The following is a 72,089-nucleotide window of genomic DNA, read 5'->3' on the forward strand; positions in this document are numbered from 1 at the left end:
AATATCTATTAACATCACTGTCTTCATATCATAATGAGGCATAGAGGATGGTCTGTGGTCATCAGACTAGTACTCAAAAGAATTAGGTTCAGTTTCCATCTCCATTAAAGACTTTCTGTATGTTCTTGGGCAAGTCACTCATTCTCTCTTTTCCCATTTGTAAAATGGGGATAATTTTCCACTACCTCACAGAGGTATTATAAAAATAAATCCATTAGTGTTTGTGAGGCCCTGAGATCCTCTACTGATGGGAGCCATATAAGTACCTAGCAAACTTCTTTGTAGGGAGTGGGCCAGTTATCAGTGCAGCTAGCCCTGAAGAACAGGAAACCTGGACAGGAAATAAAAGTAGTACATTCTAGAATTCAGCCTCCAGTTTGTTAATGTAGAGGCCTAATGTATTTTTGGCAAATTGATATATTACAAAAAATTGCTTTGCTCTCTATCCACAAAAAATACATGCTTTTTGCATACATTTAATTGCAAGTGAAATCACTTTTGGACTCCTTTCCTTCAGACAAAAATAACAGGAATGTATTTTTGCAGTGGTGGCTGAAGTTGAGTAGATCAAGGCACAGATGTGTGTTTGTAAAAGAACTTTAAAACAGCATTAGAAGTGCTGTAAGATGATTTGATATTGCTCCCTTCATTGACTTGTTCCTGCAATTAAACAGACATACACAATGACCAGTAGGAGAGGGGGAGAGAAACACACTTATTAACATAGCTGCTTTTGAAATGTTACCCTAAGTGATTTAAGAGCCTAAATCCCATTGACTGTAAATGGGAATTAGGGCTAGAGCCACAAAAGGGACTTGTGATGATGAGCATCACAACACCTAATGCCTAACTTTTAGGTGCCTAGAAAAATCACAGGAACAACACTGTGACCCACAAAGTCTGAGTGAGGTGCAGAATGTCAATGAATGGGGAAAGATAAGTGCCTTAGAATGTGATCCACAAAACCAGTATGCTTGGCAGGGAATCACACCTAAACTAGCCAATGGGGAGATGCTGGTGAGAGGGGTCCCTTTCTGAGTTCTGTGCCTGGGCTGTAGGGAGGTTCCTGTCTCTGCTTATGATTCATGAACTGGGGGAAAATAAGTGGTTGGTTGCTTAAATTGCATGCAGGGCTCAATCCACCAGGCATGCTCAGAGGCTGCCTCCTGGATTGGGCCCTTAAGGTGAGTTTACACAAAATGGTCAGGAATGCAAGGAGAGGAGGTGAGAGCCCTCACACCTGGGATATGGAATATTCACCCACTCTCGCCTATTGAAGTTGTTCCACTTCAATTAAATAATTATTAATTAAGTCAGAGTGAGAATGACTCTATAGCCCTATAGTTAGGGCACTCACCTGAGAGGTGGCAGATCCCTTCTCCTTACCAGTTAGAGGGGAGACTTGAATTCTCCAACATCCCAGGAGAGTACCCTAAACACTAGGCAAAAGGTGGTCCTCCTTCCTCCCTCTCCCCCCAAGGCTGCCTTATGTGAATTTGCCTGAGGGGCCCAATCCCATAAGTGGCCTCTGATCATGCCTAGCAGATTGAGCTCCACATGCAATTTAGGCAGCCGAGTGCTTATCATCCCCTGGTTTGTGACTTGCTCTGGGGCTTAGATGGGAGATAGCCATCGAAACAACTAGAGGGAGGTAGCAGCACGCGTGTCGAGAGGCAGAAACATAGATGCCTAGGGAACTTTTACTACAAAAATCTAGGTGCCAAGTGACTTGAGGCCACCTACAGGGTTAGGCAGCAGCTGAGTGTGAATTCTGTGGATCACAGTGGTGCCTAAAAAGGGGACTTAAGCATCTTTGTGGATCCCACCCTGGGTTCCTTAGTCACTTAGGTGCTTTTTGAAAGTTTTAATGGTAGTCCGAGAATTTCAAAACTAGGAACCTAAAGTCAGGGTTCTAAGTTCATATTTAGGCACCTACCTGATTTTCAGAATGGCTGAGCTGCCACTGAGGTTACTGACAACATTCTATGCATCTCTTATCCTGGAGGTTCCAACAGTAAGCTATATTAGGAGAGGGTTTGAGGTCAACAGTTGCTGTTGAGTGCTCAGAGCTTCTGAAAATTAGTCCCATGCCTAAATATGGTCTTAAAAGACTAATTAAGTGTTTTGGAAGTCTTGGCCATAACATTCTTAATACATAATGACTCAGACACTGGGCAGTAAACATATGGCTATTGTGGAAATCGAGGATGCGAAGGAGCAAATTCTGGAGATAAAAGAGCAAATAGAGATGTGGCCTGGAGATATCACAAAATCGAGTTGTGAGGGGGGAAATTATGAGAAAAGCAAAAAGTTAGAAAATGGAAAGAAGAGGTTAAGATATTTTGTGTCTAAGATATCTAATAAGGTATTTTTCAAGCAGATAAGGAGTAAGAGGTCAGTGAAAGAGACAGTAAGGCCTCTAAGAAATGTCAAAAGTAATTTCTTGACTGAAGAGGGAGATATCACCTAAATGTTAAATGACTAGCCTTAGCATTCCCAGGAGACGATGAGAGATGGATGCCATGAAAAGGAAAAGACTTTTTATTTTAATTCAAGGAGAAGGAGAAGGAGAAATACTGAAGGATAGTTAAATTCATGAAATGAGAGCATCAAGGAGTATGACTATACCCCAGAGCCGAAGGGGACTGGCAGAAGAGATGGGGAAATGTTAGATATATTTTTAAAACTGTTTTGAAATGGAATGTACTAGCAGAGAGTACACTCTAGCATTTTTAGGTAGGAGGTGATCTAGGTTAAATTTGAAACTAAAGCGCCCTGGTATACAGTATATAGGAGATGCTAATCAGGGACAAAATGCTTAAGATGTTTTTTTCCTCCCTTGATTTAAGGAAAAAACAGTACTCTGCACAAACAGGAAATGCTTAGGCTAACTAATAAAGTCTATTTGAGCAATAGCAAATGTTTTTTATGATACAATTCAATTGAATGTTGCGAAAGCTTTTGATATATAGTACTAGGCTAATTAACATATTGAGTTGGAAAGCATGAACTTCCTGAGTAGATAAGAAAAGAGTGGTTTATAGGTGGGAGTAATTTGGCGTTTAGGTGATCAATTTTACAATTTTCACACTATTTAAGTCAATGGAGCCATTCAAATTTACAGCAGCCAAGGATCTGGACCTAAGATTTTAAAGCCCATTAATAAATTTAATATGGTATATTTCCATTTTGATGCCCAGTGAGTTCTGTAAATGAACTTGCAAATACTGATATAAGAAACACCCCACTCCAAATGGAAATTGTCCTAAGGAAACACAGACAGTTCTTGCATTTGGGGCAGAATATGGACCTTTAATTTATTACATGAGAATGAAAATAGGTGGAATCCACTCTATTTATTTATTTATTTATTTATTTGGACTAGCAGATATACTTACCGGTACTAGCTCTTTGACTGGAAGCTTGAACTCTTAATAAAAGAGAGATTATTTTGCCTCTATCTCCATTTATTAAATGGTAAGAGATGAAGCTTTAGCTGAAAAATCCTTGTTTACCTAGAGAGGAGGCAGAGGGAAGCCATGTACCGTGTGATATTCTGGGGCACATATTCATTTCTTATAATGAAATAGATCATCATTACAACTTTCAAAGGAATGCAAAACGTCAATTGTATCCCATTCTATATGATAGGGACAATTTGAATTTAAGCAAAGCTACTAATGATTTCTCACGTACCATGGGGAACTAATGGGTGCTGTGAAGATAAATGCCTAGTGTATTCATTTCATTTTGCTTTCTACTTCCAGCAGTTTCTGACTGCAGATGTAGCATAGATCTCTATCCATCACTATCTTGCAAATCTGATCTAAAGGCTATGCTCACTAAATTGGTATTAAAACCCATAGGAGGAATTACATAATCCTTTAAAGAACATTTCATTTGCCAGTGACCTTTTCCAGCCTGGGGAGTTGTTTATTTGGCAAACTTTTTGTTGCTGTTAGAATAAGTTTGTATGCTAACATGCCCTTTTTGTCTTACAAGAACCCTGAATTGCTTTCCACAATTTTCTCATATTGAAGTGTGCCACAGGAGCTAGAAGGTTTTAATTTGCCCAATAATACCAGTATACATTGCCAGTCAATACAGAAGAGTGCTCAGTTGTTCATAGAGGACTGAAAGCTACAGCTGACCAGAAAACAAAAATTTCATTTCACCAACAAATTTGTTGTTTTAACATGTGTGGGTTTTTTTGTTTTTGTTTTTTGTTTGGTTTTTTTTGGTCCCAGATAGGGCCAAAACTGAGACCTTAGGAAATTTGTCATGAGGGGTAGGGAGGGGGGGGAGAGAGAGGGGGAAGAGGACAGATCCCCACTCCAGAATGGCCAATAGCTCAGTGCTTAGGTCACTCACTTGGGATATGGGAGACTCAAGTCCAAGCTCAGAATTAGGCAGATCAGAGACTTGAACCTGGGTCTCCCACATCCCAGGTGCGCTAATTTATGTTCACACAGCAGTTAGATAAAATACATAAAATGCCCTTGTTGGAAGGTTGCAACCTAATATTACTTTACTTTGTAGAATTCAGAACCCTAACACACAAGAACTCAAAACCAGAGAGCCACAAAACAGGCTGCTCCCTAAAACAGAGAAGCACAACTCAACACACCTTGCTCTAAGCTGGTTGTCTGCAGACTGACTCACAAGGACTGCAGACTGGGGTTTTCTGACTGATTCACTCATATTGCACGCTTCCCTACAGAGCCACCTAGCCTGCAAGCAGGACTAGGAAACCACTTACAAATTTAAAGTGATAACCTGTAATTTGAACAGTTTTCAATGCACCTCACTAACCGCCTGGCTTTTGAGTGACTGTCTCTTCTGTTGGAGCTGTTCCTCTTTGCACAAATGTTTAAATATTTATTGGGCCAGAAAGCAAGAGAGACTGTCTCTAAATCCCAGTGGATAGGGCACTCACATGGGCTATTGGCTATTCTGGTCTCTTTCTCGACCAGAAATTCCATCCTGGATCTGGAAACATTTCTGACTAAATTTTAGTTGAAACAGATCTGTTTTCATGAAAAGTTTTGATTTCAACAAATTGGCATTTTTCCAGTGAGAAAACGCAAGAAATTCCTGGCCAGCTCCACTGATGATGCAACAGTCAGGCACAGCGTACAGCATCAGTAAAATTATTTCCATCATTGCTGTCAAACAGATCCAAAATGCCTCTGATGGGAAGCAGCTCCTTATCCTCAAAAGGAGGTGTCACATCATCACTGTTACTAATCTCTTCTCTTTTTTCAAGCATGTTCAGGAAGGCCATGAAACATTACAGATTCCGCTACTACCGACATGTTATTGATTCCCTGCTTTACATTTCCTCCATAGCATATGCAGTAGCACCTAGATGAAAGTAAGCTCGCTCAGACAGATAGAGGTGATGTCATAAGAGGAAGAAAACATATTTTTGAGGTGATATCTGACCTCATCTTTCCCCAATAATATCAGGGTATCTCTCACCTTCAGTCATCAAGAGAGTACAAAGCCTCTTCATCACTGTCCTTTGATACTTGGGAAGCTGCAGTGACAAGAAATGCTGTATTCCACCATCAAGATGGACTATAAGGTGGATAGAAAGCTGGCTAGATCGTTGGGCTCAACGGATAGTGCCCAACGGCTTGATGTCTAGTTAGCAGCCGATATCAAACTGAGTGCCCCAGGGGCTGGTTTTGTTCAACATCTGGATGACGTGATGGATTGCACCCTCAGCAAGTTTGTGGATGACACTAAACTGGGGGGAGAGGTAGATACACTGGAGGATAGAGGTAGGGTACAGAGGGACCTAGACAAATTTGAGGATTGGGCCTAAAGAAATCTGATGAGGCGCTCGGGGGAGCAGGCGGCAGTGGAGCGGAGGTGAGATGGGGGGGGAGCGGTTCCTACAGCCCTCCCCGTGCCCCCCACCGCCACAGCTCACCTCCGCTTAGGGCTGGCTCCCGGCTTTGTGCGCCCCAAGCCAAAAAAAAAAAAAAAAAGAGCCGGAGTGCCGCCCCTTGGAAAGTGCCGCCCCAAGCACGTGCTTGGAGTGCTGGTGCCTAGAGCCGGCCCTGCTAAGAGAAGTAGTCAGAATGAACACAAACCTGACTGCTTTCAGAGTTTCCGTTCAAGACCCCACTTTCCACAGAAGCCTTCTATTCATAGCAGAAGATGAAGCACACATTTAAAAATGACGGGGAGGAGAGGAGGGTGGGAAAATTCCACCTATAAGCAGCCGAACCCTGTTTTTTCCATCTCTGGGGACTAAACTGTAGACAGGCTTTAATGATGTGTTTGGCAATTATATATGGTGAGGGAAGCAATACAAATATCTAATATAGATGGGCACACATTATACAACAGTTTTTCAGAGGCTTAATGCCAAGGGTAAGATGTAGTATACGTGATAGTGCCAGTTGTTCTAAAGAAACCAACCTGAGTACACAGTAAGAATCCCTATTTATACCCGTCAGTGGCTATAAAAATAGTCTAGTAACTTTTTGTAATAGCCTTCTCTTTGTCATTCACAGAAGCCTTGTTTTGCCTCAGCTGTATAAAAGGTACAGTAGTATTTTAAATTTACATCAATTGTATATACTAAATATAGGAATAAAAAAGGACCATATTATATGTTGAGAAAAAATTGGGGTACCATTTGGCTATTTGGGGGGAAATAGTTTAGGGGCTGATCCAAAGCCCATTGATATCCACAGCCCACTAGTGTTTCCATTGATATGACCCACAGTGTTTAATATATTTCCTGGATATTAAAATATCTATAATGCACATAAAAAGGCTTAGTGGGAGTTTTTCAAAGGCACAAATGGCAGTTAGGCATCCAATTGCTGTTGAGTTTCAGTGGAAATTGGGGTCTTAACTGACATTTGTGCCTTTGAAAATCTCCCCCTAAGGACTGCAGTCCTAACTCAGGAGCTGTGAGTTTCTACAGCATGAATAAGGAGATCCCAATGTGGCTGTAACAAGTTGGATTGAGAGGGAATATTACCAGGTGGTTAGAGCAGAGTCTGAGAATCAGGAACAGAGGCATGTGAATACTGCAAAACAAACAAACAAACAAACAAAACAAATAAACCCAAAACAACGTTCAAGAACATCAGTTCAAATACAAACTTCAAATTCACTTGGGCAGTATTTGCAAGTCCTTTTATTTTGTTTTCCCAAACATTCAGATTTCCCCACATCTAAATGTAAATACAAATTTTAATTAATATCAGCTTTCATGCCACAGGAGTTCAGATGACGTTTTGGGGGGGGGGCGGGGGGGGGGGGTTTGGGTGTCATCCAGTCAGGAAGCTGGAACAGCACCAGATTCAGAGTAGTAAGTATCCAAAGTGCAATGGTTGGTGCAAAGGGAGTAGTTTGTGAGCAATCTTAAGGCTGAAAATTAGTCACAAAACTTGTCACATAATTTTGAACAAGCAGCAAATTTCTTAGAAAAAAAATTGTGGATGATACACAAGTGGGAAAAGATGCAATTTAAAAAGATTGTTCTCTGAAAATATTTTGCCAACTCTAGTCAGAACCTCCTGACTTTGCCAATTACTTGCCGCAGAACTGAGAGAGTCACTTAGGGTCAGATTAAGCACAAACACGTGTTGCACTGTCCCAGGAGAGATTTTGGGTCAGGGAGACTTCAGAGTGATAATTCCATCCCTGTTTCTGCCTGGCACCTGGATAGTAGTGATTTATTGCCAGTCTAAATCAGCTGTGAATTACTACACACTCCACCTGCACTGGCTCAGCTACTCTGAGTGGTGAGCAGAGAAGGTGGAGCCAAAGCTTTTCCCATTCCCCACCCTTCAGGTTAGATGAGGGAGTAAGCAGCCATGTAGCCATGCTTACTCTTGTGTACCCAGACACAAGATCCAGGAAGCCCAGGAAGGATTTTATAGAGTGTTGTCACTACACTGCATGGATGCACAGCCCGAATCAGTCTAGCTCTTTTACTATACCCATATGGAGGCAAATCTGCCTCAGACATGCTAGGAGGCTTCACTAACTAGTGTTTGTAAAGCTGTGATGGGGTATACAAACCCACACTGGTCAGGAAAGGGTTAAATGAACTGCTGTGGGCTCTGCCCCGCTACATCCGCACTAGTTGTCAGGCTTGGAAGTGAGGGTTAAAAGGGCAGAGCCCAATTCTCCAGTTCTCACACCATGAGGGAAAGCCTAGCTGACTTGCTTGTGAGACTGCTACCTGCCAGAGTCTCTCTGAGGGAAGGTAGACCTAATGTTAGACTACCATTGTGATTTGTTACCAGTGCCTAGCCTGTTGCCAAATGAATCTGCTACAGGTGGTATCCCACCTGAAGAGGGAAACAGCCAAATTAAGTCCTTTTGTCCTGTGCATCCGACTGAGGCCCCATCAGTGGTTGGCCATGAGCTATGGGGTGATCCTGTCACAAAAACACTTTTAGATCCTGGGCGGGGGGGAGACATGAGTGTTAACTTCCTACAAATAAACCTGCATTTCCCCCCAAAATTAGCTGCATTCTAGCTTGGTCTTGTAAGTCTTGCATCTCTTTCTAGATAATTTTATCAACAGTCTCCTTAGCCAAGAATTAGGCGACTAATCATCATCTTTATTGCTGTTGTAACTCTATGGTGTTTGAGCTCAAGGTTGAAATGGAAATATTTTCAAGAAGCTACTCAGATTGAGTCAAAACAAAACACAGCACTTTATCTAAGGAATACGCAATTCAATGGCTGGAAGATGAATCTAGACAAATTCAAACTGGAAATAAGGCACAACTTTTACAATGAAAGAAATTAACCATTGGAACAATTTACCAAGAGTCCTGGTGGATTACCGATCACTTATTTTTTTTAAGCAAGTTTGGATTTTTTTCCTAGAAGATCTGCTCTAGGAATCTTTTGTGGGGAAGTTCTATGGCCTGTGTTTTACAGGAGGTCAGGCTAGATGATCACAATGGTCCCTTCTGGCCTTGGAATCTCTGAATCTTTATAATCATGCTTTCAGTCCTCAAAGAGCTTTGCCAGCATTAAGTAATTAATTTTCACGATACTCCTGCTATGCAAGCCATAAAGAAAAACCTCCTGACCCGAAAGGATACTATAATCCACACTGTAAAGGAGGACACAGATGAACAGAGAGAAGCCAGAAGTCATGTTTTTGCTTTAAAACACTGTCCCAGAATAGTTCCCAATGTACTCTTCTCAATCGGACCTTTCACTTAGATGAAAAGCAATTAAACTAAGTGTCAAATCCACAAGTGGTGTAAATAGGCATAGATCCATTGACTCTTATGGGGTCAGGTTGATTTAGACCAACTGAAGATCTGGCAAGTCTGTGTTTGTTTCACTCAGTGGGGCCACATCTCTCAGTAGTGGCTGTTTATGACAGCTATCCCTCATTTTAGACCCCAGTTCACCTTTCTCACAAAAATGTCATGCTTTCAGCTTTCTAAACTTTTTTTTTTATCTGAGAAATGCTGAACTATGTTGATGAAATTGAAGATACTTGTTACAATACAGAATCACACATCATTTGAACCTTCCTCCACTAATTTATTAGTGTTCCAGTTGGGCTTTTGTTTCAAATTATGTCCCACATTTGATCCTGGGCGAGCTGAAAATTAGGTTGGGATTCATGTGAGAAAACCTTAAGTTTCATTATCAAGGGATTAAAAGCTTTTCTTAGCCAGTATTGCTGCAGTGGTATAATTTCCAAACAGGGTTCTATATTGCACTGGAGGTATGTATTCTGCTTCTTCCAGAGAGGTAAAATGACATTGAAAGTTTGGTGTCAACTGGGTTCACTTCTGAATCCTCTCACCTTCCCCCCTGTGAGAAGGGTTGAGGGGACCAATGGGGAACTCAAACTGCAAAGATGTTGGGTTTTCCCTTCTCCTTACAGGCAAAAGGCCCATCAGCAAAATCCAAGTCTCATGTGACTCTGGGAGCTAGCATCTTTAACCTTTACTCACACTCAACAATGGCTTTAGAGTGTGACAATCTAAACCTTCCTATATTATTTTCTAACATTAGAATTCCTATTCTTATTGTTATTAACTTAAACTGTGCCTCTGCAATGATTCAAGGAAGATGAAAATCCCTTCCAATTTGGCACAATGGGGAAAAAACTCCTTTACGGTCCCAAAACAAGTGATCAGTCAGGCTCACAGCATCCTGTAAACACAACTCAATGTACCTGAACTAGAAGGAATGAGAGCAGAGCAGCAATCATAGCAAGATGCCCCCAGACATCTGGGAAGGCTTTACATTGGGGGGGGGGGGAGAGGCATAAGAACCAATTATATAGAATTATGTACAAAAATAAAACAATTTAAAACTTTAGAGCCTACAAGTCCACTCAGTCCTACTTCTTGTTCAGCCAATCGCTCAGTCAAACAAGTTTGTTTATGTTTGCAGGAGATAATGCTGCCTGCTTCTTGTTTACAAAGTCACCTGAATGTGAGAACAGGCGTTCGCATGTCACTGTTGTAGACGGTGTTGCAAGATATTTACGTGCTAGCTGCGCTAAAGATTCATATGTCCCTTCATGCAGAATTTGTATGAGAGGAATTAAAAAATACTATTTCTTTTGTTTGTAATTTTTACAGTGAAAATATTTGTAATAAAAATAATATAAAGTGAGCACTGCACACTTTGTATTCTGTGTTGTTATTGAGATCAATATATTTGAAAATGTAGAAAAACATCCAAAATATTTAATAATTTTCAATAGATATTCTATTGTTTAAGTGTGTGATGAAAACTATGATTAATCACGTGAGTTAACTGCGATTAAGTGACAGCCCTATAATAAACTAATAGTGACTTCTAAATTCAGTTTGGGCTGTTGGAAGTTCCAGGCTGCCCAGTGAAAATGATTTTTCAGTTAGTAATACTCAGGAGTCCTATGGTGGAGATTATAATAAACTGAGGAAATTGAATGTTTAGAATAAGGAAACTAAGAATGGAAACAATAGAATATTGGCCAATTTATTTTAATGAACCAATCACAGTGCTGAATACTGGAAAGGTAAAAACACATCAACAGCAGTTTGAAAATACATTAGCCATTAAAATTTACTTTTATGATAAAACAATTACAAGCACAAAAATGGAGAAAGCAAATCCATTCTTATACAAATTGCATTCTTTTCTGTATAACTAATTTATATTTAAATGCTGCAACAATTCTGAACTTCAGACATCACAAGAAACTGAATAAGGGAAAACATTTTATAAAAGCAAGTCACTTAGAAAATGAGTCTAAACTTTCCGAGTACAATTTGAATTTCACACTGAACAGATTATATGCAGTGTCACACATTGTCCATATTCACCGGAAAGACCATGAACATTTGTTTCGGGGTTTTTAATATGTCACTTTCTTATGTTAATTTCCTTTCTCTCCCTTTCCTCCTCACTTTGATGTTTTCCATTCTTATGTAAGGTGGATTTTTTCCCCCTCACAATTCCTTTTTAAAATCCTATTTCACCCACCTCTGATTTAATATAAAACAGGTTGGCTAAGTTAGCTCAGAGCTGAAGCGGGGTTATACTTCCATATATCTAACTGGAATATACAGTTAACAAAATCCAAAACCACTTCATATAGACATTTGACATTTTCCTCAATGAATTTAGAACATAAGAGCAGTCATACTGGGTCATACCAAAGGTCCATCTAACCCAGTATCCTGTCTTCTGACAGTGGCCAATGCCAGGTGCCCCAGAGGGAATGAACAGAATAGGTAACCATCAAGTCATCCATCCCCTGTTACCCTTTTCCAGCTTCTAGCAAACAGAGGCTAGAGACACCGTCCCTGCCCATCCTGGCTAATAGCCTTTGATGGACCTATCCTCCATGAACTTATCTAGTTCTTTTTTTGAACCCTGTTATAGTCCTGGTCTTCACAACATCCTCTGGCAAAGAGTTCCACAGACTGACTGTGCACTGTGTGAAAAAATACTTCCTTTTGGTTTTTTTAAACATGCTGCTATTAATTTCATTTGGTGACCCCTAGTTCTTGTGTTATGAGAAGGAGTAAATAACACTTTCTTATTTACTTTCTCCACACTAGTGATGATTTTATAGACCTCAATCATATCCTCCCTTAGTTGTCTCTTTTCCAAGCTGAAAAGTCCCAGTCTTATTAATCTCTCCTCATACGGAAGCCATCCCATACCCCTAATCATTTTTGTTGCCCTTTTCTGAACCTTTTCCAATTCCAATGTATCTTTTTTTGAGATGGAGCAACCACATCTACATGCAATATTCAAGATGTGGACGTACCATGGATTTATATAGAGGCAATATGATATTTTCTGTCTTATTATCTATCCCTTTCTTAATAATTCCCAACATTCTGTTAGCTTTTTTGACTGGCACTGCACATTGAATGGATGTTTTCAGAGAACTATCCACAATGACTCCAAGATCATTCTTGAGTGGTAACAGCTAATTTAGACCCAATCATTTTATATGTATAGTTGGGATTATGTTTTCCAATATACATTACTTTGCATTTATCAACATTGAATTTCATCTGCCATTTTCTTGCCCAGTCACCCAGTTTTGAGAGAGCCTTTTGTAGCTCTTCACAGTCTACCTGGGACTTAACTATCTTGAGTAGTTTTATATCATCTGCAGATTTTGCCACCTCACTGTTTTACCCCTTTTTCCAGATCATTTATGAATATGTTGAATAGGACTGATCCCAGTACAGACCTCTGGAGGACACCACTATTGACCTCTCTCCATTCTGAAAAATGACCATTTATTCCTACCCTTTGTTTCCTATCTTTTAACCAATTACCAATCCATGAGAGTACCTTCCCTCTTATTCCATGACAGTTTACTTTGCTTAAGAGCCTTTGGTGAGGGACCTTGTCAAAGGCTTTCTGAAAATCTAAGTACACTGGATCTCCCTTGTCCACATGCTTGTTGACCCCCTCAAAGAAATTCTAGTAGATTTTTAAGGCATGATTTCCCTTTACAAAAACCATGTTGACTCTTCCCCAACAAATTATGTTCATCTATGTGTCTGACAATTTTGTTCTTTACTATCATTTCAAACAGTTTGCCTGGTACTGAAGTCAGGCTTACCGGTCTGTAATTGCCGGGATCACCTGTGGAGCCCTTTTTAAAAATTGGCGTCACATTAGCTATCCTCCAGTCATTTGGTATAGAAGCTAATTAAAATGATAGTTTATATACCAGAGTTGTTAGTTCTGCAATTTCACATTTGAGTTCCTTCAGAACTCTTGGGTGAAGACCATCTGGTACTGGTGACTTATTACTGTTTAGTTTACCAATTTATCCCAAAACCTCCTCTAATGACACCTCAATCTGGGACAGTTCCTCAGATTTGTCACCTAAAATGAATGGCTCAGGTTTGGGAATCTCCCTCACATCCTCAGCCATGAAGACCGATGCAAAGAATTCATTTAGTTTCTCCGCAATGGCCTTATCATTTTTGAGTGCTCCTTTAGCATCTAGATCGTCCAGTGGCCCCACTGGTTATTTAGCAAGCTTCCTGCTTCTGATGTACTTTAAAAAAAAATATTGTTATTTTTTGAGGCTTTGGCTAGCTGTTGTTCAAATTCTTGTTTGGCCTTCCTAATTACATTTTTACACTTCATTTGCCAATCTTCCACTTTTTAAAGGATGTCTTTTTGTCTCTCACTGCTTCTTTTACTTTGTTGTTTAGACACAGTGGCACTCTTTTGGTTCTCTATGTTTTTGAATTTGGGGTATACTTTTAAGTTGAGCCTCTATTATGGTGTCTTTAAAAAGTTTCCATGCAGCTTGCAGGGATTTCACTTTTTGCGCTGTACCTTTTAATTTCTGTTTAACTAAATTCCTCATTTTTGTGTAGTCCCCCTCTCTGAAATTAAATGCTACAGTGTTGGGCTGCTGTGGTGTTTTCCCCACCACAGGGATGTTAAATTTAATTATATTATGGTCACTCTTACCAAACGGTCCAGCTATTGTCACCTCTTGGACCAGATCCTATGCTCCACTTAGGACTAAATCAAGAATTGCCTCTCCTCTTGTGGGTTCCAGGACTAGCTGCTCTAAGAAGCAGTCATTTAAGGTGTCAAGAAACTTGATCTCTGCATCCCGTCCTTAGGTGACATGTACCCAGTCAATATGGGGATAGTTGAAATCCCCCATTATTTTTTTTTTTTATATCCTCTCTAGTGAGCATTTCACAGTCACTATCATCATCCTGGTCAGGTGGTTGGTAGTATATCCCTACTGCTATATTCTTCTTATTAGAGCATGGAATTACTATCCATAGAGATCTTATGGTACAGTTTGATTAATTTAAGCTTTTTATTTCATTTGAGTCTACACTTTCTTTCACATATAGTGCCACTCCCCGACTCAATTCTGGCTTTAGTACTTGATCTTGGAATCAATTAGCGACCTAGGGATGCTCAGAGCCTCTGAAAACTTAGATGTGTTAAACAGCATAGACAGCAGACTTGGAAAAGACCATCCTGTCTATTCTGTGTCCCAGTGAGTGGTTGGTATTGGCATCACTTGTTCATGCCAGGATCTTGACTCCGCTCTGTCTTTTCTGAAGAACTCACATGTGCTTTCTCCTTGTTTACTAATCACTAACTTCAATCAGCTACATGGCTAAGATTCCCATCCAGTCTTGTTTATAGACATTCAATAACCTGCCCCCATCTATACTCCGAGCCACCACAGATAGTTTTTTTATTAAAGCCTATGATGTAGCAAGGGCAAATCTGTCTTTATATTCAAGCAGTGGGAGAAGGAAACTTGAAATTCAACCAATGAGATGTCAGTGTCAGAGGAGTGGGTGACAGAAGCATCTAAAAATGGCTGCACAAAGTTGATGCATAGTGGTTTTTTGGCAGGTTTAATTATCGTTAGTTACTCATCAAATGACCTGTGATCTGAACCCCCTGGATCAGGCCCCTGGAGTATATTGTTTGTATTTGTAGACCATTCATTCAAATGTAATTTTTCACAACGTAGTTCTATAAAGTCACATTAAATGAACATTTATAAACATAATGGTATTTCTAACTGGCAGAACTGCAAACTCAATGTGGGATCGAAAAGTCAAGTTGGGGTCTTCCTCAGGGCCGCCCAGAGGGGGAGGGCAAGTGGGGCAATTTGCCCCAGGCCCCACAGGGGCCCCCACGAGAGTTTTTCGGGGCCCCTGGAGCGGGGTCCTTCACTCGCTCCGGGGGCCCCGGAAAACTGTCACGAGGCCCGGGCTCCCGGAGCTTCTTTCGCTCCGGGTCTTCGGTGGCAATTCGGCGGCGGGGGGTCCTTCCGCTCCGGGACCCGCTGTCGAAGTGCTCCGAAGACCCGCAGCAGGGGGTCCTTCCGCTCCGGGACCCACCGCTAAAGTGCCGGGTCTTCAGCGGCAATTCGGCAGCTGGGGGCCCCCGCCGCCGAAGACCCCCAGGCTCCCTGAATCCTCTGGGTGGCCCTGGTCTTCCTGGCTCATCTCCTGTGGTGAAAATTCTCTGGTTGGAACTCTGCTGAGGATGTGTGAGCCATAGCAGAATTCAGCTTGCTCTCCCAGCGGCATGCTGGCTCAGCAGGGCTAACAGAAGTAAATAATCAACTAAAATAAGCTTTTGTCATAAGTAGACATCACTGTGAATTCACACAGGGAGCAAAGTCTCACTTGTCTTACCATAACCCCACTTTAAACACCTTTAGCTGCCACAATTTCTGCCTATTAGGCCTCATTTCCTGTTTTACCTAGTGAAAGGCATATATCAAAACACTGACTCTGAACATTTGACAGGTCATGTTTATAGATAAACCCTAGCCAGCTGTTCTAACTAGGGCTCTCAAGCAATTAATCTCACTGTTAAACAATAATAGAATACCATTTATTTAAATGTTTTTGCACGTTTTCTACATTTTCAAATAAATTGATTTCAATTACAACACAGAATACAAAGTGTACAATGCTCACTTTATATTTATTTTTTATTACAAATACAGTAACTCCTCACTTAAAGTCATCCCGGTTAACGTTGTTTCATTGTTACGTTGCTGATCAATTAGAGAACATGCTCGTTTAAAGTTGCGGAATGCTTCCTTATAACATTGTTTGGCAGCTGTCTGCTTTGTTCACTGCTTGCAGAAAGAGCAGCCTTTTGGAGCCTAGCTGGTGGGGGCTTGGAACCAGGGTGGACCGGCAGCTCCCCGCTCCCCTAAGTTCCCTGTGCGGCAACCACCCAGCAGGCTATCAATTGCCGGCAATTCAGCTGTCCCTCCCTCCACTGCCATGTGCTGCTCCTGCCCTCTGCCTTGGGAGTGAGCAGCTTGCTGTGCAAGGGGGAGCCTCCTGCTTGCTGTGCAAGGGCGCGGAAGAGGGGTGCCAATGTCAGGGTGTCCTCCTCGCTCCTTTACCCCATCTCCAGAGCAAGGGGGACACACGACAGGGCACAGTACTGAGGGAACTTGCTGGCAGCAGCTGCTGTCTCAACTTGCTGATCTACTTAAAAAGGCAATGTACTTAGAGTGGGGTCAGCGTACTTAAAGGGGAAATGCGCGTCTCTCTCTCTCACATACACAGTGTATGTCTGTCTCTCTCTACCATTCTGTCTCCCCTCCCTCCATTCCTGCTGCCTTGTAGAGTGTGATGCTACATTAACAACAATGTGTCAACCCTTGAGGGCTCAGCCTAGTGCTAATTCATCATTTAGCAGTAAGGCATTCTTAGGGAAATATCCCACGCTCTGACTTTACCACCTCAACCAAGCTTCACAATCATCATTGCTGTGTACAGTATTAAATTGTTTGTTTAAAACGTATACTGTGTATGTGTGTGTGTATACACACACACACACACACACACACACACACACACTATATATATAGATAGATAGATAGATAGATATAGTTTTTGTCTGGCGAAAAAAACTTCCCTGGAACCTAATCGCCCCCCCCCCCCCTTTACATTAATTCTTATGGGGAAATTGGATTCACTTAACATTGTTTCACTTAAAGTAGCATTTTTCAGGAACATAACTATAATGTTAACTGAGAAGTTACTGTATTTGCACTGTAAAAAACAAAAGAAATAGTATTTTCAATTCACCTAATATAAGTACTGCAGTGCAATCTCTTTATCACTGTTATAAACTGCTTCGCAAGATATTTATGTGCCAGATGCGCTAAAGATTCATGTCCCTTCATGCTTCAACCACCAATCCAGAGGACATGCATCCATGCTGATGACAGGTTCTGCTCGATAACTATCCAAAGCAGCGCAGACTGACACATGTTCATTTTCGGCATCTGACTCAGATGCCACCAGCAGAAGGTTGATATTTTTTTTTAATTTTTTGTTGGTGGTTCGGGTTCTGTCGTTTCCGCATCTGAGTGTTGCTCTTTTAAGACTTCTGAAAGCATGCTCCACACTCATAGACTCATAGACTCATAGACTTTAAGGTCAGAAGGGACCATTATGATCATCTAGTCTGACCTCCTGCATGATGCAGGCCACAAAAGCTGACCCACCCACTCCTGGAATAATTCTCTCCCTTGACTCAGCAGTTGAAGTCCCCAAATCATGATTTAAAGACTTCAAGTCGCAGAGAATCCTCCAGCAAGCGACCCCTGCCCCATGCTGCGGAGGAAGGCGAAAAACCTCCAGGGCCTCTGCCAATCTACCCTGGAGGAAAATTCCTTCCTGACCCCAAATATGGCAATCAGCAGAAACCCGAGCATGCGGGCAAGATTCTCCAGCCAGACCCACATTGACCATTGATACTAATTACCAGCGATGGCACGTTATTGACCTATTGACTAAAATCACGTTATCCCATCAAACCATCCCCTCCATAAACTTATCAAGCTTAATCTTAAAGCCAGAGAGGTCTTTCGCCCCCACTGTTTCCCTCGGAAGGCTGTTCCAGAACTTCACCCCTCTGACGGTTAGAAACCATCGTCTAATTTCAAGCCTAAACTTCCCGACGGCCAGTTTATATCCATTTGTTCTCGTGTCCACATTAGTACTGAGCTGAAATAATTCCTCTCCCTCCCTGGTATTTATCCCTCTGATATATTTAAAGAGAGCAATCATATCCCCCCTCAGCCTCCTTTTGGTTAGGGTAAACAAACCGAGCTCCTCGAGTCTCCTTTCATACGACAGGTTTTCCATTCCTCGGATCATCCTAGTGGCCCTTCTCTGTACCCGTTCCAGTTTGAGTTCATCCTTTTTAAACATGGGAGACCAGAACTGCACACAGTACTCCAAATGAGGTCTCACCAACGCCTTGTATAGCGGAAGCAGCACCTCCTTATCCCTACTAGAAATACCTCGCCTAATGCATCCCAAGACCGCATTAGCTTTTTTCACGGCCACGTCACATTGCCGACTCATAGTCATCCTGCGATCAACCAGGACTCCGAGGTCCTTCTCCTTCTCCGTTACTTCCAACCGATGCGTCCCCAGCATGTAACTAAAATTCTTGTTAGTCATCCCTAAATGCATCACCTGACACTTCTCACTATTACATTTCATCCTATTACTATTACTCCAGTTTACAAGGTCATCCAAGTCTCCCTGCAGGATATCCCGATCCTTCTCCGAATTGGCAGTACCTCCCAACTTTGTGTCATCCGCAAACTTTATGAGACTACTTCTACATTCGGTTCCGAGGTCAGTAATAAATAGATTAAATAAAATCGGACCCAAAACCGAACCTTGAGGAACTCCACTGGTAACCTCTCAGATTTTGGAAGGCACTTCAGATTCTTAAACCTTGGGTTAGTGCTGTAGCTATTTTTAGAAATCTCACATTATTACCTTCTTTGCATTTTGTCAAATCTGCAGTGACAGTGTTCATAAATCAAACAACATGTGCTGGGTCATCATCCAAGACTACTATAACATGAAATATATGGCAGAATGTGGGTAAAACAGAGCAAGGGACATACAATTCCCCCAAGGAGTTCGGTCACAAATTTAATTAACGCTCTATTTTTTTAACAACCATCATCAGCATGGAACCATGTCCTCTGGAATGGTGGCTGAAACATGAAGGTGCATATGAATCTTTAGCACATCTGGCACGTAAATATCTTGCAATGCCGGCTACAAAAGTGCCATGTGAACAGGGCCGGCTCTGGCTTTTTTGCCACCCCAGGCAAAAAAGCCTCCGGCCGCCCCCCTCCCCCAGCGTGGCAGGGGAGGGCGCGGGGGGGAGGGTGGCCGGAGCCCCGGGGGGAGGGTGGCGAGCCCCGGCCGGGGCTCCGCTCTCCCCGGCGGCCGGGGGGGAAAGCGGCCGGAGCCCTGGAAGGAGGGCGGCGAGCCCCGGCCGGGGCTCCGCTCTCCCCGGTGGCTGGGGGGAGGGCGCTGGGGGGGAGGGCGGCCGGAGCCCTGGGAGGAGGGCGGAGTGCCCGGCCGGGGCTCCGCTCTCCCCGGCGGCGAGCCCCAGCCGGGGCTCCGCTCTCCCCGGCGGCCAGAGCCGGAGCACCGTGCCGCCCCCCTCCAGGTGCCGCCCCAAGCACAAGCTTGGTGGGCTGGTGCCTGGAGCTGGCCCTGCATGTGAACGCCTGTTCTTACTTTCAGGTGACATTGTAAATAAGAAGCAGGCAGCATTATCTCCCATAAATGTAAACGAACTTGTTTGTCTTAGTGATTGGCTGAACAAGAAGTAGGACTAAGTGGACTTGTAGGCTCTAAAGTTTTACATTGTTTTGTTTTTGAGTGCAGTTATGTAACAAAAAAAATCTACATTTGTAAGTTACACTTTCACGATAGAGATTGCATTACAGTACTTGTATGAGGTGAATTAAGAAATACTATTTCTTTTGTTTATCATTTTTAAAGTACAAATATTTGTAACAAAAATAATATAAAGTGAGCACTGTACAGTTTGTATACTGTGTTGTAATAGAAATCAATATATTTGTAAATGTAGAAAAACATCCAAAAATATTTAATATATTTCAATTGGTATTCTATTGTTAAACAGTGCAATTAATCACAGTTAATTTTTTTGAGTTAATCGCATGAGTTAACTGTGATTAATCGACAGCCCTAGTTCTAACCTTCCTAACCCAGGTCCCATTTACACCACCTCATTCTGAAAGAGAAGAATCTTCCCATCCTGCAGAGAAAAGAGAGATCAGCTGCCTGCATGTTAAAATATCCCTTTGCCCTAGTCTCCATGAAGTGCTTTCAGAGTGTCCTGCGATTGGTGTGTGTCAGGATGTGGGAGGGGGGTAGGAGGAGGGTGGAGTAGTGGGGCAAGGAATGATATCAAGAACAGTGCAATATTGCATCATCCCCCCCTTATTTCTCCCGCTAGGTGGTAGAGTACAGGTTCTCTGCTCTGTCACGATCCTGTAATTACCCCTCCACAATGGGGATCCTACTTAAAGGCTGGTATCTGGGCACTCATTGGCTGAGAGATTCCTGTCAGTGCAGCACTATTGTAGCAATATTGCAAGTAGGGATGGTGATGGGGGGCTCAAAACTGGTGGAGAGGCACAGAGAATCTTTGCACGTGTTCCTGGCCTCTTGCTTGTGCCCTAGGATCTGTGCAGATCCCACAGTATCCACAGGCTTTATGGGCTATCCCTGTGGATAGTTCCATAGGTTGGGCAAACCATACAGTGTCTGAGGAGAAATCTGCAGAATCTTATAGAGATTGTCTCTTTTGTAGCCCTCTCCTGGTGGCTTCCACATAGAAGCGAATGACTGGGCCTCCAAAGGGTTGGAAAATATACATGGTGCATGTTTATATAAAGATTCCCTTTCTTTCCCTCTTAATCCATGGATAAGGAAGAACACAGATGTGGAAGTTCAGGTTCCACACTGGAATTATTGTTCAGTTCTGTAGGGAACTGATACATAAAGCCATTTCAGCTACCAGTATACATTCACTTAAATGCTGGATCATGGTGGCCATCCCCAAAAGCTTAGCACCACAAAGTGATGCCATCACTCAACATCCTCATTCTTTCTGGAATGAAGGGCATAGCCATCCAACCTACTTGGAAGATCGATCCTTCCTGGCAGCTCTTTCAGATGCCTACATGCCCACATGAATTGTGTGCTGCCTGTCATAGAGAAGGGGACATCGCACAGCTCATTCAGAACCAATTAAAATTTTAGACTATAATTCCATTTACTATAGGGTGATAATTAAAACTGGTTAGAAAGTTAGATTTCAGGTCTGTGGTTCATAAATCTTTGGTAGTTAGAGGCCTCAGCTTAAATATCTAATGCAACTCTACTAGATCACAAAGTAATAAAAACTCTTGATAAACCAAACTTATAAAATTTAGTTCAAAACCAGTTTGAATCATTCTTGTATCCTGACACTTTCACAAGCTCATATTCAGATTTAAAAACTTGGCTGCTAAAATAGCTGGGTACAGTGCAACTTGTTTGCTGTACTCATCTAAAACCTGGGGCTGTTCTGGAAATGTATATCTGATAAGGGAAAAATCCTTAAAATATAATCAAAGGACTTCCTGATAACAGCACTGCCCCCCAATTACTTCTGCTATCAGGCAGACTTTGAAAAACAGGTCAGCCAATAATTTGAGCAATGTTATCTACATCACAAGCAGCTGGCATTCAGTTTGTGACAGATGTCTTTAAAGCCGCAGCACAAACATGAGCTGTTATTATAGCTAGCGGTTGGAGCAACCATAGCCTGGGATTTACTGTGCAGGGTTCCTCAAAAGCAAAGTTTTACACTACATAACAGAAAATATTATGGGCTAAGCAATGCTAAAATGCATGAAGTAAAATGTATTTACTTCATAATTTTGAACCTACTCACCATTATGTTTTTGGTCATTGTGAGCGCCTTATATCTAGCCTCTGTGAGCTTCATTGTTCCTTTTCTGCAGTACATTAATATTCTCACAGCATGACTAAGCTACCAGGGCCAAATTCTTACTGGCTGAGTGAAGCAAGGCCTTCCACTGAATTTGATGACATTTTTGTATTGTCTGTAATACTGTAACTTTTAATTTTTGGGGGGTGGGGGGAAAATGGACTTTTTATGAAGGCAAAGTTATAATAGAATGCTAACATACTACATTGTTATAACATACTTATTCAAGATCAGGTTAGTATTCCATGAACCTGGCTAAAGATTTTGATTTCTGGCTGGGGAGCCCTTCTCCTCTGAGTTCGCTAAAAAGGGTGACCACATTTCTAAATAGCTATCCTCTTTTTGGCACTTCTCTTCTGTATGTACGTGGTGTGAAAGGTTTTCCAGGACAGTCTATATTTTACTATACCACCGTTCCATAGCAGGAGAACTCATTTCCCCCCCCAATAATGTGCAATACGATCACTTTTTAGCATCACATCCAATCAATTCCAAAATTTCAGGGAAAGTTCTGGGCAACAAAGATCAGAACTCTATTGATTTTGGTGAAAATAAATTTTAAAAAACAACGTACGGAGGCATTTAGTTGACCCAGCATAACAATACCCCCAACTCACCTCTCTGCCTCATTCCAATATAGCTTAACGATATTGACACCCTAAATGTCTTCTCTCCCGGAGAGAAAGAAAACAAATAAGAACAGTGGGGGGAAATGGGGGTGTACCTAGAGTCCCTGGCATGGGGGAGGGAAACTGGGGGATTCTGGCATGGGGAGGAAGGAGAATGGGGACATACAGAGCCCCTGGCATGGAAGAGAAAATGGGGGAATGGAGACGCACATAGAACTCCTGGCAAGCAGGGGAAGTTGGGGGCAAACACACCCCACACCATGGTGAAGGGGGGGTACACAGAATCCCTGGCAGGGGAGAATGTGTTACTCAGGTATGTGAGAGGAAAGAATGGGGGGCACATAAAGCCACTACCATGGTGGAAAAGGGGATCATGGAGGGGAATGAGGGGGTACACAGAACCTCTTGTGGGGGAGAATGATGGACCCAGATATGAGGGGGGAAATTGGGGGCACAGAGCCCCTGGCCTAGGAGATGGGAAATGAGGGAGACAGAACCCCTGGCATGAGGGAAGGATTTGAGAAGTTGCAGGAGCCCATGAAATAGAGAGGGATGGAAGGGTGGCACACAGGGAACGTGGGAGGAAAGAAGGGAGGCCAGGAGCCACTGGTGCATGCAGTGAGCTCTGCCTGCGGAAGCAGCCCTCTAGTTTACACTAAGGCCCCTTGACACTACTGTAGCATTGTAAAAGTGTCCTTGGGAGGAAAAGTATATTTTACGGTGCATGAGAATCAGGCCCCCAGAGTCCTTGCCAGTCATGCACTGGGCTGGATTCTCTAGGGTTTAGTCCCTTCTTTGGTTGTCCCTAAATTCTGGTAGGAGATCACCATGTAAAAAAAAAAAACCTGTTGGAAGGGGCTTGCCAGTAGGAATGTATCTCAAAAGTTGGTAACCCAAAATTTGAGTCACCCAAAAGCACTAGTGACATTTGGATATCTTGACTTTTAGCTCTAGAAGAGGCATTACCATATTTAGGGCTTGTTTATCAGACATTGATCTTGACCATGACACAGAAGCACAAGTGCACACAGTTTCTGAAACCTTACCAGTTTCCTACTTATACAATACAGCGGCTGATAGAAGAACGGTGTGAGGCTGCAAATCTCTCAGTTGATAGAATGATACCTGCACAGAGGCTAGGGTGACCAGATGTCCCTATTTTATAGGGACAGTCCCAATATTTGGGGCATTTTCTTCTATAGGTGCCTATTACTCCCCACCCCCTGTCCCGATTTTTCACACTTGCTGTCTGGTCACCCTAATAGAGGCAAAGAGAAATATATCATCCTGGGGTTATCATTACTGAGCTGTTCGTGAGGAGATAATTATATATAGTCCATATATTATATATATTCTTAATGTGAAAAATGAAATTCCATAGAGCATGAGGAAATAAATGCTATGTCACGTTCTTAAAGGCTATCTGGACGTGGAATCAGATAAAAGGAGATCCTGGCCTGAAATCACCACAGAGATTACTGATACTTATTTTCAAGCACTCAGAAATATGCTCAAGAAAACAAAGGAAGATGATAACCAGATCCTTATGGTATTGTATACAGAAATATACCCTGAGACACTAATCTGGATTCATCCACTCAGTTACTAAGGGGTAGACATCTGTAAACAAGACTGCCAACTGCAGCTAGTTTGCTTCAGTCATGTCATAGTTAAGTGGTACTGTCACTCTAGGAATTAATGAAGCATGGTTTGAGTTATTAGATAAAGTTTCAAGAAGGGAATATAATGAGTTATACAGAAGTGTTCTATTATGAAAGAGCTCAAGAGCTTCCTATACTGGTATCAATCTGATATGCTGTGTATCTCAAATGTTGTAAAATAAAAAAGGACCCAGTTGTCTCCTGTCTACAACAATCTCAATTACAGGGAGTACAAACTCATTATAGAAAAGAAAACTTCTGTTTACATGCTAAAGAAAGGAAATGTGGAAGATAAACAATTCCAGGACAATTTCATGAGGTTTTATCAATGGAATATGGCAATTCTTGTTGGGTCATTTTATTATCCAAACGTTGATGGAAAATAGCACCTAAAAGTCTAAACAAGATTATTGATCCAAACAGCCATTGAATGGGACAAAAGCTCTAGTAACTGGGTTTTTTAAATGTATTTTAGCTTAAAATCATTTCTAGATTTTCAAATATTGTGAGCTAAAATTATTTTAGATTCATCACATTTATTAGTGGCACAAGTCTTAGTTTTATCATATATCAGGCTAAAAGACAGCAAATAGTTCAGAATTAGGTAGATGGAATTATTGTGTTCTCAGTGGAAAGAAAATGTCAAGATCTGGCTGAGATCAGAGTAACTGAATTTCTATTGTATTCCTGTTTTTCATCCTTTGCTAAGTGAATTTAGTTCTCAGAAAAGGTGACAGATTTGAAGGACCTCTGTTCCCAGAGCAGCTATTGATCCTCAGAACAGATGTGACAATGTAAGCTTCCCAACACTGCTAATGCACCCCCATGCTACCATATTTGAAGCAAATTGGACAAGTGGGGGTTCCTGAATGAGCACATACTGAAAATAGAGGTGTTTCATCAAAGGCCAATCAAATGGTCGTTCAGTCTTAGTCCTTAGCTTCTCTGCAAAAATAAAATAATAATAAAATAAACCCAGCACCTCTACAAATAGCACTGATTGACAGGTATCCACATTGCTGAGACAGACAACAATCAGGAACTTGAATGAGACAATTATTTCATTTCTCACAAGTCACCAAACATTCATCACCAACTGTAAGGGACCAGGGCGTAGGTTCTCTGGACTAGCCATCACATCTGGGCTGGAGTCAACAAATCAAGGACAGCCACAAGCAGTAGTCAGAGAGTATGGATCAGAGTAATTGCTAGAGCCAGGATCAATAGGCAAAAAGTCAGGGTCATAGTAAGGCTGGGGTTGGAGACTGGAGGCAGAGACAGTTACTAGGATGGAATCAAGAGGCAAGAGTCAGAGTCAGGCTGGGGTCAGAGACTGGAGATCAGAAAACAAGGTAGATCTGGAGTCGCAGCAATCCAGGAGTCTGTGGGGGGTTCCCAGACAACTTCGTGGGCCACCCTCTAGGGTTACATAGTGAGCATGGGATAATCAGAAGGCTGAGGGTGCTGTAAGTCTAGACCATTTGGGCAGTACTTCCTGTGGCACCTAATCTCCACAGTGCTCCCTGGAGGTGGTGCTGCATGGCCTCCTGAGTACGATGTGGACTGTCAACTACCCTAAGCTCTGCAGACCTGAGTTCTAGTCTCTCAGATCCTTACATCAACATATCTGTTGTTCACCACATATTACTGACCTAGGCTGGAGTTGAACCAGTTACCTAGATGTGAAAAAATCAGTATACCATTAGCTGTCCCCTCACCCATCCATTTCCCCTTTAGTCCTACTTTTAACTATAGGAAGTGATGTGACTACAAAATATTCTGCAAACCCATGAAATATGTAAAAATCCAGTAAATTCCCAGAGAAAAAACTTAACCTTAAAGTTAAGATTGAAAGATCATGTAACAATAACTCAGAGGTAAAAAAAAATTCCTCATGAGAACATTATAATGAATAAACATATCTCGATTTACAAAGAACTAATCTGTTTAATTTCAATTGTAGTGGAAAAATATGTTTCCATTAATAAAGCTCGCTAGTGTTTCATCTAGAATTTGAGATCCCTTTACCTGGAAGTGATCAAATGAAAGACTCTGTCTCCACCAGTAATATGATACCTTATGGATGGTATCCTACTTTAGGACTATAGGAGCCAATACAACACTCAAACATTGCAGTGTAGAATCTTAAGAACTTCGAAAATAATAGTTTCAGTTACTATCTTGGGTCCTGTGCACTGCTTTAATCTCTCTTCCTTTCTCTTCCCTTATCTTTCGCTATACAGTAGCAAGGTAATTTGGCCTTTGATGAAACACCTCTATTTTCAGTATGTGCTCATTCAGGAACCACTTGTCCAATTTGCTTCAAATATGGTAAAGCAATTCAACCTCAGACCCAGATGTTACCTATTGATTCTCAAGCCAATATGCTTTTGTGTGTTTTAGAGATGAGAGCCAAAACTGGGCTTATACTGAATGTTCAGCTGCATATATTGCACCTTCAAAAATAAGGAAGAATAACTTGAATTAATTCAAGTTTTGACTTTTTTCTTTTTTCTTTTTCTTTTTGGAGCTTATATAGGCTGGGTCTTCTTCAGCAGACTCCTCTCACACTCTGCTCTCAGTTCACTGCAAGCAAACATGCACTCAACCACGTTCCACATCCTGTTTTGAAAGGGGGCAGCTCCAATTTCTACCCTACATCTTTCTCACCAATAGATCCAATAACAAAAAACAAGCAATACAGATACAATAATAAAATAAATACTAGAGCAATGTTCAAATTCACTGCTAATTAAAACATTCTAGAGTACAAGATCCCTCCAACTACATGTGATCTAGTGTCATCACACATTTTTGAATAGCTCTCACCACACCAGAAGAGACCACAACATAGTTTGAAGTTGAACATACTATGTAGGATTAAAGTAATATAGAAGAAACAGGATTCCTGATTCCAACACAAGATAAAGATGCCTCTTCACTTTTCCCCCCCTAGCTTGACAGTAGTTACTAGTATGATACCATTAAACGAAAAGAAAACCCCACTGAACTGAATTGTTTGATGAATTAACATTAGGGACTGATGACCTCTACCTGTCTGAATGTCTTCAAAAGCATGAATCCCTGAGCTTATCAGAAATGCGAGCTACATTCATGCTACTTCAGTGATGCTAATTGCTCTCATTAGTGAGGTGCCTGCTCTCCTGAGACCTTTGTAAAGAGCACGATTATGGGATTGGTTTTCTGGGCGACATCCATGCCATCTGCTTTTCTTTTACAACCCCTAACTGCAGAGAATTGCCAGTGCTGCACTAAAAGAAATGCCTGATGTGAAAAGTGCTCTGAATCAGATGTTATCCAATATTTTATGAGGGATGAAAACCAGGTAATTTGGCAGCAATTGCAAAATTTGTCTCCTTTCTGTGCTGTTGGAAAAGTTAAAAAAAAATCATCTTCAGTAATGCAGTTACAGAAACAAGCATCCAAAGGGCAGTTTCACTGGGAACATAGTGATACGAGTATGTTACAATTAGAGTTTTGTGAAGCTTATATGTTTCAGTTTGCCAGGGTTGGTGTTTTGGTTCATGTGGGGTCACATTCCTTGAGGGATAGACTGTGACATTATATTTTGCCCTCAGTAAGGTAGGACATATAGCTGCATCACCCTGGGAAGAGACCACAGAATTAATTGTGATTCTACCACAATTCTTTCCTTGATCCTTCATTGCTTAGGGGAGTAAGTTATTTCATCCTTTATCATAGAACAGCTTATTTCCCTTGTGTGCCTGGCCAGCTACTCTGACCCATGAATGGCGGGAGGGGAGAGAGCAGCAGAGTCAGAGCTCCTCCTACTTCCTCTTTTCCACCTGTCACAGTTCAGGGCAACTGCACCTATATATCCCCTTGGTGGTCTAACAAGGGCACCCACACTCAGGCTTCCAGCTGCCTTGCCATTGGCTTCCTGGGGTAGAGGCCTGGAAATAACAATAACCTGAACAGGTTATTTCCAGGCTAAACATTTCCCTAACTTCCCTAAGTTATTCCCAACAAAAGACAGTCTGCCTAAATAGGCTTGCTTGCTTTCTCTGCAGAGACTCAGGGCTTGTCTTCACTACCGGGGAGATCAACGCTGCTGCAATCAATGCAGTGGGTGGCGATTTAGCGGGTCTAGTGAAGACCCACTCAATCGATGGCAGAGCACTCTCCAGTCAACCCTGGTATTCCAGCTCTCCGAAAAGATTAAGGGAAGTCGACTGGAGAGTGTTTCCCATCGATGCAGCACAGTGAAGACACCAGGGTAAGTCGACCTAAGCTACGTTGACTCCAGCTACATTATTCACATAGCTGGAGTAGCGTAATTTAGGTTGACTTACCCCAGTAGTGAAGACAAGCCCTAAGAACAGTGTAATTGCCCACAGTTATAAATTATCACACAGTTCTTTCCAAGCAAGCATATTTTTAAGGTAAAAGCACCACAGAAAAACCTATTAAAGCAATAAAATACCATACACACATGCAAATAAGCTTACCAGAGATCACCCCCACCACCTCCACCCAATTTCTACAAGGGCTCTGGTTGGTGTCAGTCTTTTCAACTTTTCCCTAAGCACTGCGGCCTTCTGTGGACTGGAAGGCCTATCTGCTTGCTGGATCAGAACAAAAGCTCCTGAGTCCGTTCACCCCACGGTTATTTATCCTAGAGTCAGTTCTTTATCTACGGGTCTCTAGAGAATCCAGTTTGAACCTTTGAAGAGTCTGTAAATAGGTAATCAGCCAAACAATGGGAACCTTCCCCTGGGCAAAGTTTAAAATGACTGTAACCATTAGCACACCGCTTTCCTTGGAGAAGCTACATACAATCTCACAACAACACATAAACAATTTCATTTTTAATACAATGGACTCCAAAGATATTAAACTTAGTTCAAATTTGAGCCACAAAATTCTGATTGGAATTCAAACTTTCTCTCATTTTAATGCTGCTCAGGTGCAGGGCTTTGGGTTAAACCCATCTCCCTTTTATGGTGAGATAGAGTGAAAGTCCACAAACATTTCAGTGTTATGTGCAAATTGGTTCACTTATAGCAAACTTTTTCTTGAAAGGGCAGAGCCTGTCCATTTTCTTATGGCCAAGGAAGGCGCTGAAGGCAGTAGAATGTTTGGGAGCTGGGTCAGGATAAACTGAGCATGGAAAGATGATCACTGAATTCAAGGAGCTTTGATTCAGGTCCATTATTCCTAAGATTTATAATACAGTATTTTTTTTTGTTTATATAAAAATCCTGGAATGCATTGCACGTATGTGGAGAGATTCACAAATGTATGGACTGATAATATGTGGCAATAGGAGGAATGGAAATAATTGCAATTCTTTGGTAAACACATGATAATACCAAAAAACAAAAACAAAAAAGACAGATACCTCCCTGGCATGTTTCAAAATGTAGTATGAATCTTTTCTCCAAGAAGTTTACATCTTTGAACATGTTCAGTGTAAGCTTCAGACTTTTATTAAAGGTTAATTAATTTAAACAGAACTAATTATTGTTAAAAGGTTACCCTAGCAACACCACGAGGGTTACCATAATAGCATTGTTTATACAAATTAGAATAAGTCCAGCCTATGGTTTACAGAATTGGGGATTTTAAAACCCAAGAAGAAAATGTGAATTTCCTTCTCTGGGTCAGGGGAACACCCACTACAAAATTACAACTGGGACAAATCCAGGGATCCTTATTCTTTTCTTTTTTTCAGTCCTTAACATTTTTTTACCTTAGTCCCAATGGAATTTTGCCTGAGTAAGAATAAAGAAAAACACAGCCCGAAAGTGGTCATGCCACATTCCCCTGGGACACCTCTGGAAGGAATTCTGCCTCAAGGAGGTGAAATTTTTCTTGGGCTAGCCTGTTGCTGGACTGCTTAATGAGGAGAAGTTTATTCCCCCACAACATGAATCCCACTCTGGTCTAAAGGAGGGGCAGGGCCACAGCCCTTTCACCTCCTCCTCCTTTCCCCCATTAGTGATGCTGTGTGATGTGGACTCCTTCCATTCCACAACTCAGTATCAGTGTTGTGAAGAGCGGCCTTGCCAACAGAGCACTGTATGGCTGGAGGATGTGCAGAGGGCAGGAGCTGACCTCTTGCTCCTCTAGAGCTCTGGTTGGCTAGAGAGCTGGACAGAAATCCCACCCCTACATGCTACTGCCAGCTCTCCTCTCTTTAGTGGATAGCATGCCACTGGAGATAAGTTCGCATGGGCTCCAGGATGGGGTATATATATATTGCTTCTGCAAGAATACAGCAGACCCAAATGCAGCCTGAGTTCAGGGGTAGGAGGTGGGCCCAGATTGCAGCCTGGCTGTGTGTGGCTATAGTGTATTCTTGCATTGCACTTCCCGCTGGAATCACCCACTCCACAAGGGAAAAAGGAGCCATCATCTGTGACTAAGGGCTGAAACTGGATAGCTTGTGCTGTTTGTAGTTTTTGGAATGGAGTCCTTTTGTGAAGCAGCTTGGGTTTATTTTATTATATTCTCCTTAACTGTTCTGTCTAATGACCCTGTGATTCTGCCAATGCAATTAAGAATAGATGTGTGTGTTGGAGGGATGCCGGGGGCAATCCCTGCCTTCCCAAATATAGTAGGAGGGTTCTCCACCCCAAGGCAAAGAGAGGTGGTTTGGAACAACCTCTCTTTAAAGGAGAGTGTCCTCCACAGTGACTGCAGGGACATGAGGAGCAGGACAAAAGTGAACCCTTTATTCCCTTTTGCACAGGAACAGCAAGTGTATCTGGTCATTAATTCATCATTGAGAAAGCGTTTAGACCAAGTTCTGGTGGTCTGTTCAAATCAGTATACCTGTAACGGGGCGAGACTCACCCCTGCGGTGCCTCCTGTCGGTCTTCCTGGGAATTAGCTCTTTTGACCCGGAGCGCCTCTGCAGGCTGGTGCCTCGCTGCCACTGGCCCACGTGTCCTTCCCAGACCCAGAGCCCCTTGTGCTCGGGTGCTGCCCCCTGGCAGTACACCCACTCTCTGGGTCTCCCCACCCAGGGGAACCCCCACCCACTATCCCCACCTCGCCTCAGTGGCTACTGCCAGTCACCATCTAGCCCCCTTTCACTGGGGCTGACTGCAATCTGTATAAGCCAATCATCACAGGCAAGGGGGGTTTGGACCGGCTGCCTCTGCCTACCCTGGGCTGCACCCTTGCACCCTAATACCTTTCTGGCCTTTGACAAGGCTGCAGCCTGGGGCTTTTCCGGGTGGGAGCTCCCCAGCTCCCTTGCCCTATTCCCCAGCCCTGCTCCCCTCAGGTCCTCTGTTCAGCTTCCCAGCAGCCAGGCCCTTCTCCCTCAAGAGACTGTCTGCTCCTGGCCCACTGCCCTCTTATAAGGGCCAGCTGGGCCCTGATTGGGGTGTGGCCACAGCTGAGGCTGCTTCTCCATTCAGCCTTCCCCAGCCACAGCCCTCCCCCGGGGCTGCTTTTAACCCCTCCGGGCAGGAGCAGGGTGACCGCCCTGCTACAATACCATTAATCAATCTTTACAAAACCTCTCTGTAGTAGGTGAGGACCATTAACTGCCATTAACAAGTTGGGAAACGTGCAGAGTGACTTGCCCAAGGTCCCAGAAAAAGTCATTGTTGGAGCCAGAGGTTCTCGACTCCATCAGTGAATTCCTGTACTATAGTGTTTTCTTTCAGTCACAAAGACAATCAGCATGTATACTTGCACAGATACCACTAGACCATGCCTCTATGTTGTGAAATTCTGCAAAAGTTCTTGAGGAATCTTGTGACAGCTCTAAGATTGCCATGATTTTATCATAAATCCAACAAAAATTAGTATTTTCTTTAAAGACCCTTCTCCTGGAGTCCAGTGAATATGCAAGGATATGAGGTTTCATTTTTTAAAAAGCAGGAGCTTGATGCTGTCATGGCTATGGAGAAAAGCTTGAAAATATGACCCAGGTGCACCTTACCTGCTTAAAGGTGAATGAAGAGAACCCCAAATACATTAATTTACAAAACTAAATCTCATGATTTGTAAGATTTTGGGGGACCTAATTCATGATTTTTTAGGATTGGCAACCATGCTATTTACACTCTGGCACCACAATGTTAACATTGCACCTTTAACTTCACTAACAGTTTTCATTTTCTCATTAAGCTATCACAACCCCACAACTGCTTTTTATTAGCCCATCTCTAGCAGAAGATTGAAACCAACCATCGAATGCCAATCTTTATGGCTCTCATCAGTCAAGTTTACTTCAAATGATGTCTTTCAGGACCCAAAGCCACTGACCCATATGGGTCAGATCTGCTGTATACCATCTTCTGCATTATTAGTGTTACTAAGCTTCTGGGCAGCTACCATGGAATGTGATAAAACTTTCAAAACCTATGAATAGGACTGCAAAGGTGGTTCACAATTTGTCTATGGTGTGGTTGCTTCATTTCCTGTGGCTACACTGGCTTCTGCCCTCAATGAAATGTTTGTGCTTTATAAATAACTTACACAATTGTTTAATCTCTTCAGGGAACCTGAGCTGCCGCTGTGACACAAATGAACTTGTCAGTTTCTGCAGCTCTATGTAGTTGGGCAATATTCACTCCTCCAAGTGCCTATTGGCACCTCCTTTGGTTGCTGCTTGCCTTGGTCAAAGGCAACGGTCTACAACAAGCGGTTCCGATGAGGGGAGGTGTTGTTAACTGGACACTCAGGTGACGAGAATGTGGGGTAAAGAGAAGGTGACTAAAAGAGAACACTGATGTGCAGGAGTAACATATATGAAGATATAGCCATCTAAATTATAACCTGAGCAAGGAATAACTAAACATAATTAATTCACTGATTTAGAGGTTTGGCCTTGATATTTACATTGGTTTTCAAGCTGGGTAAACAGGCCAGAATGATCCAATTATGTTTGTATATTTCCTGGAAAGGAAAGCAGCATGCCATAAGCATTCTTATTTTCTAAGAAAACCCTAAATTGATTCATATAATCTCTTCTTGGAAGACTTGCAGAAGTTATATACATGAATAAGATTTTTGTATAAGAGATTAATGAATTTTGCAGTTTAAGGAATTAATACATAATTATGGTGGAAGTTAATAGTACCCAAACACCTGCCACTAATATGCATTCCAAATTAAACATGATGTGTTGACTAACCAAAATATCTGTAAACACAAATGTCTGACACTTTGTGGGAATCCTAACACTGGTGACTAGTAGTCTCATGACTTAATTCAGTTGTCAAACTATTTGGTTTACAGTTATACAAGACAGATGGGAGCAGCTCAAGCTTTTTATTGTCAAATATACATGCAACAATTATATATATGCAAACATGTACATATATATAAATAAATATAAATAAATACGTATGTGTGTGTGTGTACGTGTATATAGATAGATAGATAGATTTAAAAAGGTATTTATATACATTTGTATTTTTAATTTTAATTTGTATATTTTTAAGAACTGATGGCATTAGGAACCACAGAACTCCCTGCAGGAAAAATATGCTATAGCTTTAAACTTGTTTTTCCCTCTGACAGCTACATTGATAGCATCAGCTCACCCCCTCTTTGGTTCAGTAGAAAAAAATGATTTCACCTTTGTACCTAATCATCTTGTCAGAAGAGGTGAGAGTCTGTGCTGACTCTCAGAGGGCACAGAACTCACAGCCCAGCGGGCAAGATGTTCTCAGTGATGTTAAGCCACTTTTGTGCTTTACCAATTTTGGACTGTTCTGAGGGCTGTCGAGGCTCCCTATGGGCCTACGTTATGGCAGCCTCCATGACCTGTTGGAGGTGTGGGAGGACTATGCAAAAGCTCCACAGTGCTGTGAGCTCAGGCCCTGCTCCTGACATGCCCTTCCTGCCTCAGCATGCCCCATATGCCTTATGGATGTCATCTATAGTGCTTGTGCTTGAAGACTCCTCACCAGGCCATATGCAAAGCTTGTAGGGCTCTTTCACACTGCTCCAGCCCTTTTATGCCGCATAAAGTGGCCAGAATGGGCGGTGAGGAACTCCCACAATCAATCAAATGGGTAGATGACATAGATGGTAACTAGCAAATATATATTACAAACTATTATTCTGTATGTGACTCATGCTGCTTTTCAAGGCCAGGTTCTGCTCTCAGTCAGTGGGTTACTCCCATTCACCATGATGTATCTGCAATCAAAATCTGGCCAGAGTGTTTATTAAGTAAGTTAGAAATGTTGATTTATCTGATCCATTGCAGAGCAGGCTCATTCATTCACATAATTCATTCACGAAAGAGTCTTATGGAAAACGTATCAATTAATTAGCTTCTCATATGACAAATGAAAAGGAATAATGCGTGCTTGAATTAATTATGAGGTTTTGTGAGGAATTATCCTTTAAGTACATAAGGAATTAATGTTCTTTAAGTAGAGAGTCTGTTAGTAACTATAAATGTAGGATCATGATGAATTTAATAAAACACGAAGCATTGCTCAATTAAAATGCTCTTACATAAATTAGTGGCATTTTAAAAAGTTTAAAGCTCGGTTTCTGTAAAATCTTTTTACATTAGGTCTTAATTATTTTCTTTCTGTCTTCCCAATAATGTAACAATAAAGCACTTGTATAGAACTTTATATTCATAAAGCACATGACAAATAATAATTTAAACCTCAAAACACTTCTGCTAAGTAGGTTAGTAATTATTGCTGAACAAAAATACTTCATTAAAAGAGTTAAGGAAGGAATTGTGTTTCAGCGGATTCCAGCTGAAACCCTTCCAAATTTTACAATTCTGGATAAATATTTGACCCCTTCAAGAAATGTAAACATCTGGAAATCAGCACTTTCTGTGATGATTCCAAAAGAAGTGCTCCCTCTACACCTTGTCTCTGGGCAATCTCATTCACTGACACAACTTCAACTCTCTAATAAATTTAAAATATAATCTAATCCTGATTGGGGCCCTTAGACACTACCTCAATACAAATAACAATACTACTACTACTTAATAACAGTTATCTATATCAATATAATCCTTCATTACTCACTGTCACACCACATTACTTTGTCTATACCATCTTAATTTTAATACCCAATGTGATGTTATCTGATTAAAATATGATCATATAAATCATTATTTCTACCACTGTTATATAATTGCAACAAATCTTGTACAAAGTATATCAAGTAAGGTGTCTATGGAAAGGTTATGATTTGCTGAATATGTTTATGCTATTTGTATGCATGTATCATTTTTGTATTTGAAGTTATGAATATTGGCTCTACACCTGTATTTCAAATATGTTTGCTCCTGGGGTAACACTCATGAGGTATTTAGCCTGCACAGCTCGAAGGGACTATTCAAGATAAGTAGCTCATTAAGAAACACGTAACTCACAATGGACCATGGGAGACATCTATCTACACTTAATGGACTTTCCTGTGAACGTTCTGTCTGGAGTATAGGTAATGGCTTCTGTTATGACTAAGCAAAATCATGCATGGACATGTGACATGTCCATGTGACTCCAAACACCATTTTGCATTTTCCACAGTGAGAACAATGGGTTTCTTTTCACTTGAGAGAAGCTATAAAAGGTGCTTGAAACATCTTCATTTTGCCCCTTTCCTGCTCAGACCTCTGGACTATGGACTTATACTAATGGGAGCATTCTAACCAAGGACTGAGGACCTTCCAATGATTTGGAAGCAACCAGAGACTTAACAAGCCAGCAGTTTATTCCTTCACTGCTACAAGTCTGAACCAAGAACTTTGCATTTATTATATGTGTTTGATTCCTTTAACCAATTTTAACTCTCACCTTTCTTTCTTTTTATAAATAAACGTTTAGATTTTAGATACTAAGGGCTTGGCAAAAGCATGGTTATTGGGTAAGATCTGAGTTGTATATTGACCTGGGTGTGTAGCTGGTCCTTTGGGATCAGAAGAACCTTTTACTTGATGAAACTGGTCTTAAAGAACCACTCATCTTTAAGTCTAGTGTCTGGGTGTTGAATCCAGGACTGGAATGCCTAAGGAAACTGCTTTTCTGATGTCTTGTTAGCCAGTGTGGTAAACTAGAAGTTTACTTTTGTTGCTGGTTTGGTATATCTTATGGAAGAAGAGTCACCCAGTTTTGGGGTGTGCCTGCCCTATTTCTCAGCAGTTTGTCCTGAATGTGACATTCTCAGTTGTGACCCACGGAGGCACAGTGACACCCAAAAGGTATATTACATACATAACAAAGATCAAAATAAAAAAATTACTAGTAGATCTCATTTCCTATTCAAGTGATCCATTTCCAATGTATGGTAACACTAACATATACCGCAACATTATTCATTTAAAAAAAAAATGGGCCAGATTCAATGGTACACTGTTTTAAGCTGGGTTAATAATTGTTTTGCATGTGCACGTGTGGGGACAGTTGAAAATTGGGTTTATAATGGGACACTTGACCACTCAATTATTGTAATTATTTCCCTTGTGCTGCAGATTAGGCAACCAAGGCACAGAGGGTATGTGTATGCAGCAAAAAAAAAAGCCACAACAGCAAGTTTCAGAGTCCAGGTCAACTGACTTGGGCTCACAGGACTCATACTGTGGGGCTAAAAATAGCAGTATAGGCGTTTGGGCATAGGCTGGCGCCCAGGCTCTTAAACCCAACCTAGAGAAGGCTACAGAGGGAACCAGTGTCAGAACCAGGATTTGAATTCAGCACTACTTGATTTTGGGGGCTAGGATTCAATCCAATCAACTAGAAAGAAGCAAATTACTTTAAGATTGCACAGTGTATTTTTCTGTAAGGCAGTTATCTCCATCTTATTTCCCACTGTGCTTATACAAGTATACCTAATAAGGCACAGTGAGATGTTCATCTACTGTAACTAGGCATGCTATGAGATGCTCCAAATATATGGAACCATTTTTCTCTGCTAAGCTTATATACAGAGATATACAAGCTGTAGTGAACAGCTTCTGATTTGGCCAGTTGGCAGGAACTTTAATAAGGCATTAAGAAAAAAAACCCACCTAAAACTACTTTTCTAAGTAAGGTCCCTAAATCCTTATACACTAGAGTGGTAGGGCTGGGATTCTCAGAGGCACCTAAGTGACTTCAGAGTGCAAGTCCCAGTGAAAGTCAGGAGGAGGACAAGAGTGTCACCCAATCCCTCAAGTAGTTATCAACGGGTAATAACGGGGGCAAAGCTTTTATTTATTTGTATATTTAGTTATTTTTAAGTTTCTGTTCTGTTTCATGGGGATTTTCAGAACTTGAATTTCATCCTCAAGCATAGGATTTGAAACATTCTCAAGCCTCAAAGCTAAAATCCAGCTGCAGCTACCCAGTTTTATATGGTTTGAGGTAGAAAACCTTGCAAAATGACACACATGCTTTTGGGTGCTGTACAACAAAGAGCAGTTTTGCCATGGCACAACCATAAATCAGAACATGTTTGGGCAGTACTTGATAGCTTGCCTGAGAGGTCTGCAATCTTAAGTGAACATTTGAACAAGGCCTATTTTATAACGAAACCTGAAGTAAGACAAGATCTTCTGGTTACTGATTTTGTTACCAAAGTTTCACACAATTCTAATACATATATATTTAGGCTGGAATTCACCTCAGTGCAAAGAGACCAGCTGACGGCCCTTGTAGCAGGGTGACTGTCTCCTTAAGGGTAGTAAAGACTAGTTGTCAGTCAACACCTATTCTGTGGCATGTCCCTTTAACTGCTGGACATTCTAGAGTGGATGACGACCTAGGGAAGGCAGAGCTAGGTGTTGGGAGAGAGAAAGATGCTCCCAGTGGAATAGTTAAGGCTTAGTGGAAACCCAGGCTATTGTTTCTTTAAGGACCTGAGACCAGGAGCCTCATAGGGATTAGGTAGGACAGGGCTCCCCTCTCTCCAAGCTAATAGGGACAAGCTCTGGGAAGAGGACTCTGTATATTCTCTCTTCTCTCAGAACAAGGGAGACACCAGCACGAGGGGGTCTGCTCGCTGAACCCTCCTAGCCTGAGTGTGAAAGGACTGATTGGGGAAAAGGGCCAGCTGGAGGGAAGGCTGGCTGAGGCTCTACAGGTGGCCTAAATTACAACTCTGAGGAGGAGAACTGGGGGCTGGAGCAAAAGTCACCTCCCAGGGAGAAGAAGATTCTAGCTAAGGAGGGCTGGGAATGCTAAAATTCAGACTTTGAGGATTTTGTTTTGATTGGAGAAGTTTATGGTAATAGTAAACCCATTATTTGAAGAGAAAAGCATGTGTGGAGTTAAGGAGTCCAAGAAGGGAAATTGAGGCAGGGCACCACTGCGCCGTGGTTGGTCAAAAGGGATGCTACAGGGCAGGCGTGCCCTTTGACAATCACGCATGCCACATAACCTCTACATAGTATTTGAGGGCAGAGTTTGTGCTGCCATGGGCCCTCTGGGCTGGGGTGAATTTCATCCTGCTATTTTTAAGGCCAAAGAAAAATGACAAGGATACAAGCAGGATCAATTTTAGTTAGCATTGCATTTAATTGTTCACCCAGATATTTGAACTCAGTCAAACGTCTTGAACTGTTGGAAAGCTTGTTATTTACTCACTGCTGTTTACCAGTCTTACTCTGTGCAGGATGGTGACAGCTGAAATTGGGTAGGCGTAACTGACAGAAAGATATACTCAGTCAGTGCACGCACAGAGGTAGGTAAAGAAGTGGGTGTAGCTGACTCCAGACAAGATAAGCAAAGCCTTCCCAGAGACCTTAGCTAAACCCAGGATGAAAAGCATGTCAGGAGGCTGCCAGTATGAGCCTTTGTAAGTGTTGTGACAGACCCAGACCAGTGGGGTACAGGAGTCTGGTAGAGGGCAAATATACTGGTCACTGGATGAGTAGTTTTCTGTTCCCTGAGTGACCAGAGCAGGGGCTGCACTAGAGTAATCAGGAACCTGCTAGAACCAGTTAAGGCAGGCAGGCTAATTAGAACACCTGGAGCCAATTAAGAAGAAGCTGCTAGAATCAATTAAGGCAGGCTAATCAGGGCACCTGGGTTTTAAAAGGAGCTCACTTCAGTTTGTGGTGGGAGTGTGAGGAGCTGGGAGCAAGAGGCGCAAGGAGCTGAGAGTGAGAGGGTGAGTGTGTGCTGCTGGAGGACTGAGGAGCACAAGCGTTATCAGACACCAGGAGGAAGGTCCTGTGGTGAGAATAAGGAAGGTGTTTGGAGGAGGCCATGGGGAAGTAGCCCAGGGAGTTGTAGCTGTCATGCAGCTGTTACAGGAGGCACTATAGACAGCTGCAGTCCACAGGGCCCTGGGCTGGAACCCGGAGTAGAGGGCGGGCCCGGCTTCCCCCCAAAAATCCCAATTGACCTGGACTGTGGGTTCTTCCAGAGGGGAAGGTCTCTGGTCTGTTCCCCAACCCACATGGTGAATCTCTGAGGCAAGAAAATCCGCCAATAAGTGCAGGACCCACCAAGATAGAGGAGGAACTTTGTCACACTGGTGTGAGGGGTGGGATCTTTGGGTGCACAGCGCGGCGGAAGAAGGAGGGTGATTTGGAAAAACAAACAAACAACAACAACAACAACAAAACAAACAAAAAAAAGGGAGAGGGTTTATTTTTTTTCACCACAATGGATGACGTAGTGTGGGCACTGATACAAGCTACGGCGGCCCAGCAGGAGGCTACCCGTGTCCAGGCAGCCGCCCAACAGGAGGCAGTGCGGCTGCAGCAAGAGACTAATCGCCTGCTGATGGACCAGGCTGCTCAAGACCGAGCTATGTTGCGGGAACTGGTAAACCAGGTAAAGTCCCTTACAGAGCTGAATCGCGGCCATGATGGGACGCGGCTCATACGGGCCAGCCATTGGCTGCAGAAAATGACACGGGAGGATGATGTAGAGGCATACCTTCTGGCCTTTGAGAGGACAGCCCTACGGGAGGCCTGGCCTCAAGATCAGTGGTCTGGCATCCTTGCCCCATTCCTGTGTGGGGAGGCCCAGAAGGCCTACCATGATCTGCCTGAAGAGGCTGCGGCAGACTAGCCCCAGCTGAAAGCAGAGATCCTGGCCAGATCTGGGGTAACGACAGCAGTGCGGGCCCAGCAGTATCACGGTTGGAGGTACCAGGAAGACAAAACCCCGCGGTCCCAATTGTATGACCTCATCCATCTCGCACGAAAGTGGTAGCAAACAGAGTCCCGGAGTCCGGAAGAGATACTAGCGGTTCTGGTCATCAACCGATACATGAGGGGACTACCACCAGACCTTCGTGCCTGGGTAAGCCAGAACGAACCCTCCACCTATGACGAGGTTGTCGCCCTCGTAGAGAGGCGAAGGACAGCAAGGGAGCCGACCAGTTAAGGAAGAGGCACCCCGGGTTAAACTAGCAGCACCAAGCCCTAAAGTTCGGGTGACTGGGCCACCAGGAGGGCCCAGGTGGAAAAAGAGAGAGGCTGAAGGCCCATCAGAGGCCACAAAGAGTCGGAGCACTGAGGGAGAAGAGGATCGTGGTGCTAGACTGCCCAAACCAAGAGACCGGGGAACGCCTAGGGCTCCATACAGATGTTATGCCTGCGGGGAGTGGGGACACATAGCTGCACAGTGTCCCAATGCTGAGGAACCTATGAAGTGTAACCTGGGAAACTGGGCAGATCCATGCTCCCTAATCCACCTTGTGGGGGTCTCACTAACCCCACATACGTATACCAGACCAGTGAAACTAAATGGGATAGGGACCACGGCACTGGTTGATTCGGGGAGTGCTATCACGCTTATCTCAGGGAAGCTCGTGAAGCGTAGTCAGCTGCTGCAGGCTAAACGTACGGGGATAACATGTATCCATGGGACAGTTAGTTACTACCCCACCATCCCAGTAAAAATCGAGATCCAAGGGAACACTACTGAGGTAGCAGCAGGTGTAGTCCCTAAACTCCCATACCCGGTGCTCATAGGGAGGGACTTCCCAGGGTTTGGAAACTTACTCCCAGTAGGGGGATTGGAGAAAGATGGGGACCCTAAAATTGGTGAGGCATCCACAGCAGACTGTCAACCCCCAATCTTCTCTGAAATATCCCCAGATTTGTTCTCCACTCCCAGACAGGGTAGAAAGACAAAAAGGGAAAGAAGGGCAGCTAAGGCCTGGGGAACCCGAATACTGACCCAAAGCCAGAGGGTCGCTCTTGTAGGTAGGCGGACCCGCACAGCTGAAAAGGAGGCCACGCAGGAGGGAGAAGCACCTGAGTCTGACCCCCACCCTAATGCTTCTGAACCAGTAGAGGCAACAGAAACTGGGCCCCTAGATCTTGGGCAGATTAGCCCCGGGAGAGGAAATTTTGGACGGGACCAGGCAGAAGACCCAAGGTATGACAACATTAGGAAGGAGGTGACTGAAATAGATGGGGTCCCCGTGGAAGGGAAAACCCAGGGACCAGGACCCTACTTCATAATGAAGAAGGATCTCTTATACCGGGTTGCACCAGTACAGGGGCAGAAGGTACAGCAGATCCTAGTACCTCAAAAACACCAGAACGCTGTATTAAGTCTTGCTTATAGTCATCTTTTTGGGGGGCATTTGGGGGTAGAGAAGACCCTGGCATGAGTCCTACGACGGTTTTTCTGGCCCGGAGTACATGAAGAAGTGCGGAGGTACTGTGCCTCCTGCCCTGAGTGTCAGCTGCACAGTCCCCATCCCCACTTGAGGGCACCTTTAGTACCCCTTCCCATCATAGAGGTCCCCTTCGAGCAAATAGCCATGGACCTAGTGGGACCCCTGGAGAAGATGGCTCGGGGCCACCAATATATACTTGTTGTTTTGGACTATTCTACTCGCTACCCAGAAGCCGTCCCCCTGCGGAACACGGCCTCTAAAACTATAGCCAAAGAGCTGGTGGGGATCTTTGCCCGAATGGGGCTACCGAAGGAGATATTAACCGACCAAGGAACCCCATTTATGTCGAAGCTAATGAAGGACCTCTGTACGCTGCTCCATATACATACCCTGAGAACTTCGGTCTACCATCCGCAGACTGATGGGTTGGTAGAAAGGTTTAACCGAACCCTCAAGGCTATGATAAGGAAGGTGATAAGTCGGGATGGGAAGGATTGGGACACCCTACTACCCTACCTTATGTTCGCTATCCGGGAGGTACCTCAGGCCTCAACTGGGTTTTCCCCCTTCGAGTTATTATACGGGCGTCACCACCGTGGCATACTAGATATCACCAAAGAGCTCTGGGAAGAGGAACCCAATGAGGGGAGAAATATAATAGAGCATGTAATGCAGATGCGAGACCGGATAGCCCGGATTACCCCTATTGTATGGGAACATTTGGAGAAGGCACAGGAGGCCCAGCGAACCCATTACAATCGCCAGGCAAAAGTGCGACAGTTCCAACCAGGGGATCGGGTTATGGTGTTGGTACCCACGGCAGAAAGCAAGCTTCTGGCCCAATGGCAGGGGCCCTATGAGGTGGTTGAACCCGTGGGGGAAGTAACCTACAAGGTGCGGCAGCCAGGACGCAGAAAACAAGAACAGATTTATCACGTTAACCTTCTGAAACCCTGGCATGCACAAGAGGCATGCACAACGGTCCAAAAAGACCTAACCCAGGAAAACAAGCCTTCCAAACAGGTGAGAGTGTCTCCTGATTTAACACCAGACCAGAAGAATGAGGTGTCTGAGATGATCTTCCGGAACCAAGATGTGTTCTCGACAAAACCGGGTCGAACAACCGAGACATATCACCACATCGTCACGAACCCTGGGGCCAGAGTAACAATGAGGCCCTATCGGGTGCCATCGGCAAAAAGGGAGGAAATAAAAGCAGAAGTAAAAAAAATGCTGGAGTTGGGGATCATCGAAGAATCCCACAGTCAGTGGTCCAGCCCGATCGTGCTGGTGCCCAAACCTCATGGCACCACAAGATTTTTGCAATGACTTCCGGCGACTAAACGAAGTATCCCAGTTCGACACGTACCCCATACCTCGCATAGATGAGCTAGTGGACCGTCGGGGTAATGCCCGGTACTTGACTACCCTAGACTTGACAAAGGGGTACTGGCAGATTCCCCTTGCAGAAGACGCAAAGGAAAAGACTGCGTTCTCTACACCAGAGGGTCTTTTTCAATATACTGTCCTCCTTTTTGGACTACATGGGGCCCCAGCTACTTTCCAGCGCCTCATGGACAAGCTATTACGCCCGCATAACCGTTATGCTGCTGCCTACTTGGACGATGTGGTCATTCATACCCCAGACTGGGAAACCCACCTGGAGAAGGTGGAGGCAGTCCTCCACCTTCAGGCGAGCTGGCCTTACAGCAAACCCTGCCAAGTGCGCTGTAGGGTTTACGGAGGCCAAAAATCTTGGCTACATTGTGGGAAAAGGTCTGGTAAAACCCCAAGTGAACAAGTTAGAGGCCATCCAAAATTGGCCCCGACCAAGTCGCAAGAAACATGTCCGGGCGTTCCTAGGTGTGGTGGGGTATTACCGATGATTTATCCCCCACTTTGCCACAAGGGCAAGCCCCCTGACAGACCTAGTGAAAGCCCGTGGACCTGATCTGGTGAGATGGTCTGACGCAGCAGAGGAAGCATTCACAGACCTACGGCCTGCCCTCTGCAGTAACCCTGTACTGATAGCCCCTGATTTCACCAAGGAGTTTATCCTGCAGACGGATGCATCGGAAGTAGGGTTGGGGGCCGTTCTATCACAGATGGTCGGGGAGGAGGAACACCCAATTCTATACCTCAGTCGGAAACTCCTTCCAAGGGAACAAAAATATGCAGTGGTGGAGAGAGAATGCCTCGCTGTAAAATGGGCCATGGAAACATTGCGTTACTACCTGCTCGGGTGCAGATTTGTCCTCGTGACCGACCATGCCCCTCTTCAATGGATGCAGTGGAACAAGGAGAAGAACACAAGGGTGACCAGATGGTTCTTATCCCTCCAACCTTTCCAGTTCCGTGTGCAACACAGAGCAGGGAGCCGTCATGGCAACGCCGATGGCTTGTCACATGTGCACTGTCTGGCGTCCCAAGCTGCCCAACCCCTTGGCGTTGAGCAGGGGGGAGGGATATGTGACAGACCCAGACCAGTGGGGTCCAGGAGTCTGGTAGAGGGCAAATATACTGGTCACTGGATGAGTAGTTTTCTGTTCCCTGAGTGACCAGAGCAGGGGCTGCACTAGAGTAATCAGGAACCTGCTAGAACCAGTTAAGGCAGGCAGGCTAATTAGAACACCTGGAGCCAATTAAGAAGAAGCTGCTAGAATCAATTAAGGCAGGCTAATCAGGGCACCTGGGTTTTAAAAGGAGCTCACTTCAGTTTGTGGTGGGAGTGTGAGGAGCTGGGAGCAAGAGGCACAAGGAGCTGAGAGTGAGAGGGTGTGCTGCTGGAGGACTGAGGAGCACAAGCATTATCAGACACCAGGAGGAAGGTCCTGTGGTGAGAATAAGGAAGGTGTTTGGAGGAGGCCATGGGGAAGTAGCCCAGGGAGTTGTAGCTGCCATGCAGTTGTTACAGGAGGCACTACAGACAGCTGCAGTCCACAGGGCCCTGGGCTGGAACCCAGAGTAGAGGGCGGGCCCGGGTTCCCCCCAAACCTCCCAATTGACCTGGACTGTGGATTCTTCCAGAGGGGAAGGTCTCTGGTCTGTTCCCCAACCCACATGGTGAATCTCTGAGGCAAGAAAATCCGCCAATAAGCACAAGACCCACCAAGATAGAGGCGGAACTTTGTCACAGTGTACATTCACATACATAAACATCCACAGATACACAAATTACGTATCTCTTTTTCATATACTCCACTCATACTGGGTTCCAATTGTATCCCACTGAAGTAAATGACAGTTTTGTCACTGACTTTGTTGGGATCAGGATCTGGACCTAGGTCTGTGGAATTCCCTTTATGTCAGTGGAAGCATTGCATACGATAGAAGGGCCTGATCCAAAGCCCACTGAATGCAATGAAAATATTCCTGTTAGCTTCATCGGGGTATGGATCATACCCAATAGGTAAAATATTCAATAGAGATCACAGTGCAGATCAGAGAGGAGAATTTTACACTTATTTCAGATTTTTTTTTTTTTTTTGTAATTTTCTCCTGAAATTCAGATTCTTCAAGGAGAGGGAAAGAGCGAAAGAAGAGGTGATTTTTTTAAGCCTAGTAAAAAGTTCCACATTCCCAGAACTTTGAGATGTGTTAACAGTTTCTTTGAGTTTAAGCTTTGCCTAGGTTTGAGATTTTTTTCAAGTCCCTGCAGTGGTAATTTTAGGATATACAGTTCAATTAAAAAAAAAAAAGTCTAGAAGCTCAGCAGTCAAATCTCATTAGTCCGGGCCAAGCAACAGTGCTATTTGGTGTGGCAAACCTGTGCCCTGCTTCTCCATTAATCAACAGAAAGCTTTCTCAGAAATATAAAATAAAATTAGAAATGTCCCTGTTTGATCTGCTCTTTAATAAAGAATGTCCCATTTCTGTGTAAAAGTGCTGTATGTTATAGAAGTGACATTGTGTTTCACCTTGTGTGGAATTAATCACATGACTAATCCAACAGAGCACACAGTGAAACATCCTCCACTCATTTGAATTATTTGGGCCAAATGAGATGGAAGGGAGGAACAAAAGTAAAGAATTTCTTCCCACAACTAAACAAACCCAGATGCAGTCTAGGAAGCCCCTAAAGTGGCTTAATTATTGTCCCGGGCACATGTATTGCGACTTGGTTTCATATGAGTTAGAGAGAAATAAAGCAAATACAGACTTGCTGCTTTTAATTAAATTGCTTTTCAAAGAAGTATGTTCAGATAGAACTAGGAATTTTTTTTAACTTCCTACACCATATCCTTCAAAAACTCAAGTTACAGAACCTTAACTGCATTCCAGAAACTGGAGTCTTAGGTCTGCAAGCTATGGTGTCTGTTTTTCCATTTCAGAAAGAAATAACAGACTAAAACAGGCTTGAAGACAATCATGATCAGTGTATGTATTATGACTTTATATAACCTTAGATATTGTTATGCTGGTGCAAATGGCTGCCAGCAGATGAGTCTTGGTTCCAAAGACAATCATAGACCTCACTAAAGCCAATGAGTGTGGCAAGCACTCTTATTCAGGCTCAATAGAAGGTGCAATCAAGCCCTTTTAGAATGTAGAAGTGGTTGAGGGCTGTGGGGGACTGCCCAAGGCAATAGGCTTGGCAGGTCTGAGTTTAGCTAAGTGGACTGAAGGTTTCCATGGTTGCATATGATGGAGGCCAGGAGATTGGCTGCAGGGTGTATGTGTGTGTGTGTGTGTGTTGTAGGGAGAGAAAGCCAGGCAAAGGAGTTGTGAAGTGTGACCATGAGAGGAAGCAGAGCAAGACGGTTTCCTGGGCACAGACGTTGCAGAAAGGAAGATCTGGGGACTTCTGAGTTAGGAAACTGCTTATTGTTTGTTTCTACTGCGTTCAGGGAAACAATTTTTTTTTTATAAATAAACAAGTTTACACCAATATACCTGACTCCTATCAGCGATTCTTCATCCTAATAACTAGCCCTGCAATGCCTCAAATAATGGTGAACCTCTGGGGCCAAAGGAGCAAAAAAATTAATAATCTTGGGATCTGAACTGCTGCTAGAAAGTATGTTCTTCAAGCATGTAAAGGTTACTATCCCATGATTTGCACTGGCTCTTTTTCTTAGGTCCAGGACAGCGAATTGTGAAATTGGCATTGCCTTCTTGACCCAGTTTCACCTGTGACTAGCTCTAGATTGTTGTTGTTATTCATAACCGTAATGAACAATCATTACTTATTTCTTGCTAAAGCTGGTCAAACAATATTCATAATGATGTATTTGATTAATGTTTCATGCCCATTGACAAATAACATTTAAAATTTTTCACCATTAATCAGCTGTGTAGATGGCTGAATATTATTAGTCAAACATATTATCCACAATCATTCTCTGTCAATCAGCCAATCGATTGTATGCATTGGTATATATTTCTATTTATTTGAGCATTTCTAGACCCTATTCAAGCAAAACTTCCATTTTCTCTGTAGGGACTGGAGGGTAGGTCCACTATATTGATATGAACTAAAATCTGTTTGGTGGTACATAGACGTGTATATATTTATGAAAATATAATTGTTTTGAAAAGCTGTCATTTTAGCTTCCTATGTATTGGCTAAGGGCTCAAGTGAGCCTCATTATCCGAAGGGGAGCTCTAGGAGGGTTTGCTCCTGAAGTGCACCAAATAGACAAATTGAAATAAAGCAAATATTTCCCCCTAAATTCTTTCAGTTGTAGTCATACGCTATTCTGATTACCTGATATAATTATTAGTAGTATTTGACTGTATTACCATAGTGCCTAGAGGCCACAACTAAGATTGAGCCCCCCTGTAAATAAGCTTAGTAAGAATTGGTAAGCAGTTGGGTGCACGGACTAACTAAATAGACAAAGGCTGGGAGAGGGATCAGAGGTACAGAGACTGGTCTAAAGTCACATAGCAGGTTAGTGGCAGAACCAGGAATAAAATCTATGTCTTCTGACTCTTAGTCCAGCCCCCTGTCCCTTAAATCATGTTGCCTGTAGTACAGAAAGAATTGGAAAATATTTTCACAAAAATGTTTTTTTTTTTAAGTTGACTCTGTCCCTTTAAGAAATCCTAACTAAACATCAGATCATAAGATTTGCCATGCAACTGCTTAATCAGAAGTGGTATCCCACCTTCAGTATTGGGCAATACTTGAAAGGCAAAAACAAGAAAAAAATGTACTAGGCCAATTATGCCATGAAATAGATGGGGAAAAATTCTGCTGTCTAGACGTTAAAATGCAGCTGCGACAGGTCTGTTAGGCAGGAAGTTCAGAATTCAGCTACTCAGTATTTTAGTGCTCTTATTGCCTAAGAGACAAGAAATTTCAGTTAATATAACCACTTTACACTTCTGCCATTTAGACAATCTGTCTAATAGGATGGAGCAAAGGAACAATTAAATTTAAAGTAGGTGAGCAAATTAGGGTTTATTAGAATATGCACACAAGAATGAAAATTACACTGAAATCTACGATGGAGCAAAAATACCATAAATGGGCAGATTCTCCGATGGTGTAAGTCATCAGTAGAGCTATGGCAATTTGTGCTAGATGAGGATCTGCTCCAGAATAGTTAAGAGAAGCGAACATTTACTGATGATCTGTCCCCTTTAATTCAAGTTATTTTGGTAATGGTGCGAGATGGCTGATAGCGCTGAAGACTGAGAACCTCTTTATATTCCTTTAAAAAATTCATACAAAAATATTCATACCAAACAAGATTTAAAGGTTGAAAGTGTGTTTTGGTGCATTCCAGCTAACACATTTAGCCCAAAATATTACCTTCCCTATACGAAAAATCTACAGCGTTAAGGGAAAAAAGCATTAAAAAGTCTGGAAATGAACAGTTATGGAATGTAGCCAGTTCCACAATGCTGTAAGTAGAGTGATGAAGGATTATATATCAGTTGTGAAATGTCTGGAAATCTTTTAACTGTTACTTTCCAGAATTTTTAGTGTCTGGATTTTTTAAAGGTGTGGAATTTTTGTGAAGACAGTGTGATATCGTCCTATGGAGGTTAGTTAGATTCCTTTGAAACATAATTTCAAGATGAACTCTTATTTTTTAAACTGAATGGGTTTGTTTGGTATTTTTTTTAAATTAGGACATTCCCAAAGATTTAAATTGGGCTGGCAAAAAATAGTCCATGGGATGGACAATCCTGGGTTGACTGGGAGCCGATAGAGTCCCTAGTGAAATGTAAAACAGCCCTTAGGGTGCAATGAATTATGCCATCTTAAACAGTTCCAAGAATTCTGACCTGCCCCAGCACACCACCTATGTGAAATGGGAGCAACAGGTGTTGTAGAGCAAGAGTTTATAGGAGTATAAAATTCCCACACTGACTCACCAATAACCAAAAAGGACCACTGTTGGGATATGTAAGGGTTAAATAAAGACATGGAAAACCGCTGGGGTGCTGACATGGTATCAGGGAGTAGGCAATGGCACCCGCTATTCCTTCACTTAATAGATAAAGTGTTACCCCTTTCCCCTCCCTTCTCCTTGTTAATAATTTATAAGTGTTGCAGCTGCATAAGAAATGTGGGGATCTAAAGGATACCTTTTGGGTAAAGAAGTGTTATCTTCCCTCCCTTCCTTTCCCAGCTACGTAAACAAGCCCTGGCTCAGGGCCCCTTCCTCCCTTCCCTGAGAACTGTTCACGGCCCCTTCCTCCCTCCCCTGAGTACTGCTCATGGGGGAGATTTATGGCAACAGATTGTTGCAAAGAAATGTATCTTCAAGGTAAAAATGTCTGAATAACATGTGTAATGTTATGAGTAATAGATAGGGGTGGGTTTACTAACAGTGAGTGTTTCTATTTCTTAATAAGGGATTTTGGTGTGTTGTAAGGGATGTCAGCATGTACATACTAACCTAAACAAAAAGGGTGTGCTGTGACTAATTCAGTGCTTCCTGGACAGTTGGGTCCAGGGGAACAAGTATCGCAATAAAGAAGCCTGTACTCATATCCGCCTCTTGGTCAACCTGCTCTTTTCTTCTAACAACCACCTCAAAGATACATCATGTCATCTTTGATTTCTTTTCTGAGACTGCCACCAATAAGTTTCCATTATAGTTTCTGTGATGTGAACATGTGTCCACTAGTAATTGCAGTGAAACCCCCAATTCATTTCTCATACTGTTTGATATGGTTATAATTAGAGATGAACCAACACGGCAACCTTTTACTGGAACTCCTCCCCATTCCTGGAACTTTAGTGGGTTGAATAAAATAGAACACAACTCAGAATCACTCCTGGGTTTGTTTTCACAGAACCAAAACTGGACTGACAAGGATTTGCAAAACCAAGTCCAAATCCTGTCCTCTTCAGCCCATTTCCACTAAAAACAATGGGTCACTAGTGATCTGGGTTCCTTCCTAGAACCTCTGCCTCTGGAGGATGGGGTGGGGAGAAGCACTGCATCCCATTATCTGTCCCTAGTACCATCTAACCATCGCACAATGGTTTATTAGAACAATGCAGAATAAGGAGACGTTTCTGAAGGGCTACATACTTACGAACCAGTCACAGCTTCCATTTCAAACAGCTGGCGGGCTACCACAGGAAGATAAATGTAGAAAACAGCATGATTTGCAGTGATTCACACAAATGTCTCTAGTTTGTTGGTCACAACCAGCAGCCACCTGCATGGTAACAGTATTTTCATTTGGAAAAAATATACCTAGAAGATCATTACTCTGTGAAGGTGCTTTGATGGCCAGGTGGGTGGAATCAATAACTCTCAGGTCATGAGTGGAGATCTAATACTCTGGAACTGCTCTTGAGGTCCTGGAACTTTTGTTTTATTAGAAATCTACCACCACAAGCTGACCATTTCCCATTGTATATTGGATGGGTTATGTTTGTTGTATGCCCTGATATGATAGATTTTTAAGTAGCATGGCAATAATCTATAGATCATGTTCAAAGAAACACCTGATCACATTTTTATTTGACTGAACTGCTCTCTCTCCAGCAACTAGGTTTTTTTTAAAAAATGTGAAGATTTTTTTAATCTAATATAATTTATTTGCTTTTAAAAAAAATAAATGTATAAGACTGATGTGAAAAAGATCAATAGGTGATAATAAGTCTGTCTCAAGTTTTGAAGTCATGACCTTTGAATGATATGCAGTCATCATATCCATAGCCATGCATATTTACATGTATTAAATTAGCCACAGATGAGATTCTCTGTTGTTCCTTCTATGTCATTAAGAGCAATGATAGTTAAGGCAAGCACCAATCAAAAAAGAGGGGTTAAGACCATGATCAATTAGTAACTGCCTTCCAGTACTAAAAGGGAGTGGGCTCCCACTCCACCATCTTCGCCAGAAGAAACATCTTGTCTTCACTGCTTTGTATCCTCTCAAACTGATGTCCACTGCACTGTTTACTGAAGGAATTATGACATCTTAAAATAAGGATGTTAAACCATATATGGATTGAAATAGAGTATGTAGGAAAGCAGCCCTATGGCAAATAGTGTTTATCTACAAGAAGACAGCAGTTGGGTCATGGAAGTATGCATCTGTGAGCTTGGAATAACCAATGGGTTTAATCTCTATACCGAACCTTTAGCTGGTGTAGTATGTTAAGATAAGATGTTCCTTGTAACAAAAGAAAGCATCACTTAGCATGTCTTGATCTAAAGTGCTATGAATGATATTACAAGTGCTATGGATGTAACATGTTCTAGTGATGCAACCTAGTGAAGGCTGCTGAGCCAAAATGTTGGTTGTAGTGGGAATGAGTAGCAGGCAATACAGATCTGGAATAGTCTGTTATTACAACTCAAATATAAACTGCTTAAAACAAGCTTTGGACAATTCTAAATTATACTGAGTGGCTAAAATGCCTCCTCCTTTGGCTTCCTCGAGATCTGACCTAACTGACTGGGCTTGATTTTTCTTACTTTAAAGGAATGTACTCGTCATAAGCTAGGGTGGGTGAGTGTTTTCCTCTGCACTTTCATAGGTCATTTAACTTTTACAGACTCCATTAGGCGCTCTTTCCTTTGCTGTTTCTCACTTCTTTTTGCCTTTAATTGGACAGTTGTTGGGTATTTTTTGTTTGTTTTGATTAGGGGTGGGGAGTTGATACCCTTATCCTTGTGCGTCACAACACAAGACCATTTCCATGACTATTATTTTTGTGTGGGATCTGCAGGTACAGGGCCAAAACCCGCTCTCTCACGCACTGGTGTAAAACCAGAATAACTCTATTGAAGTCAATGGAGTTACACCAGGGCAAAATTGGTGTGAAAGCAGAACCAGCCCCATGGTTTTCACATCAAGACCTTATTCCTGAAGATACGGTCATGCACCAAATTACTTTTCTTTACTGTTATGACCTCTGGGCTTGACCTCTAGAGACAAAATAATCTCCATGCCTTTTCACATGGGCCCTGATGCATGGCATGGCTTACCTTAACTCATTGGCAAGGTCTGAACCCATACAACATAAAGACACTCTTCTGTCATGATGTTTACAGTGAATCAAGTTAACTTGTAGATAAACCACATGAGGTATGGCACGTAGTTTTGTTTCCTTTAACCTCCATCTTCTTGTTCATCTGCCTTTAGATTATGAGTTCCTTAGAGCAGCAACCATATTTCTTGAATGTTTGGAAAGTGCCTACCACAGAAGAGGCACTACTAGACAAATTTTATTTATTTGTCAACCCCTTTAATACAATGAAGCACTCTGCGTAGTGGGTTTTTTTTTTTCCAGACTAAAAACCATTTTGAAATGTAGCTGGTAGAGTTTTTTTTAAAATTAATTATTCTTATTCATAGAGTCACAGTAGTGACTCCATATTTAAGCAATAACTTTCTATTTTAAGAATATTTTGATCTCATCTCATCTTCTTGAAAGACATCCCTGCCTGCTTGATGTATGGCATGTGTGGTCTCTAGCCTGGTGTAACATCCCAATCAGACTTTATGGTCATGAGTTATATTGCAAAGCTACACTGCTAAATCCCGAGGCAGTCATACCAGGTGGAGCTCATTAACTCCAAGGCAGCAAGATAAAAGGGTAAGTATCATTCTGAGACTAAAGACAGAGACAGGAAAACATTTTGGAGGAGGCGGGGGAGCCCTGGGAGTAATAGCTCAGGAGGGCTCTAGGAGCTAAGATTTATGTTGAGCTGGTTTTAGGTCTAGTCCTACCTCAAATTTAGGAAGCTGAATGGAGGACAATTCCAGGAAGGGGAAAAATTGGATAAGATCCTAAATTTATGTATGTGTGTGCTGCAGAATGTAGACCTTTCCTCTCTATACTTTGTACCATAAGTGGGATTTCCAGAAACCACCTGCCATCTTCTCCAGAAAGGGAGACTACAAAAGATATCCTGAAACAGGCATGAAAGAAACAAATTTAGGCTGCAACCCAACAGCCAGACAAAGAGCCGTGCAGATGGTAGGGGGTGGAGAAGAGACATGGGAAGGATCTGTCACTTGGCACTACAATCCCATTATCCATGTCACCTAGTCTGGCTCTGGACCCTACAGCTATTTGTGGTTTCCAGATTGTGCCCTTTCACCTCTCATTCTTGGGGAGATAATGGGATATTCTGGGAGATTAAATGGGCTATTTCCTCTAGAATGGTAGGGTCAGGCCTGTGCTGCTTCCATGAGACATCTCACAGAATCTTTGTGTGGGAAAAAATAGTTGTCTCATTATGGCCAGAACACTAACCAGAATGCATTTTGTAAATTACCAAAAACCAGCATTTTCTTTTTTCACAGCCAGAACCCAGGGACTTAAAAGAACTCCCAGGGCATTTCACACATCTCTTTAGATAGGTCACTGTAACCCCATTTCTGTACATGCATATACACTGCATTTTCAGATTGGGAGCACAATGATCTCCATAACTAGCAGCGTCATGGTATTCGAGGACTTTTAAAATTGATTAAAAAAATAAAAACCTTTTAATATTGACTTCCGTGCTGGAAGGTTAACATTTCAAAATGTGTAGTTCTGTTTGAATCGAGTTTGGTTGGCAGACATCAGTACAATTGCAAATATCTTTTTTTTTAACAACAGCACACCTTTTACATGAGGACACAGAAGGATTCATAACAGTCTCAGTGAGATCTGTGGACATTTTGAAGAAATAATTGCAGTTTGATTTATATAACTGTGATTCATAAACCCCTCAATGACAACGGCAAGGGGGTTACAAGAATCTCCTGATCCTGGTATGTACATTCTGATTCACCAAAGAATGTCATGTGAGGTCTAAAATAAAAGCTGGGGTCACACTGGTTATTAATATCTTTGTGAAGTGTATGTACAGATGCTATGTAAGGAGTTAGGGTATACTCAAAATATTCCTAACATCTGTGTCAAGACAGAGTTGACAACCAAGTTTCTGACAGATAAAAGATGTTTGTTCACCTCTCTCTCAGTCTAAACCTAAATTAAGCATTGTAAGTTAGTACAATGAAAGCCCCATTTATATACGAAGTCAATGGGGAGATGTGAAATCTATAAGGAGGCAGCACACAAGAGAATAAACCATGGGACATTATCCTTACTCTGGGTGCAAACAATAAACTTTGGGGAATATAAGGGTTAGGCAAGGAAGACACCCCTTTATCCTGCACCCAGGAAGTAATAAGGCAGCCAGATTACATTCATGAAAACGGGATCACAACCTTCCCTGGGTGAAATGCTGCAAAGGACATCTCGGGAGAGGAACTTCTTTAGGCAGAAGGATAGCCTGTTAAATTATGTTTAGCTGCTAGAAATCGGGTTATGCTTTTGTTATATATAAACTTTTGTTTCAATTATCTTTTCTCACTACCTTTTGGATCTTGAACCTTTGCCACTAAGTTTGTTTTCACTATAACTGTATCTCAGTGCTGTGGGTTCTGATCTTGAGCTGAATCATTCAAATTGGTGTGTATATTGTTCTCTTGGGAATTGCAGACCTGGTATTTCTGTGAGTGTTCGGTGGAGAAGGGCCAGACACAACAGAGGAACACTTCAAAGGGGCTCGCAGGCTGGAGTGCACCTATTGTTAACCTGGAAGGCAAAGTAAGTTGTGGCATAGCCGAGAATAAATCATTTGGGTGGCTAACAGGCAGTTGGTGTCAGGGAGCCGACTCCCAGTTAAGCACAAACAAGTCTTCATCATGCTGGAGGATGCCAAGGTTACTCACAGCCCTAGGTACCCTGAGAGCTGTCACAATAACATACCTAGTGTTTGACAGAGAGTTCAAAAGAAGTGTTTCTTTAAACTCATTCCTTTGGGGAAAATGACAGTTAAGGTAAAATCACTGACAGTGTTTGATATTAGAATATCTTATGAATCTCTCTTTGGGGACGGAGGCGCTATCTGCACTGTCTTTCAAAGCATTTGTCAGAGTGGCAGTCTAGAAAATGCCAGTATTATGAGGGTTAACAATACCTCATTCAATTTAATCCTTGTTTTGTAAGAATCTAAATAGGAAGATTTATCTTTAACGTGATTTATTCTTTGTGTTTATGGAATGTTTGGGCTTTTTCCTTTGGCTCGGAAAAAAAATGGAGCTCATGAAATCAAGAATGCTAAAGCTAGGCTTAAAAGAGACAGATGCTGTATAAGCTTTCCCTCTCCCACAACCACTTGCCAGTGCCTTTCCAGGATTAAATGAAGATTAATCCTCATTTGTTCTTTCTTCATTTGCTAAGAGTCGAGCATGAATGAAATAATAAAAAATTACTTAGATCCTACAGTGGATTTCTACTCTGAGTTTTCATCTAGAGAAGGATTTCTGGTCACATTTTATATGAAGGGCAGATTTAGAAATAGTTTATAAATGACTAATAAATGAATAATAGCTGTTATAAGGCTGTTGCAGATAGGAGTAGTATGTCACATATGGTTAGGCTTGGCAGAATTAGATTTTTTTTATAATTGACAGATATTAATGTGTGTTAAAGCTTTTTTCAATTTAAATTTCAACAGTTGTACAAAATTATGGGGTTTCAGCATCGCCCCCATTTTCATCCATTTAAATTTGGAAATTATGGAGGGTGGTCAGCAAATAGGGAGGTCAAACAATTTAATGACAGTAGCTGTTGAGAGTCAAAAAAGTTAAAGCTTTACAACCATTGAAACACAAATTGTCAACATCACATGTCAAAATATACAAAGTATGTATCTTTAAATCAAACTAAGAAGTTCTCAAGCAGCATTTTCCGTACTTTGCCTATCTGTACATTTTTAACAAAAATATTTCTATTGGTTTGTGGGTGTATGGCGAAATTGATATTTACCAACATTTACCGGTAATCTAATCCTCCGCAGCCTATATATGGTTATAAACCATGGTTATAAGAAAACTGTTGAGCATTTGGACACTATAACAATTGAATAACTGTTTACTAAACATCTATTAATCATTTATTAACCCTTTATAAAGTATTTATAAATCTGACCTTCATATAGTGTGATTGGATTCACATTATCACTTTGTAGTACAACAGCAGATCTGTCACCAGTCGTGCAGTAACTGAAGATCTCCTCTTTCAAATTTGCAGCTACTAAAATGCAGGGACTGTTATACTTTCCCTTGTTACTGAACTGCAACAACTCCTGGGTCTGAAAGTCATAGTGGATAGATACTCCAGATGCCAAAGTACTGACCCCATCAGCTTCTCCTTGCTCCCACATGTATGGCATCACGTCTAGACAGGGGGAAAGGAGGTCCCAGGTAGACAAGGGTTCCGTCATACAGCAGGCTGCCACTCTATTGCCAAATGTCTCCAGGCCCTGCTTTTCCCTGCAGTTAATTTCTGCAAGGAGAGGAACACTGTGTCTGGTGGTTCCTTCCAATGGCGAGAATAATCATTCATGTGACATGTACACTAAGAGGAAATGTGTTTCTTTATCAGTGATAGGGACCAAATTTAATGGGGAAAAATAAAAAGGACACTCTCCATTTAAAAATCACAGATTGAAAATCTAGAAGGAAGGGTACTGCCTCCCTGCCCCAACCCTACCTCCTGCTTACAGGACTGACTGCTTCCAAGGGGATTCACCCAGGAAAGGTCAGCCAGTGACAGATGTGCCTGCTCTCCCCCAGTGGTTTCATAGGGGGAAGTAGTTTTAAAATCCATCCAGGACTCCACAGGAAAAAACAGTACATATCCTCACTAATTTGGCCTCACAGACTGTTGGTCCAGATATGCTTGGATTTTTGGAAGTGTCAGCTGGTTCCTAAACTGCAGTGGTATAGGTGGATAAGGTCACTGGGCTTTGGTTGACTTTCTACCAGAATGACAATGTTGTGATAAATGTGTGAATTATAGACTCATAATTGGAATGCTTTGTAGGAGAGAATCAGAGCATATAGAGGACATCTCTGCATTTAGGCTACATCCCAGGAATTTTCAGAGATAATTGTACATTGATGAGGGAAAAAAGCACATTTCCCTCATCAATGGCCCTGGAACTCTGTGATATGTTTGTACCTCTTCTAAATAAATCATTTTCCAACCCCAGCCTCAATGCTATTCCTTCTAGTCTGAAAAAGGAAGCAGAACATTGGGGTGAAACTTCTTTTGGGCATGGTTCTGTTCTCAATTACAGCACACAGGTGTTTGTCACTGATGTCAATGGAGATACTATGCATATGCTTTAGCAAACACGGTCGGTATGAATATAAAAACACACACATACTATGTATTTCAAAAATCCGGATTACCTCAAGGCTTATAAAACCAGTTCTGTTGAAAACACTGATATTCTTTGGCTTCTCCTTCCTCCTGAGAGCTATGATTTATGCTTCAAAATCATACATGAATTGTTCCTCTTTGTTTTCCTTTGAACATTTAAGTCTAGAAAAACTCTCTTCTGGGCTCAGATCAATAGGGCATCCTATGCTGCATTGGGGCAGTATAGTTTGCCCCAATTTTTTTATATATGTAATTTAAAGAAAATATTTTCCTTAAGTAGAGCCATTACTAATTAAACTAGACTGGACTTATAGGGAGAGTTCAATTCCTATTCCTAGGGGGAAATGTGTTCGTTGAATCCCAGGAAGTCTGGGTTGGTGTTAGTTTGTGGGTTTTGCTCTTTGGTGCCCAAGGTGCTGGTAGGAGCAGAATTATCTCACTAGGCTCTGTGCACAGTTAATCCTATTAAATATTTACTATCAAGACTTAGCTGTACCTCCTTTCTCACAGACCAGGACTGTGCTGGTCTCAGAACATACCTTGTTATGTTATAGGGCTGTAGTTGCCTCAGAGCATTTGTGAACTATGGCAGAAGCTTTCAGTAATCCCGTCATGTCATGCAAAGTGTCCTCCAACCTTCTTATCCCTCCTTCTATGTTAGTGGAAGGAAGGGGAGGCTTGTTATTATCTTCTAACAGCTGACTAAAGGAATGCAAACAAATTATGATAGAACTGTTCTTGATAACACTATCATATGGACAATTGTTAGGGATAGCTCAGTGGTTTGAGTGTTGGCTTGCTAAACCCAGGGTTATGAGTTCAATCCTTGAGGGGGCCACTTAGGGATCTGGGGCAAAATCAGTACTTCGTCCTGCTAGTGAAGGCAGGGGGCTAGACTGATGACCTTTCAGTTCTATGAGGTAGGTATCTCTCCATATTAAAAAAATTCTCCCCTCTTTGTGCCTGAATCTCCAGTCTGTAACACCATGTTTTAAATTAATGTAACTCTATTGACTTCAGTGCAGTTACATTGGCATAACACTGGAGAATCAGACCCTTGATGAATTGCAGCATCTTATGGCCAGCCTGTGGGATTTTGCTGTACTGTTATGTCCTTCCGCTTCAACACCTTGGAGAGTCACATTTTATCAATGTTGGGCAGCCTTAGTGTTCAGTGTTTTAAGAAGAGAATGACTTAAATTTCAAAGTTCAGATCCAAGAGCTAAATTATGGAGTTATGGAATCAAATTTTTGATTTTGTCCCATATATTATCCCTCTGTATTTTTTCCTAAGGTGCCTATCACCCTGGTATTTAAGCACTGAGGTATCTCTAGTGCGATGCATGTAGCATTTTTAAGTAATACTAAACAGCTGCTCTTCTCATCTGTTGCTTACATGTGATATTTCTTTTTTCTTTATCATTTAGCAATATTGCATGCCCTTTTCAGAGAGTAATCTGAAGAAATGCTGACTCTCAAAGGGGAACTATTGCATGGGAGCTATTGCATAATTGAAAAAAGGATATCAGGGATGAGTCCTTGTTTTTGTAGGAATTTGTATTTTCAGATGAATTGCTCCAAGAAATGCACCTAATATCCATTGTTAAGGCTAAATTTTTGACATGGATATATTTAGTAAAAGTCATAGACAGGTCATGGGCAATAAATAAAAAATCACAGACGCCCATGACCTGTCCCTGACTTTCACTAAAAATATCCCTGACAAAATGGAGAGGCAGGTTCGGCACCTACTGCTGCTGGCGCTCTGGGGTCCCCTGCCGCTGCAGTGAGTGGGAGCTCTGGGGTCCCCCCCATACGGTGGCTGAGCAGTTGTGGGAGGGCAGCAGGGAGGTCCGATGGTTCCCTGTCACCTGCGGCAAGTGAGAGCTCCAGGGTCCCCCCACTGGCAGGGGCTGGGTTGCTGTGGGGTCCCCTCGCCTTGCGCGGTGGCTGGGAGCTCAGGGGGGGTCCCCCCGCTGCCTGCCAGGCAGCTGCAGGGTCCCCCACCTATGCAGGGGCTGGGAGCTGTGGTGGGGCCGGCTGGGAGCTCCAGCCCCGGCGCAGAAAATATCACGGAGGTCAATGGAAGTAATGGATTCCGTCACTTCCATGACATAATTGTAGCCTTATCCATTGTTAATCAGCTTGTTTAAATATTGATAAGTGATGTTTGTTTGTATAGCAGGTGAAACCCTTCATTCCTGTATTTGTATTCCCTTGAGGCTACATATCTCCATGTGACTTGCCAAAAAGACCAGGAGGTTGTTTTATGTTTCAATTTAAATGGTGTATGGAATCAGACAATCGTTGAATCCTGGAGCAAAAACAAATATCAGAGCAATAGTGGGGAAAATGCCTCTAAAGTTACTTTATGTCTGTGTGGCGCCATAAAAACGGAAGTGTAATGTGTCTGCAGTATAAGTAATTCAACAGTGAATTTAATATGAAGTGTTATCCTAACCCTTGAAATATTCATACAAGTTATTTAATATTTAGGTAATGCTGTCTCTCTGAAGTTATGAGTGCCATTTCCAAAGCTCATTACCAAGATTAACACCTTCCTATACACAAAAGAGTGGTGGAGAACGCATATTTTGGGGAGAATTTAGCAAAAAAAGATTGTACAAAGAGGCCACAGTAAAGTTTTTGTATCTGTGAAATGTCTATTAAAAATAAAATACAGCTGCTGAACTCTTAAATCACCAGTATCAGAAAAGGGAGAAAGCCCAGCTAGCGTCTGCTTAAGCATGACATGCTTTGGAGAGAGATGGCAACAAGAGAGCTGTGTGTACAGAGAGAGATGAATGGCAATGCCTTGTCCTTGAATAATGTGCTGGAGGGAACTTTATTGAAATGCTAGCACCAAACAGAAGGGAGGGTTGGGATGGCTTCCCAGCCTCAGATGAAGTTCACCCTCCTCTCAGTTTACTGTTGAGTCAATGCTGCCAGAGGTGATTTTAATCCTCTGGTCCATAGAAATCCTTCTAAATATCATAGTTTTACCTTTGTTTTTTGCAACCCACCAGCTGTTTAAACAAAACTTTTGGTCCCTCATTTGCTATAGCCTCCCACTAGATCTCTTTCAGCCTCTTTCCCAATCCCACAATTTCAAAATACAGAAGCTGTGCTTTGCTATCAATGTACATAAGAACATAAAAACAGCCATACTGGGTCAGACCAAATGTCCATCTAGCCCAGTATCCTGTCTTCCGACAGTGACCAATGCCAGGTGCCCCAGAGGGAATGAACAGAACAGGTAATCATCAAGTGATCCATCCCATGTCACCCGTTCCCAGCTTCTGGCAAACATCTCAGCTCAGGCCCAGCAGCCAGCCAGGAGCACAACTTCACAGCCTCTGTCCCTGCCAGCACTGAACTGTCCATAGTGCTGTAGTTCCCTTTGGCCAGCCAGTAGCACCATCTGTTCTTCCCTCGTTCCAGCAAAGAACTGACTGTCTCTAGCGCTCGCTCTGCAGCTCCTTTTATATGGCCCTCCTGGGCCCTGAATGGCTGCTTCCTGCAGCCACTCTAGGCTGCTTGAAGGATTCCTTTACTGCTCCTTTCCTGGGACAGATGTGGCAGGACACTGAGGCCTCCAGCAAGGCCTCTGGGCCTAGTCCACCCCATCACAGCCCCTCAAACATATTGGCAGCACATCACTGCTGCCTTTACAGTAGGGTGGAAGGTCACAGGGAAGGAACTCACGGTGAGGCGTAGATAAATGGATATAGCTGAATGTTTCCATGATCGTTTAAAATATTTAAAATTCAGTTTCAAAAGCAGGCCACTCCAACTAGGTCAGAAATAAAGAGTTTCAGTAAATGATATAGAGATCATTTCATTTCACCTAGCAAAGCAGTATTATTATGTTACATTATCAGGTTTGACTGAACTGGAATAATTCAAAGAATCAATGGAAAATAAAGTGTTTTGTCTCATGCAGTATCATAGCTACCCTTTTACACTGCTTGGATGCTCTTTCAGAAGAATACACAACATTAAAAATACCCCATGGAAAGACAGTAGTTATGACTGATTTAATTTCTCCTTCTTCCGCTACTCTTTCCCTTCTTTCCGGAACCAAGCAGAGGACATGCTTTCTAGCACACAACTTTGTAATGAGGCCTAAATTTCCTTGAATGAGTAGTAATTTGGGGGGGCTTCAGTTTTTTAGGTGCCCAACTCGAGACACCTTATGTAGGTCTGATTTTTAGAAAGTCTGGATCATGTGCCCTCTAAACACTGGTTCCCTTAAAGTTGGCAACAGATAGGCACCCAAAATCACTAGGTGCTTGTGAAAATTTTAGACCTTTATGTCTACTTTATGTAGTATAACATAGCACTGTGCATATTGCCAGGGCTTTAGTGTTATGATATCACAATATAGTAGAAACAATGGGCCAGGGCCTCAACCAGTATAAATCACTGACATCCATGGAGCTACATCTAAAAGGAGAATGGAATGGCAATGCACTTTCATTCAGTTATGTGCTTAGAGACTGTTCTTGTGGTCCTATTTACATGAGCTGAAGATCTCGGCCAATGTGTCCCCTTCGTTCTTGTGTGTGCTACATCAAGGGAAGAAGGTTTGTGATGTTGAAATCTAGCTGCTTTAGACTCTAAAAATGTGAAGATATGTGCGAGATGAGGGAGTCGTTCTTATCCATGATGATGTTGTGTAAAGATTTTGTTAAAACCCAAGCACAGACTGGAATTGGGGGAATTGATTTATTTGGCCTTCCTTGGTTAAATGACACACTAAGATGGCAAACAAATTTTCAACACTCTCCTGGTTAGGTTGTTAATTGCCATGGTAATGACCAAAGGCCTGATCCAAAGCGCACTGAAGTCCATGGACTTTTGAACCAGACACCAAGAATGGTCTCAAAAGGTGGGAAGCTATTTTGACAGCCAGACCCATTGGTACTGGGAGGAGTTTGGAGGCAGCTACCTTTCCATCTGTCTCCCCAGTCAGCTGGCTGGGCCAGCAGCTGCTCAACAGTGTGACACTGTGCTTTTCAAAACCAGTGCCCTGAAAGCTCAACCACCAGGCATATTGGTAACAGCTCCATCCCAATTAGCAGTCAGACCCTCTTCTCCCCACACCTTAGTCCCAGTCATCCCCTCCCTGTTCTCCAGACCTGTCTCTAGCTCTCTAGAAGCTCTTCCTAAACCACCTCCCACTTGCTAATAGTTTCCCCACCCACCAAGCACCACCTTCAAGAACTCTTTGTCTGCTACATTGCAGCCACAGAGCAGGTCCTGAGAGCTCCCCACTACTCTACATTCCTATTCTGTCTCTTCCAAGCAGCTGCTCCTTTCCTCCCGCAGTGTCCATCTCTGTTTCCCAGAATCCCCCTTCCAAACCACTATACCTTTCGTACACCCATTGCTCCTTCCAGAGTCCCCTCAAATTCACTTACCCTTCCCTCTCTCCACACTCACTGTCCCTTCAGCGTCACTTTCTCCCCCTCCCCGCTGCTGCCTGCCCCATAATCCTTGTTTAGCAGCTGGTAAATTCTTTGTTAAAAAAGGAGTAGCAATTGAAAATGATCCACTGAAGTCCATCTAACTCCCAAAGACAATATCAGACTTCCAAAATTCTATACCTTAAAACCAGAATTTTACAATTCTGGAAATGATCAGGTAATGATCCAGCCATTTTGTTACACTTCATTACTCACTTTCATACCTCTCCTCCCAATTTACATCCGTCCTCCAACCTTAACTTTGCCCCTTAAAATTTGTGACCATATATGCAAAGGCCAATATAACATTATTAGGAGATTGTAAAATACCATTTCCCATTCAAGCGATCTGTTTCCATTTTACTCTAATGCTGGCACATACTACAATATCATCACTACAAAAAACACTAGATATATTGGTTAATGTACAACATGATTAAAAATACAATTTTGCAAAGTCTTCCAAACTGTCCTTCAAATAGGTGGTTTGCAGCTGTATATAAGAAACTTATACCAGCACGTAAATCTGAATCTGAGTAATGACTAATGAAAAGAACTGAGTGAATAGAGATTTTTTGGTTCACTGCAATTTCACTTCCGATTATCACTGAACAGTATGTCTCAGTTGCTTTTGTTACTTTGTGATCCAGAGCTTTATTACATTACTAGAATATATGTGATATACACACTGTCTTAAAATAGAATGGCAAAAGCAATTGCACAAGACAATGACTGTACAACATTGTTGATCTTTCAGATTATTGAAACTTCAGCAGTTCAGAGTAAAGTAGAATTGATCTTCTCCCCTCCTTTGGCATCTCTCTGCTATACATGTACCTTTAAATGATGACTCAGTTGAACTGGAATGAATTTCTTATGTACAGCGGCAAACCAGCTATTTGAAGGATTGTTTTTGGTAACTATCCCATGGTGAGTCAGAAGACTTGAGTGGTTTTTTTTTATTTCTTCCATCCTGCATGAACCTCTCATTTGTTCTATTTCTATAACTGAGAATGATGGCTAGTGTGGGTGCTTCTACGTTTCTCGAGATTAGTTGCATAGGTGAAAGTATATATATTCAGAATGAATCAGAGAACTGATATCCTTTACCTCCTTTCTCTCTTCTTCCTTTAAAAACAGCTAAATTACACTTGCTTTGAACCATCATTCATTTAAATACCTAGTGATTTTATGTTTATTTAACGTGGTTTGAACTTTGTGACGCATAACTATCACTAAGCATTGTGTGCTGCACAATACTGCCAAGTGTGTGCTTGTATGGACTTATTTGTTTGCTGACACAAATCTTTTGAACTCTAGTTTCAAATAAATAGTCTTAAGAAGTGAAGATGGATACTCAATACAGTGCAACAAAGAAAAAGAAAGCAAATTAAATTAGCTGGGATGCTTATCCTTACCAAGAAACTGCAAGTTCTGTAAATCTCACTGTATATAAACCACATTTAATTAAGATGCACTAAAAAGTTTGATTACATTTTCGGTATAATCCTATAAAAATCCTACCTTTCAAGCAGAATATTACTTCCACCTCATCAACTTTGTCAACCAAGCATATCCAATATTGTACCTAAGTATGCTAATTTTTCTGGCACTTCATATCCTTTAAAACCTGTAGGCCTGACTTGCAGTTGCCTTGCCCCAATGTAGTTTTGACACCAGTTCAAAGCATAGGTGAGCTAGGGGTGCTGTTGCACCCCCTGGCTTGAAGTAGTAATAACAACCGAAATACATGGTTTCTGAGTTCAGCACCCCCAATATAAAAATTGTTCCAACACCACTGGTTCAAAGTGGGTGTGAAATTAGCAAATCAGAATGATATAAATGATGTGCAAAGTGCAGGGCAATGAACAATCAAGCCCTGTGTGTTGGTGAAGTCTTACTAGAGGTTTGTGGGACACATAATGACAGAGAGAGAGATTCCAATCTCTCCCATAAATGATATAATACCTCTCCTTATGCTGAATAGAGAGATTTTTAGGCTCTCCAATACTGCAATTCCTGATAACTATGTGACCTTTTTTGGGTGGGGGTGGGGAGGAATAGGGAAGAAGGTGATGTTTACACACACACACACACACACACACATATATATGTGTGTATGTATATGTGTATATATACACATATACATATATATATACACATATATACATACACACGTATACATATATATGTATATATGTGTATATATATATGTATATGTGTATATATGTATATGTATATATATACACATATACATACACACATACACATATATATATACACACACACACACGGGAATACATGATGGGGCAATTTTATAAAGGTTTTATCAGCATGAATTGAGAATGACAACAGGACTGATGTGGCACTAATATACAGATGTAGAAGTAATTATAGAAATAAATAGGGGGGGGAGGGAGGGAAGACACCTCTCGTAATGTAGTCCATCTCCCAGCCAATGGCTGATTCCTTCAGTATCTTTTGTAACATTCTTCCTGTTTAGTTTTAAACATCAAAAGCAAGAAGTTTCCACAATGTCTTTTGGGAGACTACTGAACAGCCTAAAAGTATTAACTGAATTCTAGAGAGAGCATTCTGATAGAACTCATATTCAAAAGCCTTCTCATGTGCTTAAATTCAGACACCCGCTTAAGTATGTTGCTGAATCAAGGCCTTAATCTTGTCTAATAAATGAATTAATCTAGCTCCCTAATAATTGTCATTGGTCTTTTTTTAAACTCTCTCTACTCTGGAAATTTCTTTTGGGTAATGACATACCGTGAAGTGAAAGCAATGTCCCATGTTTATTTTCACTGAAGCTATGTGGAGAAAGATTATTAACTCACTGCACCTTGACACCTTGATCCCACTGTACATGCAACTAAAGATTACCTTGTTTATTTTTGCTGCTATATCACAGTACAAATTCATATCTACCTTTCAGTCACCATTCCCACTGCCCAAAGACAGGTTAAAGAGGAGATGTACTTACCATTACCAAAACCCCCAAGTGCCTCTTGGATAGGAAACCTAGCTTCCATCCCTCCTTGAATGTCAAGAGCCCCCAAATGTCCCCAGTTTAGCTGCCCAAATCTCTAGCTGTCCCCTGGCATCATGTACAAGGCAATTACTCAAAAATCTACAGCATGTTGAAATGTAACACTTGAGGCAGAATGAAATCTACTGAATCTCATGTTAAAATGTATGAATTCCACTAAAAATGGTGATTGGACTGGTTAGAAGACACAGGGGAAGATTAAGGGAATGCAGAGATATGTAATTCAGGGCCCACAACCACATTCTTTAGATTGAATATGTTGCACAGACTACAGGGCCACGTTTACAGAATTTGGAATAATAAACATTTTATTGTATTTGGAGCAATTTCATTTCAGAACATTATTATTCATTTTTCCATGCTTAACGAAATTGGTTCCAGCCAGGGTCACTGAAATGTTAATCATGGCATGAGCAATGAGAGTTTTAGTATGGCTTAGGATTGTCCTTCATCCCATTTTTGGCAGGGCTGTTCCCATTTCTGTACTTCTCACCTAAATTCTACAATCAAAGTTTGCAAGATATAAATAATTCTTAATCTTTTGGTGATTGAGGGGAAACCCCAGGGAATCCTTTTGAATTTAATTTCTACACTGCATGTGTGTCACAACATTGAATGATGTCATGAGGCAACATACAACACAATGTTGCCATGACATGAGGACTCGGTGTTATGGTCTTGCAGTGCAATATCATGGTGGTTTGTCCTGTAATAAAATCTAGGAAGGCACTAACTTCAAGTGCCCCCTTCCCATGCCAAAATTGCTGCCTTTTTAACCATATGCCCATGTTCTTTTTCCTCAAATGTTGCATAATATTTTAGGAGAGTGATTTTCCAAGATTCATTTTATTTTAGTATTTTTCAACATTGATTAATATTATTGAATCATTGTTCAGTAATCTTTTTTACTTTCCTCTCTGAGAACTGACCAGTTCCTAAAAACAGCCAATCACATTTGTTTAGTTTTTCCCAGAAATGTTTGGGCAGTTGGCACAATTCTAAGTGCTGCTTGGTCATTTATGCTTATTAAGTTTTTTCTCCATGGTCTTCGTCTCCCCCCTTTCTCCCCTCCCCCCACCCCAGCTCTCAAGACTAGAGATAGAAGTTGTCATGACAACATGTTTACAGCCACTGTATTCCTATGAGTTTTCTTTTCGACTACAGCATCTGACAGGTTTTTATTAAGAGCCATTGGTATAGATGTATCTTCTTTCTGTGCACATCAATGGCTGCTGAAAGCACTTGGTAAAATGGCTATAAGGAGAAGTGTTTCTAATATTTAGTTACACCATGTATTTCAGGGGAAAGGGACGCTTCCAAAAAGCATCCAGGGGCATCTAAAATTAACCTTTAAATATGAATATACCAAAAGCCTGAACAATTTCATTTCCAAAAAAATCAACATTTGCATTAACAAACTGGGTAATTCTGTGCACACAAAGGCATTTATGTATGAGATTACAAATGTGCATGCACAAATTCTTGCTTTGTGAAGCCAGTTGGCACATGAGCATACATATTTAGTAGGCACAGCTTCAACATTTGGTGCAGAATGTTCGGTGTGTAATACTTTTGGAGACCTTCAGTATGTATCATCTGAGTTAAGTATCTGCATTTCTCATTTAATTGGTTGCCCCAAATTTATACCAGTATGTTGGTGCAGGAGGGGGCAGGACGCCCTAGGCCCCGCCCTAGGTCTCACTGTCCGTCATTTACCCTTTCTACTCCCTGCAGTGGTTGCACTTGGGAGAGTTCTCTGGGGGCAACCACACCCTGGCAGAGGGCTGGTTCTTCTTCCTCCCTTCCCCTTGTGGCAGAGGAGAGTCTGGCTGGAACAGAGGTCAGTCTCTCAGACAGCCCTGGGATCGGCACAGTCTCACAAAATCTACTGCCCCTTCATGGGGTTTATCTTCTCCTCCTCTTCCTGGGGCATGTTCGGTGTTTAATTTGTGCCAGGCCCGAGGCCCAGCACCTCTGGGCTTGGCAGTTCATAGCCCTGGCACCTCGGGGCTTGCTGCATCAGTTATGAAAGTAAAAGAATTGCTTGAGCCCCGGCACCTCTTTCATTACAAATTAAGCACTGGGCGTGTTGCTTGGCTGTCAGCCAGAGCAACTCTGGAAGTAGTGTGTTCCATGGCTACCTCCTCCTCAGCTGACCTGCCTCTGTTACTAGCAGTTTCTGCATGGAGCAGCCTTCTTCCTGGTCACCAATGGTCTGCAATGAGGAAGCAGTGTCAAATTTTTAATATGAATTATTTATTTCAAATTATTTGCCTAGCTTCTCTATGTATCCTGTTCACCAGTTGATTACTGTAAACCTCACACTCATCCAGTTTGAGTGTTGGATTGAAAGACTGAAGCTGCTGCTCTCAGGGGAACCTGGGGACGAGGGATGCATATTGTCATAGTCATTTTTACATCCTTTCACAGTGCTGCCAAAAATACTAAGCTGTCATTGTGCCAGGTTTTCTAGTGGTTAGTCATTTTCACCGGAGGTAGAGATAACATGTCAACCCACACTCAGCTACTTAAAAACAGCGATGGATCATGACAGCATGTTTTTTTTTTAATGAACATTATTTTATCTCTTCCCACTCTTGGGGCCCCAGGGCAATGCCAAGTACAGGTGTGTGGTGATTTACATGTTAATGTAGTGTAAGTAGGCAGTAGTAGTTAGTAATATTTTTCCCCATGAGTGAATAGAGAACATATGTCCACCCTTCCTTCTGAGGCTCATTGGTTGTGATTCAGGAACTAATCATTTTAAAAAAATCATAGGAGAAAGCCTTCTTGTTGTCAGTGAACACATCCATGTCTCAGTCAACTCCATGGAAAATTCAGTACAAGATTGTAGCAATATCTGTTTATTTAAATGTATAATACACAATGGAAGTGCCTGGCCTAGATTCCAGGTACCGTGACTTCCAATTAAATATACAGGTCACATAAAAATATTAAGTTGCCAGTTATGCCTCATCTCAACCCCTGCCCTTATCACATGTATCTATCCTTATTCATTCCCAACTCTTTGCACCGAGTGTAATTATTTAGACTAGTGTAAAACACTACCATTCTGATCAGGCACACAGCAGTGGAGAATCAGGACTAGTGTCCACAGCTAATAATGTAATGTTAACCTGGGGGGAATTCCTTTCTGACCCATCATTCCTTAATTCCATATTGCCACCCATACCCTCACTGCAAGAAGGAAGGGGCTCTGCTGCCCAGCCTTTATGTTGCATCTCATTCTGCATGTATAAAGAGCTCACCTCCCAAAACAGGCCATCCATAACCTATGACATTTAGGGTCAGATTTTTAAAACAGCTGAGCACCCAACAGCTCCCAATTGTCTTCATGGGAAGCTGCTGGGCACTGAGGCCTTTTGGGAAATCTGGCCACTTGCTTTAGATCCCTCCTGGGAGCTGAGCTCTTTCCAAAATCTGACCAGAATAGGTTTGGAGCAGTTTTGAAAATATGACCCTTTGACATTTAAACTTGGAGTGCTTTTCTGAATCACTGTTTTCCAAGACAGTCTCCCGTCCTGGAGGTATCGCCTGTATTCTTTGTTACCAGATGTCTTATCTTCCATTTGATTGTATTAAAATACATTTTTGTTGGGTTGTGGCCATTTAGCCAATCAATTCAAATAATTCTGTAATAGTAACCTGTCTTCCTCATTATTTACTTTCCTATCAATCTTTGTGCCATCTGCACACTTTACCAGCAAAATTGTATTTTATTATTTTGAGTGTTGATAGAAATATTGAATAGTGTTGGTCCAAAAACTGATCCCTAGGGGATCCTGCAAGTACTAGCCCCATGTATTGATATCACCCCATTAACAGCTACATTTAGAGATCTGTCAGTGAGCCAACTTCTAATGCATCTAATGTGTGCCCTATTTATCCCATATAATGCAAGGCTTTTTTAATGAAGATATCATGCTTTGGAGAAATCCAAGTATATTGGAACACAGTTGTCTTCATCGATCAGGCATGTAATCTTGTCAAAAAACATAATAGGTCTGTTTGAGAAGACCTACTTTCCATGGAAACATGTTCACTGGCATTAATTATATTTTTAGCCTTTAATTATTTGTTAATAGAGTACCATATTAATCATTCCATTATTTTGTCTGGGGATTTGATTTGACCAGTCTATAGTTCTCTGGATCATTGTTTTTATCTTTTTAAAATATTGTAATTATGTATTAAACTCTTCTGAAGCAGAGCTCTGTGTAAGCATGAAAGCTTGTCTCTCTCACCAACAGAAGTTGGTCCAATAAAACATATTACTTCACCCACCTTGTCTCTGGAAATGTAGTCACCTCAAACACAAGGTAAATTCTTCTATAAAAATTAAGTGGGATGGGGACTTCCCCTGTTTTCTTCAGAGATGCCAGAAATGGCAACAGTATATCTGTATTATGGAAACGTTGGCTTGGGTTTGTTTGCCAAACTAGTACATGGGAGAGCAATTATTGATTATTCTTGCAAGTAACTTGTTTGCACCTGTATCTTTAATAGTAAATAATATTTATTACTTAGTAGCATTTTTCATCTCCAGAGTACTGTACAAACACTGACAATTTAAACTTCATAATGTCCATGTGGGATAGATATATGACATTATTTCTGATCCTGACACTAAGCCACAGATGGCCTAATTAAAAAATGAAAGCAATCCACTTCTGTATGCACACTTGTGCATAAATTAACCATACTTACTGTAATGAGTTGTCACCCCTGGGGTGCAGTCTGGGAGCCATGGGAACCACTGAGCCCCTCTAACTACCCAGTTGGGCTGGCCCTGCCCATACTGCTTTGCTGATGATTCAGCCTCTCCAGATCCTGTTATCACCCAACACGATAGCAGGTGGTGCCACACACCCAAACTGAGCTACCTGAGTGCTTTACCTAAGCCACTCAGACAGGCAGGACACAACATCCAATTTCCCAATTTCTCCACCTTGCACCCTTGCTGGAGTATAACCCCAGAATTATACCATCTTACACTGCATAGGGATTTATACAAGGTAAGCTCAATAATAAAGTTCACCTTCCCCTCAATGTGGGAAAGATATGCAACAAGCCCGTATTAACGAAGCTGAGACTTTTCCCCAAACACTTCATTCAAAGGCACACTGGTTTAGATAAAGCAAAAAACAAGTTTATTAATTACACAAAAATAGATTAAGTGATTATAAGTGATAGCAATCAGATCAAAGCAGATTACCTAGCAAATAAACAAAAATGCAAACTAAGCCTAATATACTAGATCGACTGGATATGAATTAACAATTTCTCACCCTGGCTGATGATACAAGCAGACCACCATGTTTCCATACACAGGCTAGAAATCCCTCTAGCCTGGGAACAGCACTTCCCCCAGTTCAATCTTTGTTCCTCAGGAGTTTTCAGGAGTGTCCTTGTGTGGAGAGTGAGGCCTCGAGATGATGTCACACCCCACCTTATATAGATTTACCATATGGCAGGAACCCTTTGTTCCAAACTCAGTTCCCAGCCCCATTTGTGGAAAAATATAGGTACCAAAATGGAGTTCAGTATCATGTGATCTGGTCACATGCCCTTGCTGAGTCATAGCTGTCATTACTTACAGGCTGGCTGAAATGTTTACAGGATGGCTAAACTCTGCCACAGTCCATTGTCTTTGCTGATGGGTCATCAGCACTGTTTAGCTTCTTCATTGTTGTACCTGAAAGGCTAGCTGTGGGTGTTCCCAGAGTAAGCACATTTAAAATACAGATACCTAGTTAATATTCATAACTTCAGATACAAAAAACGATACATGCATACAAATAGGATACTTGTATTCAGCAAATCATAACTTTTCCATAGACACCTGATAAGACATATCTTGTACAAAATGCATCATATTTATGCCATAATCATATCATAATATCACTCTGAAAATATGGGGTATAGTGTCATACTTACCATCAATTATTTTCATGTGTATATGGTATAGGTGTGCATAGGTGTCTGCCTAGTCATTTCCTCAGGCAAATATCCACTTCCCACATGCACATGTAAAAGCAGGTCCAGACTCTATATCTAACTTTAAGAAAAGAGCCCTATAGGTTGAGTGTCTTCCAAGGTTACCTAGTGACCCACAGGCAGAGCTCAGGAATTCCTATCTCTGATTCCATGTTTAATCCATTAGACTTTGATTTCTGCACC

This window comes from Emys orbicularis, chromosome 1 (genome assembly GCF_028017835.1).
Source record: "Emys orbicularis isolate rEmyOrb1 chromosome 1, rEmyOrb1.hap1, whole genome shotgun sequence".
Lineage (NCBI taxonomy): Eukaryota > Metazoa > Chordata > Testudines > Emydidae > Emys > Emys orbicularis.